General features: G+C 43.6%; 2 protein-coding genes and 1 long non-coding RNA gene across 4 annotated transcripts in view; 2 read left to right on the forward strand and 1 right to left on the reverse strand.

Annotated features, from left to right (window-relative positions):
• The first annotated feature begins 4,895 nt into the window (after positions 1 to 4,895).
• Positions 4,896 to 15,909, forward strand: Cd5l (Cd5 molecule-like). The gene is made up of 6 exons (NM_001025685.1): positions 4,896 to 4,985; positions 7,387 to 7,422; positions 10,621 to 10,944; positions 12,379 to 12,702; positions 13,290 to 13,610; positions 15,040 to 15,909. Exons 1-6 carry the CDS (start codon positions 4,958 to 4,960, stop codon positions 15,045 to 15,047), a joined length of 1,041 nt encoding a protein of 346 aa, NP_001020856.1. The 5' UTR covers positions 4,896 to 4,957; the 3' UTR covers positions 15,048 to 15,909.
• A 7,098-nt stretch (positions 15,910 to 23,007) lies between these two features.
• On the forward strand, positions 23,008 to 43,647 carry Fcrl1 (Fc receptor-like 1). Of its 2 annotated transcripts, NM_001402064.1 has the most exons (10): positions 23,333 to 23,412; positions 32,276 to 32,296; positions 35,056 to 35,343; positions 35,513 to 35,791; positions 36,098 to 36,226; positions 37,151 to 37,175; positions 41,247 to 41,329; positions 41,503 to 41,574; positions 42,114 to 42,145; positions 43,104 to 43,647. In NM_001402064.1, exons 1-10 carry the CDS (start codon positions 23,382 to 23,384, stop codon positions 43,170 to 43,172), a joined length of 1,029 nt encoding a protein of 342 aa, NP_001388993.1. In that variant the 5' UTR covers positions 23,333 to 23,381; the 3' UTR covers positions 43,173 to 43,647. The 2 variants fall into 2 exon arrangements, with proteins under 2 accessions (XP_006232736.1, NP_001388993.1); XM_006232674.5 differs by lacking the exon at positions 32,276 to 32,296 and having other exon boundaries at positions 23,008 to 23,412.
• Positions 43,648 to 66,266: 22,619 nt separating this feature from the next.
• The window catches only part of LOC108350053 (uncharacterized), a 12,499-nt gene continuing 7,400 nt past the window's right edge, over positions 66,267 to 71,365 (reverse strand). Inside the window, exons 2-4 of the long non-coding RNA XR_005501067.2 lie at positions 70,629 to 70,732; positions 70,188 to 70,440; positions 66,267 to 70,025 (exon numbers count right to left, since the gene is read on the reverse strand). This is a non-coding gene — a long non-coding RNA (uncharacterized LOC108350053). The remainder of the gene's footprint in view (positions 70,026 to 70,187; positions 70,441 to 70,628; positions 70,733 to 71,365) is intronic.

Raw genomic sequence — 71,365 nt, forward strand, 5'->3', positions numbered from 1 at the left:
CATATACAGCAAACCAGTTGCTAACATTAAACTAAATGGAGAGAAACTTGAAGCAATCCCACTAAAATCAGGGACTAGACAAGGCTGCCCACTCTCTTCCTACTTATTCAATATAGTTCTTGAAGTTCAAGCCAGAGCAATCAGACAACAAAAGGAGGTCAAGGGGATACAGATCGGAAAAGAAGAAGTCAAAATATCACTATTTGCAGATGATATGATAGTATATTTAAGTGATCCCAAAAGTTCTACCAGAGAACTACTAAAGCTGATAAACAACTTCAGCAAAGTGGCTGGGTATAAAATTAACTCAAATAAATCAGTAGCCTTCCTCTACACAAAAGAGAAACAAGCCGAGAAAGAAATTAGGGAAACGACACCCTTCATAATAGACCCAAATAATATAAAGTACCTCGGTGTGACTTTAACCAAGCAAGTAAAAGATCTGTACAATAAGAACTTCAAGACACTGAAGAAAGAAATTGAAGAAGACCTCAAAAGATGGAAAGATCTCCCATGCTCATGGATTGGCAGGATTAATATAGTAAAAATGGCCATTTTACCAAAAGCAATCTACAGATTCAATGCAATCCCCATCAAAATACCAATCCAATTCTTCAAAGAGTTAGACAGAACAATTTGCAAATTCATCTGGAATAACAAAAAACCCAGGATAGCTAAAACTATCCTCAACAATAAAAGGACTTCAGGGGGAATCACTATCCCTGAACTCAAGCAGTATTACAGAGCAATAGTGATAAAAACTGCATGGTATTGGTACAGAGACAGACAGATAGACCAATGGAATAGAATTGAAGACTCAGAAATGAACCCACACCCCTATGGTCACTTGATTTTTGACAAAGGAGCCAAAACCATCCAATGGAAAAAAGATAGCATTTTCAGCAAATGGTGCTGGTTCAACTGGAGGTCAACATGTAGAAGAATGCAGATCGATCCATGCTTATCACACTGTACAAAGCTTAAGTCCAAGTGGATCAAGGACCTCCACATCAAACCAGACACACTCAAACTAATAGAAGAAAAACTAGGGAAGCATCTGGAACACATGGGCACTGGAAAAAATTTCCTGAACAAAACACCAATGGCTTATGCTCTAAGATCAAGAATCGACAAATGGGATCTCATAAAACTGCAAAGCTTCTGTAAGGCAAAGGACACTGTGGTTAGGACAAAACGGCAACCAACAGATTGGGAAAAGATCTTTACCAATCCTACAACAGATAGAGGCCTTATATCCAAAATATACAAAGAACTCAAGAAGTTAGACCGGAGGGAGACAAATAACCCTATTAAAAATGGGGTTCAGAGCTAAACAAAGAATTCACAGCTGAGGAATGCCGAATGGCTGAGAATCACCTAAAGAAATGTTCAACATCTTTAGTCATAAGGGAAATGCAAATCAAAACAACCCTGAGATTTCACCTCACACCAGTGAGAATGGCTAAGATCAAAAACTCAGGGGACAGCAAATGCTGGCGAGGATGAGGAGAAAGAGGAACACTCCTCCATTGTTGGTGGGGTTGCAGACTGGTACAACCATTCTGGAAATCAGTCTGGAGGTTCCTCAGAAAATTGGACATTGAACTGCCTGAGGATCCAGCTATACCTCTCTTGGGCATATACCCAAAAGATGCCCCAACATATAAAAAAGACACGTGCTCCACTATGTTCATCGCAGCCTTATTTATAATAGCCAGAAGCTGGAAAGAACCCAGATGCCCTTCAACAGAGGAATGGATACAGAAAATGTGGTACATCTACACAATGGAATATTACTCAGCTATCAAAAACAATGCCTTTATGAAATTCATAGGCAAATGGTTGGAACTGGAAAATATCATCCTGAGTGAGGTAACCCAATCACAGAAAGACATACATGGTATGCACTCATTGATAAGTGGCTATTAGCCCAAATGCTTGAATTACCCTAGATGCCTAGAACAAAAGAAACTCAAGACGGATGATCAAAATGTGAATGCTTCACTCCTTCTTTAAAAGGGGAACAAGAATACCCTTGGCAGGGAATAGAGAGGCAAAGATTAAAACAGAGACTGAAGGAACACCCATTCAGAGCCTGCCCACATGTGGCCCATACATATACAGCCACCCAATTAGACAAGATGGATGAAGCAAAGAAGTGCAGACCGACAGGAGCCGGATGTAGATCGCTCCTGAGAGACACAGCCAGAATACAGCAAATACAGAGGCGAATGCCAGCAGCAAACCACTGAACTGAGAATAGGACCCCCGTTGAAGGAATCAGAGAAAGAACTGGAAGAGCTTGAAGGGGCTCGAGACCCCATATGTACAACAATACCAAGCAACCAGAGCTTCCAGGGACTAAGCCACTACCTAAAGACTATACATGGACTGACCCTGGACTCTGACCTCATAGGTAGCAATGAATATCCTAGTAAGAGCACCAGTGGAAGGGGAAGCCCTGGGTCCTGCTAAGACTGATCCCCCAGTGAACTAGACTGTTGGGGGGAGGGCGGCATTGGGGAGAGGGTTGGGAGGGGAACACCCATAAGGAAGGGGAGGGAGGAGGGGGATGTTTGCCCGGAAACTGGGAAAGGGAATAACACTCGAAATGTATATAAGAAATACTCAAGTTAATAATAAAAAAAAAAAAACTACAACCTGCTGAGACATTTCCAGCTGGGGAAGAATTGTATTCACTGGGTGGGGACACAGGAGTAAATCCTGGCTGTGGTCTCAGGTGAGGCTCTAACGATCTGCTCACTCTCATCCCCTCTTAGGACAGGCAGAGCTTGTCCAGGGCTTCTTGTGGGTAATTCTGGCTACACTAATTAGGATGCTGATGCGCCTTTCTGCTTGAGGACAGAGTCCACAACAGATACACCATACCATCAGTAGCTGCTTCTGTCCTATGAAATAATGTCCCTGGTGACTGACAAGCTTGTTTTCCTTTCTTTATCTTCTTGATTTTCTTGACTGAGTTAATGAGATATTTTATTGGGAAAATATTTTGTCTTTTTTCCCCCCACTCAATTTCATATGTGAAATATATTCCTGAATCAGAAGTCTGTGTTCTCCAGGATGCTTTTTGCCCATAGGTTGCAATAAAGACTTTTATTTTTCAGGGATAAATTCTGTTTTTTGTGTCAGGGTCAGGAGGGTGGGAGAGAACGCAGAGCATTTTAGTTACACTCTAACCCGTGGCCCTAGAGCACCGACTCCTGCCATCTTGCCCTCTTAGTCACCTATCTGCTGTTCCATAGACAGCCAATTGTGCTTTGGTTTGCTTGTCCCCTGCCAAGCTCCACTACACTCAGTTCTTAGCCCTTGATCAAGTGTTGTCATTTCCTATATTATGTCCCCCAAATTCTTCCACTCCCCTTTTTTACAACAGATTTTATGATTTATTCTTTTGCTGTTCCAAGCTGGCCCTCGTTCCCTGGGTCATTCTCCACTCAGCCCATTGTCCGGCACTTGCAGCTGCTGAAAACTGTTTTTGAAGAAAATGATTGTTAGAACATGGGCCTCCACCTTGAGAGTAGATCCCAAAGCCTGTGTCATGTAACTTGCAGCTCTTTCTGAGACAGGGTTAAGAAACAGTGTATTCTGTGACTTGATAGCTTTCTGTGCTCCTTGTCACATATCCTGTGATGAACCAACCAGTGTGACGTAGGGCTTCCTGCTGCTCCTAAGAGGGTATAAAATGTTAGACCTTTCCTTTGTTCTTGGAATGAGCCCAAGACTCCTCACAGGGATTTTTCTCAGAGAGGTATGCTGAAGTCTACTTTGGCTTCCTCCAACCATGCTCTGTCAGTGTCTCACCCCCCCCCCCCCCAATAACTCATAATGGAATGTCTCTCCAAGTTTTAAAGGGAAATCTTCCCTGTAAGGTCCCATCATGTTTAGTCCTCCATATGATAGTTTCAAATGTTCTCCCTTCCACCTCAAGTCCCCTTCGTGGCCTCAAACTCTTCTCTTCTTAATAATCTTCCCATCCAAAGGAAACCCTGAATTATGTGTCAGCTTCCCATTCTGAACTGACAGACAATATCATCTTCTTTCATTATATTTAAAATTAGTAAACAAAGAAATACAGGACTAAAAATAAACCCCAAGGTGAACCAAGTCTCATGTTAAGTGATCTAAGCTATGCCACCACTGGGGAAACTTTACTTTGCTAGAGAGAGTGAGGGTTGTGTTGGTGCTTGAAGCTTGGTGTCCCACTAAATTAGCTCTTGAGGGGCAGGTGTGCTTAATAATGAAGGACAACAGAGGGACGGGGATCCTGACGAATATGTGGCTCCATTTGTTTTCATCATAATTTAGACTGGAAGGACATCTGAGTTCAGCAAAGAATGTCTGTCTATCACCACAGGGACTTGTGGTCATACAAGTTCCTAAGATGTGTACAACCAGCAAACCCCAGAAGAGCAGCCTATGTGTTAGGCCTTCTGCTCAGCACCCAGGAAGCTGGTTGAAGGTAGGAAAGCCATTCCTAACAACAGAGAGAGATGCCACAATCGTGGCTTACATTCGGAAGTCAAGTCATTGACTTACTTGCCTCACATGCTATCATTGGAGGCTAAATATGGTCTAGGCTTCTACTACTGGGGTAGCTACCTTCCCTTAGGAAGGCTGTTTCCTCACACAGAGAAGAGGATAAAGCAGAGACAGGTTGAGCTAGGCTTTCAGTATAACGAAGTCATGACAATAACAGTCTCCCTTCACCCACTTTTTTCAGGATCTTGGCCACTCAGTCACCTCCCTTCCTCTAGACATGCTGAACTCAGCATATCTGCTCTATCAGTCCCACCCCCTGGGCCATTGGCTTTCGGTCATTTGATAAAGCTTCTGCTGCACACAGGACATCTCTCTTCCTTATCCTAGCACTCAAACTGAATACTGCTGCCTGAGGCCTTCAGCCTGTCTCAACACACCATCTTCAGCTGCCAGGGCCATGGCTCTATTGTTCAACTTGATACTGGGTGAGTGTTTCTGCTTCCGTGACTAATCCTGTCACAAAGGAGGCAAGGGTCCAGAGCTTTCTGGAGACTATACCAGAAGGATATTCTCCAATTCTGATTCAGGTATCTTTCAAAAACAGCTTCCCATATATGGTAACTTGTTCCAAACCTTAGAAAGCCCCTAAATCCATATTTGAAGTTTGCTTTGACTGCCAGATTTTTGTCTATTTCTTTATATTTGCACAAATTTTACATGCATTTCCTTTGATACACATGTACAATGTATAATGTAAAAAGACAATGACTGGATGTTGGGTAGCAGTGAGGTAGAGCAAGGAGAGAAAGGGCGTCTGTCAGGGGAATCTCCTGGGGTAGCTCACACCCCTTGAGAGTATTGTCTTTCTTGTAATAAGACTCTGACATCCTCCTTTTCTCATCTTATTAAAAGACTTTATTAAAAAATAAGGGAATAAAGAAAAGAGTTGCGAAATAACAATCTCTCATTAGTCTATTATTAGTCTAGTGTCTTCTAAAAACATATTCACAGGGTTCTCTAATTTTCCTAAGTCAATCTAGATATTGGACAAGCTGCAGTTTTGGATTGCAAAGGAACGTGTACTTTAGTCATGGCTCTTAACTGAATTTGTAAGTTACCATACTTCACTGAAATTTTGCTCTCTGAAGTAAAGATGATGTTAAAACCCCAGAAGTTTTAAAAAGGATTTTGTACTCTGTCTGTGTTTGTGTGTACCACAGAGGAAAGACTTGGGTTGCTGGTTAACCTTATATTGAGACTGTCCAATAGGCCTGAGTTGGTCTAGGTTGGTTGGTCAGTGAGCACTGGAGAATTTCCCTACTCTGCCTATCTAATACTAGGATTACAAGTTCATGCCTGTCTGGAAGTCTTTTAATAATGAAATTAGTATGTGACACCTAATGGTGTCTACTGATCTGCTACCCTAATATGTCACATCCATTTTTAGTATCTTAACTACCTAGAGGATAACCAAAGCCCACACTTCTCTCAGCTTCAGACATGTATGACCCATGAAGGGCCTTGACGTATCTTAAACATCTCTGCATCCAGGTAGAAACCAACAACTAGCTTTGCCTCTTGTGGATTACAGCTGAGCCTTCAAGGTCTCACCTGAAGTCTTATCTCCTTCAGAAAGTCATTCAGATCTGTGCCAACTGCACTCATCCCTCCAGTAAACAATGTTGAGAGGCTCCAAGCCATTTACTGACAATCATTTCCGCTCCTGTGTGCCAGCCTGTCGCACTCCCTTTCCTTCTAATGCTTCTCAGTCCTGTGTGGGAGGTTATGCAATGCATATACAAAGTAAAACCGAGTTTTAGAAAGTTGTAATATACAAGCCTCAGTCTGAGTGGCCTCACTGTGAAGACTAAGAGGCTCCTGAAAGCTATTTATAAAAAGAAGTATTTCAGGATTAGTCACTGAGCTATTTGAAGCTGTTTGAAAAATTCTAGACTGGTCCAAAGATATTTGCTCTCATGGGGAAATCCTATAGCATATGTGGCAGGCAAATTACACAATTAAAAATCCTTGGCTTCTGGGGCAACTGGTGGCTTCACAGTGTGAAGAAGGTGACAGACTGTACAATTATACAGATTGTGTAGGGGGGAAATGTTCCCACATTCCAATATGCCAGATTGGAATATGCTAGAATTTTGAACTAAATTGTTGATCCTGGCCTGTTGATCTAAATTGTCAATGAACCACAGTTTACAAGCAGTGACTAACTTTTATACTGTTAAATGGTGGAGGGAAATCAAAATCAAACTATCACTTCACAAATGCCTAAAAATTAACTGCAATTTAAAATGATGTCGATAAGAAAGGTTTCTGGGAATCTGGCAATGCTCATTGGTCCACGTACACTTGGCTCCTCTCATATCTCAGGGGCAGGGCTGAGCAGTTGTAACTGTGCATGCAGCCTACAACATCAAAAATCCTTATGGTAGGCTCTATACAACAGGATTTTCCTACTCCCATCTAAATGCAGTGCTAATGACCATGACAGATCATGCCTCTCTGCCTTGTCCACAACTGACTGTTCTGTGGGCTCTGGTGCTCTTTTCTGTGTGCCACATCACCACTCTCCCTCTGTAGGCAGCTACAGTTGGTCGGCATAAATGAGAGTGGTAGATACAACCTAGACCCATGCCTGGAGTGGAGCGGCAGTAATGTGTAATGAACAACTAACTTAGTTTGCTAGACTTGGCCTCTGTGTTTCCCATGGTGTCCTTTGAGGACCAGGAGTGCTAGGAGAAGATGGCCATGACAGGAATGCCCTTGAGGCTATGTGTCTCTCACTTTCCCTTCAGAAGTTTGGCAAGGAAACATGGTAATTTGAAAAAGGACTTTATGACCTGTGACCTTTCTTCTTTTTTCTTTTCTCAGCCCTCTTGACCATTTTTGTTGGACTGTGTTTCTCAGGTAAGGAGTTTTTTGTCTGTATTTGTTTTGTTTGCCTATTTGTTGAGCTCTCAAGAGACTTAGGACTTAGGCTCTAGGCTTAGAACTGACGAAAGTCTGTAGCTTCCTTGGCTGTATAAAGGTTCAATCCAGGCAGTTCCTTTCTAGAGTCTACGCCAGCCCACCAGCCTCGTGTGGATGGATTTTCACCTTCAGTATCTAGATGTACTCAGGGTGTTTTTCCTACTAATGATTTTCTGTGGCCCTAGAAGTTCATCCAACATCCAAACAGGATAGGTCCCTGCATCAGGCCCCTTTGTGGACCTGCTCAGAGAAGAGATTCATTTTGTCTTTCCAGGTTCCCCCGGCCATGTTTTTTTTTCCTCAGCTCTTTAGGTAGCCTTGAAGTAGAAATGCTTCTGTGCATCATGTGGCTTGAATGCAAAGGGGTTCAGCCCCTGCCCCGTCCCCCACTGGCTGCCTCTTCACGGAGCCTGTACAGTGGTGAGAGCGAGAGCAGAGACCGGGAAGAGGGGCAGAGGGAAAGGTGGAGAGAAGGAACCACAGACTGGTTTCAGTTTCTTTGACACTATCTCTCCATGCTCTGTTTAGTTGGATGGTAGGGGCTTGACCAGAGATAGTGCCACACATTTTACGGTGAGATCTTCTGCCACTTACTGTATCGGGATGCTGATAGGGCGATTCTCTGCCACACAGGTGCAGCTTGACGGATCAGGTGCTCGGCCGGATGCTGAGCTCACTGCATTTTTTTTTCTTAGCCCTCCATGGTTGTTGCCAATACAGGCACTGCCTGCTCTCTTTGGTCTCCCCTCGCACACATGAACACACACACACACACACACACACACACACACACACACACACACACACACACACACACACCCTACTTTCAAGCTTTCCGCTAATAAAACCGAGTAAGGGCACTGCTAGGAAGGCAGGTGCCTCTGTGTTTCCTCCCGAGCTTGAACTTCCTAAAGTCAGATATTTCCAGACCAAGTCTTCACTTACCCTCGCTGCACTCTTTGGTTACATCAGCTTTTCTCGAAACTACTCTGCTATTCTACTTCATAAAAAAAAATAAAAATTCATTAAAACAAGAATTTTACAATCCTAGTGAGCCCAATAGCAGCTTTTTCCTGCTCTGCAAAATAATGCCAGCCTAGACTTGAATCTTAGATCCAGTGACCTAAAGATTATCGCTACATACGGCTCATGATTTATGTAGGATTTATAAACTTGACATTCACATGTTCAACAGCGGGGACTTTCTTAAGTCGTTTTATTTTTAAATAAAGCATCCTTCATTTATTTTTGACAATTCCATGTGCAAAACTATATATCTTAATAATATCCATTCTCAAAATCTCCCTGCCACTTCCCCAGGTACCTTCAATGTGTCCCACATCCTCTTTCATGTTTTCTTAAAACAAAAGCAAAACAAGCAGACGAACAAAATTCAAAACATTAACAACAGCAACTGAGTTCACTTAGTGCTGCCCTTTCGGCTGTCAGCCGATCCTGTGTAGATCTACTGACCATAGCTGCAATTAGTGAAACAGCTTCGTGGTGCTCAGAAGACAGCATTCCACAGCACAACTCTAGCTCTTAACCTTCCCTCTCCTTCCACCATGTTCCCTGAGGTACAGATATAGCTATCTTATCCAGTGATCTCCAGTTATGGCTGGTGCCTACTGCAGAGAGAAGATTCTCTGCCTGAACTTGAAGGAAACACCAATGAATGTGTGCAAACACAAATATTTAGAAGGCTGTTTGACAGCATGTCCCCTTAATAAGACAATAGTAATAAGGTGCTCTCCCTCCCTGTGGCCTATGGTCTCCCTAGTCATGGACTTTTGATAAGGCTTACAGGACCAGGAAAGAATTCCCTCTTGGAGCAGGCCTCAAATTCAAGTGGGAAGCAGTTTATTATCCCCAGAACCAATTGGCATATTTTGCCTGGCAAGTCAGCTTGCAGTATGCAAGGTTCACCACTAGTACCCACCCATGGCTTTTCTCCCTCCTGGAGCCTACATTGTGCCTTTGACACAATGAAAGCTAGCAGGGAAGAACCGGTCAGGTCAGTTCCAGCTTAGTTCCTCTGTATCCTGCAACTACAGTCTGAATGTGACTTCAGCAAGTATGATATGATCTCACTTATGGTGAGCAGCCAAGAGCAATGGCCATCGCCTGTGTTGTTCAGGAGCCCCTGGGAGCTTTCTAGCCAGTGAATCACAAGGAGGTAACTCAGACTGGACACTGGGATTTGCATGTCTTCCAAGGGGAATCATTACTTACCCATACAGCGTACCTGTGTTTAAATTTATCCTTCTTTCTAAAAAGTTGTATTTTTAATTAGCCTACAAAGTAGTAGGCTTCCATAATGGTTCTTCATTTATCTTTGGTTTTGGTTAACCTACCCCATGCCTTCCTCTCTTCTGTCTTTAAATCCAAATTCTGCTTAACCCTTTAACCATCAGGGTTTTAATCCTTTGAAGCTCTGACTGTTCTCCTACTAGATCTTTTTCGAGCTAGGTTTTTTGAGAGGGACAATGTTGTAGGAAACAAGAGGGAAAGAGAGGAGGAGGAGGAAGAGGAGGGAAAAGAGGAGAATGAGAACAAGGAGGACTAGGAGGAGGATGAAGAGGAGGCAGAGGAAGAAGAGGAGAATGAAGAGGAAGAAGCGGAAAAGGAATTAAAATGGAAAGGGAAAGATGAGAAGAGATTTAATACATTAGCCTCAAATCACATATCACTACTACCTCAGTATGGCTACCACAAGAGAAACTCATGGGCAAAAATTTGTAAGACTAGCATCCTTACACAGACCTGGACTGGGACTCAGCGAGCCATCACTTCTATGAGAGTTTTCCTTGTCTATGAAATTGTGGGCAGACATTTATTGGTCCTCTCATTCTGACCACTAGAGGGTCTAAAATCTCTGCCAAGTCTTCAGCCAGCTTATTCATCTCAACCATCAATCTGAAAAGAATATCAGTATCTAGGTGTCTTGAAATGGCACTCTTGGTAGTGTACAATTAAGAACATAAGCATATCCAGAAGTTTCTTTACATCTCCTATTCTGATTCCAGCTCCCCATGCTGTTTGTCAAAGGTATAAGGGCCCCAAACTGACTGCATATAGCCCCACACACCCTTCTGCTTCTCTGAGGCCTCCAGCTAATATCTCATCCCTTTTCAGAGTCTCCAACTAGAGTGCGGCTAGTGGGAGGCGCCCACCGCTGTGAAGGGCGAGTGGAGGTGAAACACAACGGCCAGTGGGGGACTGTGTGCGATGACGGCTGGGACTTGATTGATGTGTCTGTGGTGTGCCGGGAGCTGAATTGTGGAGCAGCGAAAAAAACCCCGAGTGGTGCATCATATCATCCACCAGCATCAGAAGGGCAAAGCGTTCTTATTCAAGGAGTTGAATGCAGTGGGGCGGAAGACATGCTGGCTCAATGTACGCTAAATTACGATGTTTTTGATTGCTCGCATGCAGAAGATGCTGGGGTACAGTGTGAGAGTAAGTATGGAAGGCTCAAGGACCATCTTCTAGTATCCTATGCCCCAGGCAGCCATTTTGTTAGTCTTTGATTCCTGCTGTGAATATTCACACGGTGCGAAGATGAATGACGGCAACACCATCCTCTACATGTTACACGTTCTTGATTACAAGACTTGGATATAATAATGGCTGTGATTATTATCCACATGGCTTCTTCCTTCCTTTCCAGGCAGATATGAGATCCAATTTCCCTTATTCATGGACATGCAAATAAATCTGTGCAGATCTGTCAGCCACTGGACACTTGTTCAATGTCTGTGTGGAGTTATGGGAGAGCCCATGAGGTTTAATAAGTGTTTTTTTGTGAACATTTTACTTCTTTTTTTTTCAGAGCTGGGAACTGAACCCAGGGCCTTGCGCTTGCTAGGCAAGCACTCTACCACTGAGCTAAGTCCCCAACTAACATTTTAGTTCTTTAGTTGCCTATCAGCTTAAGTGGGGAGGGGGAAGATACTTGTGGGAAGTCAAAGCAACCTCACAGGTAGATGGAACAGGCATATAAATATGGAATCGATGCAATCGCACAAAGAGACAGACACACGGACACAGTGTTTCTTCACTGTTCTGCATAATTAGCTCTCTATGAATTAACATTATGCGTGTGCTTTCTCTAAAGACTGTGATCTAATTGCAAGGCCGCCTCCATCCCCTTCTTTTTGTGTCCCTGCAGGATTTACCATTAGAGAAAAGATGAGCTCCCCAATGTTAAATTCTCCTATTTTTTAGAAAAGTCAAGGTTTGGGAACATTAGTAAGGGATACTTGATTTATGCCAGCATAGAGCCAAAAAATATTTTGACGTTTCAGTTAATATGTGTGTTTATTATGTTTGGTGCTTTTTCAACATTAATCTATATGTTACATAATATAATTACACATATATAATATACATAGATTAATATAATCTATATTATATAGATTACATATAATATGTATTTTGTATTAATTTGTAGTGCTTTCAACTGTCTCTTGTGAGGAGTAATTAGAAGTTGAATATGGAAATAATTTGAAAAACTAAAATGCCCTGGGCAGTGGTAGCACATGCTGTTAGTCCCAGCACTTGGGAGGTAAAGGCAGGCAGATCTCTGTGAGTTCAAGGCCAGGCTGGTCTACAGAATGAGTTCCAGGACAGCCAGGACACAGAAGAGCCCTGTCTCAAACAAACGAAAAACAAAACAAAAGAAAAACTAAAATGCTACAGAAGTGAGTATGATTCATGTAGGGACTGGGAAACCATCACGTCATTCTCTTAACCACCATGTACCATGTGGTGCTACAACTCTAACAGCCTCATAATGAAGGCCAAGAACTGAGCCATGTGTAATCAGACTCCCTTTTCCGAAAACACCGTGTTCTGACATGGAGCAGACATTGCCTCTCCCTTTCTTTCCAGACCCAGACAATCCAGAGAATGTGCGGCTAGTAGAGGGCCTCGGGCGCTGCCAGGGTCGACTGGAGGTGTTCTACCAGGGCCAGTGGAGCACTGTGTGCAAAGCAGGCTGGAACTTACAGGCTTCAAAGGTGGTGTGCAGGCAGCTGGGCTGTGGGCGAGCACTGCTGGCCCACAGATGCTGCAATAAGAATACCCAGGGCAAAGGACCCATCTGGATGAGCAAGATGTCATGTTCTGGACGAGAAGCAAACCTTCAGGACTGCCCTTTCAGTCCTTTGGAGAGCAATTGTACCCATGGCGAGGACACGTGGATGGAATGCGAAGGTAATGGACGATAATGACGTTGCATCTAGAAATTCGGTTTATTCATAAGTGCGGTTAAATGGAAACCCATGCAAACAATACCTACAAAGAACTACTCATGCGCTGGAAGGCCATTGCAATTTCATACGTTTGTATTGATTGCCAAATCTCTTAAGAATAACTCCTTTTGCAGAGGGTACACACTTAAAAATTGTATATTTTGCAATCATGCTGTGAACTATGATACAGAATGCTGTAAATAGGGTATAACTTCTGAGTTCTTCAGCCTTTAATAACCACTAGAAATTCATTATATATCTATAAATAACATATATTTACAAATAATGTGTGTGTGTGTGTGTGTGTGTGTGTGTGTGTGTGTGTGTGTGTGTGTATCATAATAAAATGAAAGTATTCTCGCTAGGAAAACAGACCTAGCCGCGGGGTTTGGAAATGGATCAAGTCTTAGGGAAGGAGCAGCTGTCACCAAAGCACATGGAGAATTTCAAATGTGCTGGCAGAGTTTTGGTGATCACATCCATAATCTTTTCTTTTTTCCTCTTTTCCTTTCACCTCTGACGTCACCGCCTTCCTCCTGCAACCTGCAGATCCCTTTGAGCTGAGGCTGGTAGGAGGAGACACCACCTGCTCTGGGAGGTTGGAGGTGCTGCACAAGGGTTCCTGGGGCTCTGTCTGTGATGACAGCTGGGGAGAAAAGGAGGACCAAGTGGTCTGCAAGCAACTGGGCTGTGGGAAGTCCCTCTTTCCATCCCCTAAAGCCCGCCAAAGCTTCGGGCCTGGGACAGGCCGCATCTGGCTGGATGACGTCAGTTGCTCAGGGAAGGAAGAGTCTCTTGAGCTCTGCCGGCACAGGCTGTGGGGATACCATGATTGCACGCACAAGGAAGATGTGGGCGTGATCTGCTCAGGTATGTCCTACTGACCTGCTAAGGCTGCACTTCCAAGGGATGAAGTAGAAGAAAGGCAGCGACACTCGACCGGTCATGGTACTTCTTTCTGGGTCGCAGAGTCGGCGTAGCCTGCACCTGCTCTGGACAAGCCTCGAGGGTTAGGAGCCAGGGTCCTAGCAGTAGTTTCGTGTTTCTTTGGGGGAGGGGAGAGGTCGGTATGGACACAGATATATATATATATTTTAATACAGTCATTGAATCTGAGAACAGGAGGATCGATGGATGTCCTTATAGTAAACGTGAGAAAAGTCAGTCAATATCGAGTTTTCCAAACAACGTAAACGACTTTTAAATCATACAGCAGAACTAAATTGATTGGTCTTTGGTTTCGGTACCAGATTAGTTCTAGGAGGTGACGCTGACCTTCAAACCCTAAATTTGAGCTAACTGTAGAAGGCAGCTTGACCGCACTGTGATGTTACTTCCTAAACCTTATTCCTAGAGTGGATGTGGGGGAGCCCTGCCTCTGGGCAGGGAACTCTTTGGAGAATGACTGAGAGCATCTTGCCAGAGAGTACAGGATGCCATCCCTGAGCTATTGGCCTCCTCCCAGGAGCCGAGGAAGAAGTTCCTTGCGAGAAGAATTTCGAGTGTTACCCCTGATTCTAGCTGTAGGACTGCAGCCCAGCTGTGGAATTAGGAGAGGGAGGTGGCCGTGCAGAGATCCTTGCTTTAAGCGACTTACTCTAAAGTGAGCTGAGAACTGATTTTAACAAAAAAGGTGGGAACAGTTAATGTCCAGAAAACAATAGATCTGGCCACTCTTCAAAATTTGCTTCACTTTGATATTCAGACAAAAAGACTCTTGTCCCATTTATCTCAAAGGTTTTTGCGAGCTTATAAGGATAAGACATGAATAGAGTCAACCATATCTTCCTCTGCATTCTGTGTCTATGGATTCAGAAGTATCTGGGAAGCACAGCTGCACCTGTACTGAACACACGGAATTGCTATTTCCTTAACAATGCAGTGTGACAGCCACTTATACCGTAATTGCATTGCATTCAGTGTTATAAGCAATCTAGCCATTACTCAGAGCATATAGAAGGATGTGCCTCAGTTGTATACAACTGTATGGGGGACTTTTGCTGCACCTGTGGATTTTGGCATCCTTGGAGATGCTGGCACCAGTTGTCTGTCAATGCAGAAGGTGATCTGTACTGTTTGTGACTCACAGGGGACATAGCTGCTGTACCTTTGGAGTATAAATCCAGCTTTTGACCTCTCTCATATCACTGTGGAAAGAGTTACACATGGGGCTTAGCTCTTTCCTATTCTGGCCCTTCATCTGCCCCCTTGGCCAGTTTAGCTTGAGTGGAACTAACCTTTCACAAGGTTCTAACTTTGCCCTCACTGCATTTTCCTCCTTTTTTTTTTTTTTTTACAGAGCTTTGATGTATGAGCTGGATCCCTGCTTGTTCATTGATTCTCCCAGTGGTTAAATCTGGCCTTGGGCTTTAGCCACCTCTCCCTCAACCTCTCAGGAGTCTGAACATTGTGCTCATATCTTGATCCAGCGTTACATGCTACCACAATCACCTCAAGATGTGAGCTGCTGTGCTCCTTGCCTGATGACATTTCCAATTTCCCTATGCTCACTGTTCACTCCTTGGTAACGTCCCCATCTTTACTTCTGCTCCCCAGCCTGCCTGCAACTCTTGGGCCTGCCAGAATTGTACAGGTCATGATTAAGGCACAGGCCATGATTAAGTCTGTGAGCCACACTGAGGATGTGACAACATGAGGAACACTTAAGAGGGAATGTGGGTAGACAGTATTTTGGAGGTTGAGGAGAAAATGCAACTGTTTAAATGCTTTTAAAACTTGTAACAAGTGAAGTGATCATGGCAATAACACTTTACTACTCTGTTTTCTCTCAGAGAAAGTAACAGGGTGGTTTCCTACAGCCCTCAAATGTTACCTGTTGAGTTCTAGATGTCTACCCAAAACCTCCATGTTTAAAGTTTGGTGTCTAATGCAACAGTATTCTGAGGTGGGGGCCTAGAGATCTAACTGCATCACATGATTTGATCCCTCAGCCTTTATGAGTGGATTAATCACTAGTGAATCCACTGGGAGATGGTAGATACTTCAGGAGTTGGGACCTAGTTAGAGAAGAAGTTAGTTGTTGGAGTGTGTCTTTGGAAGGGGATATTTTGTCCACAGCTTGACCACCTCCCCGTGTAGGTAGGTTGCTTGCATATCTTAGCTACTGCGTGTGAATTATACTACAATAAACATGATGAGTGTTCAGGTATTTCTTGGTATGTTGAGTCTATTTTCTTAGATTGATGCCTGAAAGTCAGTAGCATTTTTATACCCACATCTCATATCCATGAAAAGATCTTTCCAAACTCTGAGCAGTTCAGTTCTGCCCTTCCAGGTTCTGTGGGTAGATCCAGTTGTCCTTGAGGGCTAGTTAGCACTTTCTAGGGACTAGAGATTGTGACACAAAGTAGATTGTTTTATCCAGGTAAGTGGATTTCTACAAGTTATTCTGGATCTGAGAAAAGACATTTCTCACATGTGACAGAGACCGGAAGTTCAGAAGAAACCCTTACATGGAAACACTCGTGCACAGACGGTAACTGTATGAGGCACATGAAGGTCCAGAACTTGGGATCTAATGGCATTCCTGACTTCATGTAACAAACTGCTGTGTAATCACAGTAATTTTAAAAACTTAGTTGTCTGGTATTGGTTTTAGTGATTCTAACCAAAAGAACCCCAACTAGTTTACTCATTTCAAATTAATAAAGTGATAAGTCATCCACATTTCCTGATATTGATTAGATAAGTTAGTTGTTGGCAATGCAGAAATTGTCATTGCATTTATACAGCAAACTCACAAATAACATAGCATGGGGACCAGCTATAACAGGATAGCACTCTAAGAGTTGACCATGAGTGCCCTGGTTTGCCTATTGAATGTTTAAAAGCTAACAGTCACATACAATATTTGACTTGTGGGGAATGGGTTACCTCACCCAGGAAGATTTTTCTAGCTTCATCCATGTTTTGCTAATTCTGTAATTTCTTTCTTTTTTTAAAAAAAATATTTATTTACTTCATGTATATGAGTACACTGTCACTGTCTTCATGCACACTAGAAGAGGGCATCAGATCCCATTACAGATGGTTGTGAGCCACCATGTGGTTGCTGGGATTTGAACTCAGGACCTCTGGAAGAACAGTCAGTGCTCTTAACCACTGAGCCATCTCTCCAGCCCCCTGTAATTTCTTTCTTAACAGCTGAATAATATATGTCATTGTTTATTTGTACCAAAGTCTCCTTTTTCATCAGTTGATGGCCATTTACACTGTTAACAATTTCTGGCTATTTTGAATAAAGCAGTAACAAGTGTGGTGATTAAGTATCTCTCTAGCAGAATGTAGAGAATACTTTGGGTATATGCTGGATCTTAGTGTACTTAGTGTAGCCAGATCTTGAGATAGATCCCAACTTCCTGAGGAACCATCACACAGATTTCCCTCGTTGCTGTATAAGTTTGCACTCCCACCAGCAATGGATAAATGTTCCTTTTTTCCCATGACCTCATCAGCATGAGCTGTCATTTGTTTTATTGATCTTGGCCATTCTGACTGCTGTCAGGTGAAATCTCAAAGCAGTTCTGATTTGCATTTACCCGGTGATTAAGGGTGGTGACCATTTCTTTAAGTGCTTCTCAGCCATTTGTGTTTCATCCTTTGAGAGCTCTCTGCTTAGTTCTGGCCTCATTTTTAACTGGGTTGTTTGATTTCTTTATGTCCAGTATTTTTACTTCTGTATACATTTCAAATACCAAACCTCTTTTAGATGTCTAATTGGTGAAGATCTTTCCCCATCCTGTAGCCTGTAGCTTTGGCTGAATGACAGTGTCTTTTGTGAAAGTTCTTCAGTTTCGGAAGATCCCATTTATGAATTGTTGTCCCGAGTGCCTATGCTATAGGCGTCCTGTTCAGAAACTCCTTCCCTGTGCCCACGAGCTCAAGCCTGTTCTACACTTTTCTATCTATCAGGATCAGGTATCTGGTTTTATGTTGGGGTCCTTAGCCCCCTTGAAATTTGTGTGGTTTGCATTATTTTGCTGGCACCCATTCAGTTTGACCTGCACCATTTGTTGAAGATGCTGTCTTTTCTCCCCTATGTATTTTTGGCTTCTAGGTCAAAAATCAAATGCCCATAGGTGTGTGGACTTGAGTTTTTATCTCAGATTCTATTCCACTGATCATCATGTCCATTTTTATGCAACTGCCATGCTGCTTTTATTACTATCTGTAGTAATACTTTGAAATCTGGGATGATGATACCGCTAGCATTTGTTTTATTATTATCAGTATATGATCATCATCATCATCATCATCATCAAAGGCTGTTTTAACTATCCTAGTTTTTTTATGTCCATATGAAGCTGAGAATTGCTTTGTTTTGTTTTCAATTTTTGTGAAGAATCGTCTTTATGGCAATTGCATTGAATCTGTAAATTACTTTTGGTAAGGCAGCTATTTTCTCTATGTTAACCTTACTGATCCATGAGTATGGGAGAGCTTTCCACCTTCTGGTGTCTTCTTCAATTTCTTTCTTAAACTTTCTATTATACAAGTCTATCACTTGCTTGGTAAGAGTTATCTCAAAATATGTATTTCGAGATATTGTGGAAGGTACTGTTTCTCTGGTTTCTTTCCCAGTCAAGTGGTCATTTGTCTGTGGGAATATAACTTATTTTTCTGTGTTAATTTTGTATCTGTGTTTATTAGCTGTGTAAGTTTCCTGGTGTTTTCTTTTATATATAAAATCTTACCATCTTTAAGTAAAGATACTTGGACTTTTTCCTTTCCATTTGTGTCCCCTTTCATCTGCTTATGCTTTAGCTAAGGCTTCAAGTCTATACTGAATAGATATGGAGAGAGGAGAGAAGGCTGAGTGGGAAAGTAGGAGTCCACCCTGAGCAAGAGTACAGGAGAAAATAATCACAGATACCACACAGCAAAGGTTATTTTGAGAAACAATAAGTAAGATTTACTTGAGAAGAATCATTTTTCATGCTTCGTCTTCCATAATACACCAGGAACACAGACATAGTCACCTATGAAGGCTGCCTATGACTTGTTTTTTATCTGTAAGGTAAACTTCTGATTCGAGTGGGGATGGTCAGGAAGCCTTCAACAAGAAGACGCAGGCTGCTCATCTGTAATCCATAAGCCTTATTCTCACTAAGATTGTTTTGAAATGAACCATCCTAATTTTTCTCTCCACACTGGAAGTCTTAGCTAGTGCAACAAGGCAGGAAAAGGAAAAAAACAAGTATACAAACTGGAAGAAGACTAGAATGTTTTAGTTCACAGCTATGACCAAACGTAAAACTCACAATGGACTCTACCAAAATAAGGCTTTCAAGAACTATCAAGCGTTCCATATACAAAGTTAATTTTATTTATCTATAACGTAACAATTAAAACTTGAATATTTATAATGCAATCAAACATGAAAGACCTAAGGACATATTTAACACAAATGTAAACCACCTACACATTGAGGAATACACAAAATTAAGAACGGTGTTAAAGAACACCAAAGGTCACAAAACTACATTGTTAATTATCTACCAACTTTTCTTGCCTGAGGAGAGGATTTCGGAGACACAGCAAAAATGACATAAATAATAAAATAAAAATGTATAAACTTGACCTCACTAAAATCAGAAAATTCTCTTTGAAATGCATTAATAATTAAATTTATAAACTAGTGTAAACTGTCAACCTTCTGTAGTTCTCTGGCTATATCTCAAATTATTAATAGGATAAATAGCTCTGGCTATAAATAGGAAAATGATATGAAGAGATACTGTAAGGCAGAAGACACATGTAAACCTTACAAGCACAGGACACTCAGCTTTCTCCAACATCAGAGCACGAGAAAGAAGGTGTTTGTCTGAATGGCTGGAATGAATGGATCTCAGAAACAGTAAGCTAAGGGAATAAGTTTAGAAACAGATAAATGTATAGGTTTTAGTTTTTATGAAACCACAGGGACTAATCTAATCTCTAGTGGCAGAATGCATATATTTCTGCCCCCCCCCCAACCATAGCCGACCTATAGGATTTCAAAAGTGGAGGGAGAGAAAGGCTGAAGCCTGGAACCAGTCAAACAGGGAGCTTGTCTCCTGGAAAACAATCCACACAGTTCTAACCTGTGTCAGCCCACCTTACAGGATGTTACAGGAGGGACTGAGGCCCAGACAAGGATGGATCAGCGGTGGGTGGGACCATGCCTTGACCAGGAAGGACTTCATAGATGTGCACATCACCTGCCCTCTACTTAAACTTTGACCTCATTTTGAATCCTTAGAGATGGACTGGGGAGGTCACTGTGTCTCTTATCCCTCCTACTATGGCCACAATTGAATTAAAATCCATTTTCTGTTTTTTGCTTTCTATTGCTGTTTTAAGTGACCGAGTGAGGATGAGTGGCTACAGCTGACTAGCATTTTCTAGGCAGGAATGTACAAAGCTAGCCCCTGTCCCCAGATCCCTGAGAGACAATGAAACAGACACTCCCTGACTGAACCTGGCTTCATAGGCTTGTTGAGGAAGGAAAGACATCCTACCTCAAAGGAAGAAAGAAATCGCTTTCTGGAGTGAATATGAGCAATTTTGGCTCAGGAACACAGATTCAGATTTTTTCCCAAATACCATGTTCAACCAGGTATCAATTTCATTAACTTTTTATAGCAAAGAAAGTCATAAAGTAACACACTTTCAAATATATCAGGTAGGCAGGTTATAGCAGCTGGGAAGCCTGGTGGAATTGTTAGATACTCAGTTGGTGGAAACCGGGAGTCTATTTGTACATTCCCAAAGGGTTTACATAATGGTGACAAAAGAGACTGTTTCATGTACAAAGGCGACCAACAGATTGTTATTAAGGAGGGTAAAGATACCCAAGAGAATTTGCCCCTGCATTTGGAGCATCCCAACCTCTCCATGTCACTGAAGGTCTTGGCAGTCAGCATTTGTAGACATGACTTCTTTCTAGAGGTTCTCATTCCCAAGGTGCAGACTGTGATCCCAGAGTGCAAACTCTGACTTCAGGGTACAGACTCTGACCCCAAAGTGCAGACTGTGATCCCAGGGAATCTGTTGTGACCCCATGTTTAATAACACACACACACACACACACACACACACACACACACACACACACACACACACACACACACACATACACACTCAATGTCAAGATGATGTAAATAATCTAGAACAATTTCTATATATTTATATCAGTTTACCTTTGTCAAAAATCATTATGTTGTATACTTATTGAAGGGACTCTGGCAGTCCTGCCTGGCAAAAGGTGGGTTAGGCAGGCCTTGCCCTTTTGTTTACTCCCTCTACCTTGCTAAAAGCCATCAGATTGCACTCCTAAAGCTAGCCCCCAAGACTTCCCGATGTGGCCACTTCTCTTCCTGGGGTTGACTATCAAGGTCCAGCTATCAAAGTATTGAAGTCTACCAATCAAAAGGGCCCTCTGGCTCACCTAATTAACATGCCCAATTAAAATGAAGCATTAATCCTAACATAGGGGTCTCCCATGTACCCTTATAAACTGCCATTTTCCTATGGTCCCCGTCTGTCTCCTCTCTATCCAGGGGCAGCAGTCCTTTGTCCCTCCCGTACAAATACTCCTGCCCCATCTCCCCTGTTCCCTTCCCCTTCTCCCTCATCCTCTATCTCCTGTCTTTGTCTCTTATTCCCTGCTCTCTGTCTTTTGGAGCAAATAAATCTTCATCGTGTTGAGAAGAAGCTGGTCTTGGGGATCCTGAGCAGAGATTTCTCCTTTCTCTTAGGATGAATTCATTCTTGTTGATGCTAACTGCATTCCAATGGGCAGAATTTTAAAAAGAATCATTAAATCTATGGAGCGGCATGGGAAGATATTTTAATCTGAAGAAATAAAAAAGCTCTGGAGCAGGACACAAAGGAAAAAAGACGTGAAACTGTAGCAAAAGCGGCTCCTCCTGACTCCTGGACTTCTGGTCTCTGCATTTCAAGGGGCAGCAGCTTTTGTGTTGGTCCTGAAAGTTTAAATTTGGCAGACATCTTCACATGGCTTTCCCAAACCATAATCACAGCTGCCAGCTCAACCATCTGCTGTGCAGAAACTTCTCTGGATATTTGGCTGGTTTGTCAAAGCTGGTCTCTTTTTCCTAAAGTCGACTGTGTCCACCGCCACTCACTTCTTTAAACCAATTCTTCTTTTTGGACTTAATACCCAAACTTAGACGGACTTTTCAATCTGCTATGACAACTCAGCCTTCATAGATTGCCTGGCTATTTCTTTTTCATAATTTATTTTTTTAATTTACACTACATCCCAATCACAGCCCCCTCCCTCTTCTCCCAATCCTACCCTTACAAATCCCTCCCTTGATTATCCCTTACCCCTTCTCCTCAGAGAAGGGGAAGCCCCCTTGGGTACCATTCTACTCTGAGATATCTAGTCCCAACAAGACTAAGCATCTGTCCCACTGAGGTCCAACCAGGCAGTCCAACTAGTGAAAGGGGACCCAACGGCAGGCAACAGAGTCAGAGACGGCATCCGCTCCACTTGATAGGGGACCCACATGAAGATCAAGCTGCACATCTACTACAAATGTGTGGGAAGCCTAGGTTCAGCCCTGCACGCTCTCTGGTTGGTGGTTCAGTCTCTGTGAGCCCCCGTGGGCCCAGGTTAGTTGACTTTGTGTCTCTCCAGCCCTTTGTCCTGCCTGGTTATCTTAGGTGATAAAATATTCAAGAAACGTGAAAAATAAGATCGTTTATTCCCCCTTAATCTGTAATGAGGATCTGTTTTGGGTGACAGAGAAAGGAAGACACAGATGCTAAAGAAAGCAATGGCAGGAATTGCCTATCCCCTGACTGGGTAAGGGGAGGAAAGGGATCGCACAAATACCAGAGTTAGCGATGATGGTGAGCATTTTCCAGTTCACGGAGGCTAATCGGTGCATACTCAGGTCCTCCACTTTATTCCAAATCTCTCCCACTTTATGATTTCCTATGACTTTTTAAAAAAGTGGATCATGTTTATTTTTTGGGACACTGAAATTTTAAACATGGGAAAATACCTATATAAATATCTGAACCCTATATAAAATCAGAATACAAACAACAGCAAAAAAGAGCATAACCTGCGAATACTCCCTTCCATCCCTGAATCAGACAGAGACTGTAGTAGAAGCTTGGGAGAAAGAAGGTGTATTTGATCTGACGCTTAAATAGACATCCTTACCAAAGATGGCAATGTGTGGTGTGAAATTTGGCAAGACTCAAGCTCAGTGAGACTTGTCAAAGCCCGAATCATCAACTGGAAACCCCTGAGATACATGAATATTAATATTTTAATACATAAAGTATTAATCGAAGTTATAAAAAAGGAAGCCTGCATCTCCTGATGCACAGAAGCTCCAAGTTATGAAATTTAATCAAACCACAGGAAAGAGCACCTTTCTTTTGGGGGCCTTCATGGAGGAAGAAATGAACACTGGCCAATGTTCCTTTGAACTTCTATTTCTGTAACTCGTGCTGAAGGTTAGCTTCTGACCCCAACTTCCTCAAACCTCAGAGAAGTTCAGAGCAGTCATCTGTGACACCTCTGTGAGTAGTCTGGTTTTGCTTTTTTTTTCTTTTGGTGAGCGGCACCTTCAAGTTACCATCCCCAGCCTAGTCCTCATGCTACCTTGGTTCCTGCTGTTGATCTGTGGTGAGTTGGACAGCTTGGAGTGGGGTCTGGGATCGGGGATCTTGAAAAGGATAGAGAATTCTAGAGCTAAGTTTCTGCCTGGCAGTGCTCAAGAATTTGATAGGGATGCTTGTGTGGTCTCTGTCTCTGTCTCTGTCTCTGTCTCTGTCTCTGTCTCTGTCTCTGTCTCTGTCTCTGTCTCTCTGTGTGTGTGTGTGTGTCTGTGTCTGTGTCTGTGTCTTTGTCTCTCTCTGTCTCTCTCTCTGTGTCTTTGTCTCTTTGTCTCTGTCTCTCTCTGTCTCTCTGTCTCTGTCTCTGTCTCTCTCTCTCTCTCTCTCTCTCTCTCACACACACACACACACACACACACACACACACACACAATGTAGGCAGCAACTTGGTCCCTCAGTTCCTTTTTTCTTCTCTCAACATCACTTCCTTTTATTCACACAGTAGAGCCCTCCCCATTCCACCGAAGCTACAGTCTGGTTTCTCTGGTGTGATACATCAGAATGGCAGGATTATTCTTCCATCATTAATCCTCACATCTGGAAGGCTTACGTCAGGGGCTCGGACTCTGCAGCTCATCCCCACAGTGTGCCTGTGGATGCTCTTTCAGCTCTCTCCCCACTGCACTGTCAGATTGCACACTTTAACTGTATCTAAACAGTGGTATTTTAAACAAAGGTTCACCTGGCACCTCGTCACCATGTGATGTGGAAACGGAATCGCAGATCTTCTTCGTCTAGAGCCCTGTGTTCCCACTCGTGCATGGGAGCCATTGTTTCAGGTCTTCTCATTTCTCTTCAGACTTAATCCTTTTTGGCCCCATTTTAGAAATTTAATCAATACTTTATTTTAGATGTAAAAACAGCAAAAAGAAAATTCTCCATTTTTCTACTCCCATGTCTACCAGCTACCTGCCTGCCTTCTTCTTGCTCTACACCTCGTCTCAAAGGTAGGATCTCTGCTCCCTCAAGACGCTCCTCCACTCAAGTGTCTCTCCATTCCAGCTTGTTTTCATCCACGTGCTGGCACGCTTGGAGATTTTTCCCCTCCTTCTCGCACTGTTTCTCTGTCTCCCTTCACTCAACGCTTGCCAACTTCATGTTGTCTCACTTCCCTGGTTCTTTCTTTTTTAAAAAAAAAACAAACAAAAAAAACCCCTTAATTTTTAGCTTCTCTGAGACTTGCCTTTCTTAAGCTCTTGAGACTTTCCCCCACAGATGTCAAAGCAGGGAACATTTCTATCACATCATAGCTTCCTTCAAGCTCCCAATCTTGTCCTGTGAGCTCCTCTCTCGTTCTTAACCCAGGCAAGTGTTCAATTGTCTCCTTTTTGGGGGGAGCTCGCTTTAATCAACCTTTTGTCCCCACGGCCCCTTTGCAGTCATTCTCCCCAGCGTCGCCCACCACATCACCTCACCCAGAGGCCATTCCCATACCTACTTCCTCAGTCGCTGGGGCAGATACAGCGAATGGTCACTCCTTCTTCAGGGAGCTTTGAACTTGGCTGCCAACCGCCATGTTACTGTTTTCTTTCTGCTTCATATCTGGTGCTCTTCTGCTTCCTTGAATCTGTCCACAGCATGTTGGCAACGTGGAGTGGATACCTAGACTTCAGGTATCTTCTCCAAACTCAAACACCTTTGTCATTCAATGTGACTTGGTAACTATAAACTTAACTCTAAGCTCATCTCACCAGCTCTGATTCTTTAAATACTTCTTAATAGCCTGTGGCTACCCGGTGGCTACCAGGAATCCTAAACAGCTTTGTTGATCTCTGTCTGTCCTTTCACCACTACTCCAAACTGTCTACCTCAAGAAATGTTATTACCATTTTTTTTTCTGGTTGTTCTGGCCAAAAACTTAGAAATAGTGATTAATAGCTCGCTCTCTCTCTCTCTCTGTCTCTCTCTCTGTCTCTCTGTCTCTATGTCTCTCTCTCTCTCTCCCTCCCTCCCTCCCTCCCTCCCCAGCTCTCTCTCCCTCTCTTCTGCTTCTCTCTCCTCTCTGTCCTTCCCCTCCCTTCCTCCCTCCCTCCCCTCCCTCCTTCTCTCCCTCCCTCCCTCTCATGCCCATGTTCCTGATGGTTACTGCTCTGTGTGTCCAGACGGTCTGAAGCTTCAATGCAACTTATTTCTCTGCTTTATTTTCCACCCAAGCTCTATTCTCTCAAACAATGTTCTATTTTTATTAAAAAAAATTATATTGCCTCCCCTTACTTGTCCTCTCTCTAGCTCCTTTCATGTCCTTACTCTCTCACATTAGTAACCTTTTCTGATTACTATTATTCTATATACATACATAAATACATAACCACAACCTGTTGAGTCCATTTTTGTGTATACAATTTCACAACCGATGAAGGGAACTATAAGGAAACTAATCCCTAGGAAAGAGCATCCGTCTCCACACACACCAGTCACTATTTGCCGGTAATTCTTTGTCTAGGGAGGACCATGTGAGACTTCCCCTTGTGCACTAGCGTGTATATTGATGTTACCACGGTCTGGGTCTTCTCTAGTTGGTCATACCGTTGAGGTGCCATGGGTCCCTGTTACTTCTTGGATACACAATCTCATAACAAAACCCCTGGTCCTCTGCCCTTACAGTCTTCTTGCCTCCTCTCCTGCAATGTGCTGTAAGCCTTAGTTGCAGGAGTTTTCTCCCACTAGTCAGTGAAGTATTGCAAAGTATTTATTTATGTGCAAATGCATAAATACGATGTTTCTGCTAGCTCCCTCTGATCCCTTGCTATTACCTGAGGAAGTAATCATTCAAATAAGCATTTAACGAAGTAGGCATTTAGAGCTAAGCATAATAAAAAGAATTAATAATTAGGAGAAAATCTTGATCAGATCTTAAAGAAATCTGAGTCATCAGTCTCAGCACTCTGTGGACACGCACTTGTCTCTACGAATACAGTAAGGCAAGTTCTGTCATTATCTCAATCCCATAGAAAAAGACACTGGAACAGAGGAAGGACATACTTTCCAGGGTCCTGTGGCTTGCAAGTTGACAGATGAATATCAGTATCTCTCCTATCTAGTGACGAAGCATGATTTTCCCCAGAATCTTTCCTATTTGACCATTAAGATGGCCAAATCCTTGTGTTGGGAGAGAGTATTTGAAGAAGTCTTTTTTTTCCATGTAAATAATATATTTATTTAAATGAAGTTATTTAAAAACACCCATGAGGAATCAATAATATATGTAATGAAATACATGAATGACATAACATTTTTTAAACAGTTTCTACATCTTCCATACTAAGTTGTTTATAAGGTCATAATCACTATATATCACTTTCTTTTATAAAGATTAAATGTTTACAATCATGTTTCTACATTATTAATTCTAAGCTAGCAATATATTTATTATTATATAGTTAGTAGCTACCTGCTCAAATGTACCTAGACATACCTGTAATCTGTTATTTGCTTAGACATGAGAAGTGGAAATTTCTGGTTGTGTCATGTGATGCAAACTCATGTGAAGTTTTGCTCAAGCTGACTCATGTGATGTTCCCTGAGACTAGACCTGTGAGAGGACACATGATGGTGGCAGAGAGTATAAGTAGGACTCAAAGGACAGGGACTGGGTGTTTGCGTATCTCTCTGTGCAATGCATTGTTGATCTCATGGCTTCCTGATCTTCATGCCATTGAAAGATGCACCACAGGGAACTCCTGGCATTCTGGCTGGTCCTTGTCGCTCCTGCTGACTCGTGCCCATTCAGCTCAGCAGAGGATTGGCTGTTTCTGCTGAATCATGCTGTCATTTGTCATTCATGATTGGTGACATTTTTGAACTGTACTGTTGGTCTCCTAACACTACTTACTGCATTGCTGGTATCCTGACAATGAAGATTGAAATTACCCCTGAAGAACTACTTCGAAATTGGTTGAAATCCCCTTGTCTTATTTACCACCTTTTCTCCACTACCATTGGATGGTGGCCTAGAAATGGGGTCAAAGCATTTGAGAACCCTTATTGAAATAGGTTTTGAAAAATCTAAACATAGACATGCTCTGTAATTCTTATCTTTTTTTTTCACTTTGAAATTTCTTTTTTATTCTCCATCTTTATTAAATTGGGTATTTCTTTTTTTGGGGGGGGTACAACTGATTTAATAGAAAATTGCTCTTTCGTTTTTCTTTTTTTTTTTGTTAAGACCTTACATATTTAATACAGTGTGTTACCCCTGTACAAATGGAAAAAACTTAAGTTCAACATTTCTAGACCAATATGGCTGTTAATTTCTGTACAGTGCCAACTCAACACAGTAAACAGGGATACTTTTTTCCAAAGTTGACAGCACAGCTAAAGTTTCAAAAAATTCAAATTATATATCTGTATATATATATTTATATTTATATAAAAAGACCAATAATAGCAGTGTGTTATGCATCAACAGCAGCAACAGCTTTTCCAGGTTCTGCAGTCATCTGAACAAAACTGTAGAGACATCCAGCACACTCCATTAAAAAAAAAAGTAAAAAAACAAAACCCGAGAAAACAGCACAGTTCTGTTACTCTTGTGGTACCTGGCACCATTTTTTTTTAAATTAGCTTCTCAATCATCATCTGGAAAGAAAACATTCTGAGCAACATCATTAAAAACAGCTCTGATAAAGCACAGTCACTACTACATATCATAAAGCAGGTACAAGCTATTTTACATCCACAGAGGTATGATACAGTACTGTCCTACATCTATAATACTAGAGGATACAATTTAAAAGGCATTATTTGAGACTTGATTCTACTTTTCCAGCAGAGGGCCCAAAGGATGGTGTGACACAGCTTTGTAAAGAAACATACTCTAGACAGGATTTCCTTTCACTAGTGGCACAGTTCTAAGGATTCATTCTCTCCATGAATGTCAACTAAAACCGTTATTAAAAAAATGAAATATCCCTAGAACAAAACCGTATAACCACCGGATTCACATGAAGATGACCTAGTGGAGACAAGCTGGACCTCACCTTACCAACAAGCTATCAAATCTGTTATGTTTAAACAGTGAGACCTCCAAGGAAGGAGATGCCAAGTAGTGCTTCAAAGCTTCGGACCACAATCAAACACAGCATTCTTTTCAACAGAAGCAGAAGCTCATCTGAATATGCTCAAGGATGCTGACATCAACATTTAATCATCTCCTCACTCATCCAGGAAGAAGGGGAGATCAGTTACTACTGTACTTTATTGTGTTCAACCAAATCACCATGTTACAAAAATAGCAAGCTGCCATAATAAAAAATAAGGCTCCTCTATCCAGCACCAGATAGCATCATTTTACTTTCAAGCCTAGAAATTGCACACTTGTATATAAACCAACCGAAGATGAGTATTGAGAGTTCATCTTGGTGGATTTTTCCTTTGATGAATATGAAGTGTCCTTCCTTATCTTTTTTGATGACTTTTAATTGAAAATTGATTTTATTTGATATTAGAATGGCTACTCCAGCTTGCTTCTTCTGACCATTTGCTTGAAAAGTTGTTTTCCAGCCTTTCACTCTGAGGTAGTGTCTGTCTTTGTCTCTGAGGTGTGTTTCCTGTAGGCAGCAGAATGCAGGGTCCTCATTGCGTATCCAGTTTCTTAATCTATGTCTTTTTATTGGGGAGTTGAGGCCATTGATGTTGAGAGATATTAAGGAATAGTGATTATTGCTTCCTGTTATATTCATATTTGGATGTGAGGTTATGTTTGTGTGCTTTTCTTCTCTTTGTTTTGTTGCCAAGATGATTAGTTTCTTGCTTCTTCTAGGGTATAGCTTGCCTCCTTATGTTGGGCTTTACCCTTTATTATCCTTTGTAGTGCTGGATTTGTAGAAAGATATTGTGTAAATTTGGTTTTGTCATGGAATATCTTGGTTTCTCCATCTATGTTAATTGAGAGTTTTGCAGGATACAGTAACCTGGGCTGGCATTTGTGTTCTCTTAGGGTCTGTATGACATCTGTCCAGGATCTTCTGGCCTTCATAGTTTCTGGCGAAAAGTCTGGTGTGATTCTGATAGGTCTGCCTTTATATGTTACTTGACCTTTTTCCCTTACTGCTTTTAATATTCTTTCTTTATTTTGTGCGTTTGGTGCTTTGACAATTATGTGACGGGAGGTGTTTCTTTTCTGGTCCAATCTATTTGGAGTTCTGTAGGCTTCTTGTATGCCTATGGGTATCTCTTTTTTTAGGTTAGGGAAGTTTTCTTCTATGATTTTGTTGAAGATATTTACTGGTCCTTTGAGCTGGGAGTCTTCACTCTCTTCTATACCTATTATCCTTAGGTTTGATCTTCTCATTGAGTCCTGGATTTCCTGTATGTTTTGGACCAGTAGCTTTTTCTGCTTTACATTATCTTTGACAGTTGAGTCAATGATTTCTATGGAATCTTCTGCTCCTGAGATTCTCTCTTCCATCTCTTGTATTCTGTTGGTGAAGCTTGTATCTACAGCTCCTTGTCTTTTCTTTTGATTTTCTATGTCCAGGGTTGTTTCCATGTGTTCTTTCTTGATTGCTTCTATTTCCATTTTTAATTCCTTCAACTGTTTGATTGTGTTTTCCTGGAATTCTTTCAGGGATTTTTGTGATTCCTCTCTGTAGGCTTCTACTTGTTCTCTAAGGGAGTTCTTTATGTCTTTCTTGAAGTCCTCCAGCATCATGATCAAATATGATTTTGAAACTAGATCTTGCTTTTCTGGTGTGTTTGGATATTCCGTGTTTGCTTTGGTGGGAGAATTGGGCTCCGATGATGCCATGTAGTCTTGGTTTCTGTTGCTTGGGTTCCTGCGCTTGCCTCTCGCCATCAGATTATCTCTAGTGTTACTTTGTTCTGCTATTTCTGACAGTGGCTAGACTGTCCTATAAGCCTGTGTGTCAGGAGTGCTGTAGACCTGTTTTCCTGTTTTCTTTCAGCCAGTTATGGGGACAGAGTGTTCTGCTTTCGGGCGTGTAGTTTTTCCTCTCTACAGGTCTTCAGCTGTTCCTGTGGGCCTGTGTCCTGAGTTCACCAGGCAGGTTTCTTGCAGGGGAAAAGTTGGTCCTACCTGCGGTTCCAAGGCTCAAGTTTGCTCGTGGGGTACTGCCTAAGTCCTCTCCGCTGTGGCAGCAACCGGGAAGATCTGCGCCGCTCTTTCAGGGAGCCTCCGTGCACCAGGGTTCCAGATGGCATTTGGTGTTTTCCTCTGGCGTCTGGATGTGCACAGAGTGCAGTCTCTTCTGGTTTCCCAGGCGTGTCCGCCTCTCTGAAGGTTTAGCTCTCCCTCCCACGGGATTTGGGTGCAGAGAACTGTTTATCCGGTCTGTTTCCTTCAGGTTCCGGCGGTGTCTCAGGCGCAGGGGTCCTGCCGCTCCCGGGCCCTCCCCTACGGGAACCCAGAGGCCTTATACAGTTGCCTCTTGGGCCAGGGATGTGGGCAGGGGTGGGCAGTGTTGGTGGTCTCCTCCGCTCTGCAGCCTCAGGAGTGCCCACCTGATCAGGCGGTGAGGTCTCTCTCCCACGGGGTTTGGGAGCAGAGCTGAAGAAGTCTTAATTCTTCTCTGGACCCAAACCTCCTCTGATAGGAAGTTGGCAGCCAGTGGGGCCCCATGCCTTGAGAACAAAACCTTCATTTCTCTTATTTGACTGTTGTTACACCTGTAATAAGTCCAGAGATGACACTCAAGGTTTCTGAGAGGTGGAAGGACTAGGGGGTGTGAGTAGAGGAACAAACTGACAGGCAGTTAAGAACAGGTTCTTCCCAAATCCAGGTTTGAGCATTTGCCAATATAATGGTGCTGGTCTATTATTTCAGTTTGGAAGTTTTATGGGTATTGATTAACTCATCACCTTCTAACATATTTAGGGGCTTTCAGAGTTTCCGTTTATCTATTGGAGCCTTTATGTTATATATTGCCTATTATAATCTCTGTCTATTTTGCTATTGAGATTGCTGTTTTCCTTGTTACTTAAGAAGTATTCTTCAGGTACCTTGAATAGCCACTTTGGTTGTTTTGTTTCTTGGATTTTTTGTTTTGTTTTGTTTTGTTTTTTCAAGAAGGTTTTCTCTGGAGTAAGTTCTAGAACTCACTCTGTAGACCAGGCTGGCCTCAAGGTCAGAGATCCAGCTGCCTCTATATTCCAAGTGCTAGGATAAAAGCCATGTGCCACCACTGCCCAGCTGAATAGTAACCTTTTTAGACTTTAATAGCAAGAACATAGAGGTTCTCCCATTCTGATAGCTCTTAAGACTGTCTACTGCAGGGGCTGGGGATTTAGCTCAGTGGTAGAGCGCTTGCCTAGCGAGCGCAAGGCCCTGGGTTCAGTCCTCAACTCTGAAAAAATAAAAAGACTGTTTACTACAATATTCTTCATTAATCAAAACTACTACTATCAAGTTAAGGTAACTAGATTCATCCATATTCACCTCCACATTGTTCATTTGAAATCGTATTTGCTAATCCTTCCCTATCCCTAGGTGCTGCACAGTTTTCTGTCAACAAGATAGTTTTCTCTATACAACTAGATGAAATGCTGTGCAAGGTAGCAACTCAACTTATTGTTCTGCGGTTGAAACACAAAGTTTCCCAGCATCTTCTGAATAGACCCCCTTCCCCCTTGTGGTTAGGGGTGGGAGAAGAACATGGAGACGAAAGTTACTAAAATTACCTTAAAATAATAAAAAATGACTATATGTCTTTTTTTATGATATAGAATGTGAGATAATATAAAATTTGGGGAAAGAAATAAAGGAATTCGGGGAGGGGAAGATGCAGCAGAAGGGGAAGAAGAGGGGGGTGTTAGGGGAAGGAGAGGGCACTGCTGGGAAAGCCCTCCGGAGAAGTTGAACTGTGTGTCTGTGGCACTCGCTGCTCTGGTCTAACCTGCACTGGTTTCTTTTCCAGCTCTACCCTGTGAGCCTGCTGGTGAGTTGTGCTCCCCCTCCTCCTCACAATCTAGGGGTAGCTTGTCCCCCAAATCAGCGCATGAGGCACATGGATGTCTGAGCAGCCGTGCCTGTCCTGTCCCAGAAACAAACTTGAGAGACTCTTCTGGGCCCAGGCTGTGGCCTGTGTCTGCCTAGCCTGGGTGAGCTGTTCTGGAGCCATCTTATCCCTGGGAGGGGGATATGGTCACACATAGATGGAAGCAATGGAGGCGAGCATCAGAGATCTGCCTTAGAAGGGATCTGTCCTCCTTCAGAGGCCCCAGGGCTACTCTTCAGCTGCGGACACTGCCAATGGCTGAGAAGAGGAAAGCAGAGCCACAGAGCACAGCGCTGTAGTCCTTCCCCAGCCACATGCAAACCCAACATGTCTGCCCTCACTGTCTCTGTCTCTGTCTCTGTCTCTCTCTGTCTCTTTCTCTCTCTCTCCCTCCCTCTGTCTCTCTCTCTCTCTGTCTCTCTCTCTCTGCTATATGCAAATTCGATTTTCTTGCCACAAGGAATTTTTCACTGTGAAGCATATGCAAATCTACCATGCATGAACTGATCTCTTGCTCACAAACTACTAACCACAAGGTTAAAAAAGATTGGGGGCTGGAGAGATGGCTCAGTGGTTAAGAGTACTACATGCTCTTCCAGAGGTCCTGAGTTCAATTCTCAACAACCACGTGGTGGCTCACAACCACCTGTAATGGGATCAGATTCTCTCCTTTGGTGTGTCTGAAGACAGCGACAGTGTACTCACAGACATAAAATAAATAAATTCTTTTAAAAACCTCATTTAAAAAAAAGATTGTCTAGTGCACCCAGCAACACAGGATCAGAGATCCCCATGATTGGACAGAAGAGAAGGATCTGATCTTCTGGGTCCATCACTGATATCCAAACTTAAGTCATGTCTGTGTGATGCCGTATGTGTCTTTCGTTTGGTCTCTCCTTTATCTCTAAGGCCAAGCATTCAGTCACAGCCTAAACAGAAATACAAACCCACATCCAGGACAAGGAAATAGTTGCTTTGCATGTTTTTATGGAAATCTTTGATGCCTGAGAATTCTCTGAAACAAGCTGTGTGCTACAAGGCAGAACTGCAGACTCCACAGTGAGGCGTGTTGGCCTTCTTGCTCCTTGTTACCCTGGCCCACTCAGAAGAAAGGGTTGTGGGTACCTTCTGCCTTCCTTTGTCCGCTCAGTTTCAAATGCTGGGAAGTTCTCAGTGCTCTGGGGATCACAGATGCCTACTGAGAGATGCAGGGTATTCCACACATGGGGCAGATGCTAACTGTAGGTATAACTGGTGTCTGAAAGGATTCTTCAAAAGGTGTTCTTGTAGGAAGGGTCTGAGGTTATACACACTGAGCTAGGACTCACTGGGGACCCAGAGGACTCTGTATTTTCATCTGGTGAAGAGAATGATTTCCCTAAAAGGGAAACTATTGAAGTCTCCCAAATTGAGAGGTTCTCAGGGTTAAGTAAATGCCCAAAGCGACTGTGGCATTCATGAGCTGATGGGACTGTGAAAAGGCTGAGGAAAGCACCTTAATAGAAAGAGCCCTGAAAGCCCAGAGCACACATCCCTACGATCTAAGACCTGTGTTAGACTTTCATTGCATCCCATGCATTCTTCAAAGGACCTGAACTGTGTGGGTGATGGGTTTGGTGCATTTCCAGGCAAGTGCCCCTGTTTCTCCATCAAGAACTGCTACAGGAGGCTCAGGGAAGAGGCAGCAGAGGACTGAGCTCCTCTATATTGCTTCTATACTTCCTGACTCCCCAGGTCCCCTGTTGTGCCTTTGAAAGTGATGCCGTGCATCTGAGATGTCAGGCAAAGGGGAACCTTTGTCCTGATCAATATGGTTTATAAAAAAATAAAATAAGAGAAGTGGGCTGAGTTTTAGCTCAGCATCCAGCATATATAAGGCTCTACTGCTTGCTGGTATTACCAAAATATAGAAGTGGGAGGAGGGGAGGGGCATGAGGGAAGGGGCAGGCAGGAAGGGAGGGGGAGGGAAAGGAGAACAGGAAGGGAGGGAGGAGAAAGGAGAGTTTATGAAAGACAGTTTACAAAAGCATCAAGCTCTGCCATACCTTGTGACAGTCTTCAATATACCCACAGTGGTATAGCTTAAAAAATTATTCCAGAAATTAAAAAAATAAGATGATGAGATCTAAGCCACAGGTGAAGATTGCCTTCTGGAAAGGGTTAGGAAGTACCAGAAGGAACAGAGCAGGTTCACAGCAAAGGGAAACTCATGCCTATGACAGAGGTTGTGGGAGACGTTGTAGATCCTACAGACTGAGAACACAAAAGATGTCTAATCATGAATACTGCTCTGGAGTTTGTGTTTATGTCCTATCTCTTTTTTTATAATTTATTTAATGTATATGAGTACACTGTAGCTGTCTTCAGACATACCAGAAGGACCTCTGGAAGAATAGTCAGTGCTCTTAAGCACTTAACCACCTCTCCAGCCCATGTCCTATCTTTTAACTCTGTGCTGAGTAGAAGCTATGTCATCATGGGGTGGGAGATGACATCACATACTCTACGGTAGTGGTATAATGTTTTTCTTACCCCAACCAAACCTAAGATGATTTCAATTCAACGGAATCCCAGCCCCTACTTAAGTTCTAAGAATCACTGACTTTGTCAGCAGCCTTGGCTCTTGGGACCGCCACACCTATTAATTCTCTCTGAAATGCGCCCTACAGAGTCCTCCTCATTGTCTCGTGTTCCCACAGGAAACCCTGTCTCTGATGTGAGCTTGAAGACCAAGCCCCCGGGGGAATGGGTTATGGAGGGAAACAAGCTGGTCCTCATCTGCTCCGTTGCTAACACCACTGAAAATATAACTTACCTCTGGTACAGAGGGGCCCTGGGTTTAAATCTGGAAAAGAAGACACTGCCTTCAATAACAGCAGAGTTTGAGATCAGTGAAGTGAAGCAAAGCGATGTTGATCAATATTACTGTGCAGCTGACAACGGCCATGGCCCTGTTCTCAGTGAGCTGGTGAACATCAATGTCAGAGGTAAGAAACACAAAATACCACATTTCAGCCAGCAAGTCTCATCTAAGCTCCACACTCCCCAGAGCTGTCCTTTAGGGCACTCAGTGAGGTTGAGTCTCTAGAGGACGCAGAAAACATGGGTCTGCCACAGTATCAAGGTACCTTCCTCTAATTGTCCACTGTTGATTAGTTCCAGTGTCTCGCCCTGTCCTTACATTTGTGGACACTGGAACCCAGGCTGTGCTGGGGGACCTGGTGGAGCTTCACTGTAAGGCCTTGAGAGGCTCACCCCCAATCTTCTACCAGTTTTATCATGAGAACATCATTCTGGGGAACAGTTCAGACCACTCTGGAGGAGGAGCATCCTTCAACTTCTCCCTGACCGCAGAACATTCTGGAAACTTCTCCTGTGAAGCCAGCAATGGCCAGGGTGTCCAACGAAGTGAAGTGGTGGCTCTCAACTTAACAGGTATCTCTTAGGCTTGGGACTGTCAAGGTCAGTGTCTCTTCCCCAGCATCCTGGAAGAGCTTCAGGGTTTCCAGGGGATGTTGTCAGGGGCGGGGCTTCTGTAATGATGCTGTCACAGGTGGTGTGCATGAGAGGTGTGGAGAATGGAGTTTGAATGTCTATCCTCTTTCATAAGTGTAAGAAGCAGAAGTTCTCTAGATAAATAAGGACACCCCCCTCTCATGAGGAGCATCCCTTGAACATAATCTACACCTAAAGTGTCTGTTCTCCAAACCCAATCCCTTTCTTACAGTAGCTTGTGTGCAGGTCTCTCCTTAGTGCCCACTGTGAATGGAATCGGCAACCTCTCCTCAGGACTCACTGGCTGGCTGATTGGCTGTCTTGGCCCCATCGCCACGGTCCTAATATTTTGCTACTGGCTCAAGAGAAAAATAGGTTAGTAACTGAACATACTCATATGTCACTACTATAACCTTTTCCCCCTGAAATAGACTGCATTTGTGGCACACAGCGAGGAGTGAAGTGTATGCCCTAGCTACCTTGTCTATGGGTCTCCTTATAAACTTTCACCGCTTGCTGAAGCACCATTTCTAGGAAAGTTATTTATGTCTTCATATTTCACCAGCTGGTATTTTTTCTTCTGTGATTTAACTTTTACATAAAATGTAACTATTTTTTAAATCCAGTCAACAAGTAGGGAAGAGGAACACTGGGCTGCTCACCCTGGCCTAGCTCTGGTCCTGACCTCAGTGCAGCAGTCTTACCCAAGGGCGTCACATGCTTTTCCTTCTCCCTGAAATAGATTTCATGTTCCTACAAGTTCTGACCATTCCTGGATCTTTCCCACTTTTTGGATGAAATATATTAATTTCCCCCTTCTGGAGTTCTCACTTGGTAATATAGCCAATGACTGTTCTCCATTTTGAATTTTAAGTTATTTACCTTCCCCGTTTATCCCAACCCATAATTTAATATGTGGTTGTTTAACTATTCTCCACTGAGCAAGCTAAAGATGTGTCAGTAGGGGACTGTGTGCGGCTATCATTTGAACATCTGTGGACACCTTGCTTTACCCCATCTGTAACTTGACCATGCCAGCATCTGGCTCAGCCCCTGGGCAGGATAAGATTCATCAGGGTGGATGCAAAATTAAAAGCAAAGCATGTAACCAAAATTTCTAGTACTCATCGGCTTTGAGAAGTTGACTTAACTCTTCTGGACCTGAATCACCTTGATTGTGATAGGAAGACCCCATAAATGCCCCCTGGAGACATAGCGCCATCCAAACTGAGCACCACCAAGACAGGAGGGCAGTGAAAGGCCCACACTGACACATGCTCTCATTTTTCTGCCTTGCAGGAAGACAATCGGATGATCCACTCAGGTAAGGACTCTGCTTTCTCCTATGTGCTGATGATGCCCCAAATCTACGTTTTAAAAATTATTTTTGTGACAGTATAATATAGTTATATCAATTACTTTCCTCCCTCCAAATACTCCCATATACCCTTCCCTGCTCTTTTTCAAATTCATGACCTCTTTTACACACACACACACACACACACACACACACACTCTCTCTCTCTCTCTCTCTCTCTCTCACACACACACACACACACACACACACACACACACACACACACACACCTAAACCTAAACACCACCTGCTCAGTCTGTCTATTGACTGTATGCTTGTCCCCAGGGCTGACCATTTGGTACTGGGTAACCTACTGGTGTCTCTCCCCTGGGGACTGTGTCTCTCCCACTCTCAGCATTCCTTAGTTGCCTGGAGCTCTTTGCACACAGACCTTCCCCCTGCCCTCTGTAGTTTGTCTACTTTTGTCATCTTTGTCTAGAAAGTCATGTTGGTGGGACTTTAAGGTGGTAGCTTCCTGCATTACTAGGAGACACAGTCTCAGCAAACTTTGGATCCTCTGACTCTTTTTTTTTTTTTAATTAACTTGAGTATTTCTTATTTATATTTCGAGTGTTATTCCCTTTCCCGGTTTCCAGGCCACATCCCCCAACCCCTCCCCCCTTCTTTATGAGTGTTCCCCTCCCCATCCTCACCCCATTGCCGCCCTCCCCCCAACAATCACGTTCACTGGAGGTTCAGTCTTGGCAGGACCCAGGGCTTCCCCTTCCACTGGTACTCTTACTAGGATATTTATTGCCACCTATGAGATCAAAGTACAGGGTCAGTCCATGTATAGTCTTTAGGTAGTGGCTTAGTCCTTGGAAGCTCTGGTTGCTTGGCATTGTTGTTCATATGGGGTCTCGAGCCCCTTCAAGCTCTTCCAGTCCTTTCTCTGATTCCTTCAACGGGGGTCCCGTTCTCAGTTCAGTGGTTTGCTGCTGGCATTCGCCTCTGTATTTGCCGAATTCTGGCTGTGTCTCTCAGGAGAGATCTACATCTGGTTCCTGTCAGCCAGCACTTCTTTGCTTCATCCATCTTATCTAGTTTGGTGGCTGTATATGTGTGGGCCACATGTGGGGCAGGCTCTGAATGGGTGTTCCTTCAGTCTCTGTTTTAATCTTTGCCTCTCTATTACCTGCCAAGGGTATTCTTGTTCCACTTTTAAAGAAGGAGTGAAGCATTCACATTTTGATCATCTGTCTTGAGTTTCTTTTTTCTAGGCATCTAGGGTAATTCAAGCATTTGGGCTAATAGCCACTTATCAATGAGTGCATACCATGTGTGTTTTTCTGTGATTGGGTTATTTCACTCAGGATGATATTTTCCAGTTCCAACCATTTGCCTATGAATTTCATAAAGGCATTGTTTTTGATAGCTGAGTAATATTCCATTGTGTAGATGTACCACATTTTCTGTATCTATTCCTCTGTTGAAGGGCATCTGGGTTCTTTCCAGCTTCTGGCTATTATAAATAAGGCTGCAATGAACATAGTGGAGCACGTGTCCTTTTTATATGTTGGGGCATCTTTTGGGTATATGCCCAAGAGAGGTATAGCTGGATCCTCAGGCAGTTCAATGTCCAATTTTCTGAGGATCCTCCAGACTGATTTCCAGAATGGTTGTACCAGTCTGCAATCCCACCATGTTGGTGGGACTTTAAGGTGGTAGCTTCCTGCATTACTAGGAGACATAGACATTGTCTCAGCAAACTTCTGATCCTCTGACTCTTACAGTCTTTCCAACCCCTCTTCCATGATGTTCCCAGAGCCTCTGGTGTGGAAGTGTTTCATAGATGTATACGCTGGGAATAGACTTCACAACTGTGCATTTCAATGGGTTGTGTCTTTCTGTAGTGGTCTCTGCCTGTTGCAGAGAAGTTTTCCTGACGAGGGATGAGGACTACATTTATCTGTGGGTATAAGGGCAAATATTTAAAATGTAGTTAGAATTCAGGCTGGTTTAGTAACTGGTGGTTGTACGGTCCCAAGATTGATGACATCATTAGCCTGGAGTATGAGTGGCCACTACTGCATCCTTAGGGGGTCATGCCACACTGGTGGTTGGTGTAGTTCCTAGGTGTCATAGTTGAAAAGGTCTGTCCCTTCTTATGAACTTCCATGGTGCCTTCGAGTACCATGAAAACTTACCTTTAAAGCCCTGATGTCCTCTTTCGTGAGCTGCTTCCATGTTTTTTTTTTTTTTTTTTTGATTCTTTTTTTCGGAGCTGGGGACCGAACCCAGGGCCTTGCGCTTCCTAGGCAAGCGCTCTACCACTGAGCTAAATCCCCAGCCTGCTTCCATGTTTTACAACTAAAGCTCATTCCTGAGTTTCCCCTGTTGGCAACTTTGGACATTAATTTGCCATTTTTCTTTTACTAATCACTTTAAACCTTTTTGCCATGCTCTCTATGGCTTCCTTCCAACGCCTCTGCGGTTTTCTTCCTTTGATTTCTTTTGGTCTCGTCCCTGGTTTATTCAAGCAGTCGGCCTGCTTATAGCAGAGAACTTCAAGTAAATGGAAAGAACCTGAGCTTCTAGAAGGATATTAGGGCAGGTAAGCTGTATGTGCTGTGTGTCTCTGACATGTAGGACAGACAGTAATAAAAACACTGAAAACGTTGTCGATGACGTTTGTTAGAAGCTTAGAGGAGGACAAAGTTCTAAAATACTTGCAAGTTCCAAATTTAGTTTGAGCATCTTCCACATCAACAATAGACACTTGATCCATATCCCGGTGGTGCAGCATGTGCATGGCCATTTTCTTTTGCTCCTTCCTCAAGTTGCTTACTCTGGTCAACTATCCATTTTTAACGGAGATGAATCACTGATTCTTTATTTAGTATCCTGTACTGTCCTAAGGTACTAGGAGTTAGACTCCCTGATAAGGGGACAGATAAGGAGAGTGATCATGACTAGGAATGAAGAAAGTCAACTTCAAAGATGCTGGTTTCTTTGCTACCTCCTGACCCAAGACAAAAGCCTTAAAACAAAGGCCTTGTGGGATTATCCTGATATGTCTTGATGATAGACTGGCTCAGCAAGATCAAGATCTTTCTTTTAAAAAATATATTTATTTGTAAGTGTATAGATGGTTTGCCTGCTTCAACTGTGTATTATGTCTGTGCATTGCCCATGGAGGAGGGTGTGGGGCCCCCTAGAACTGGAGTTATGTATGGTTGTGAGCTAAGCTGCCATGCAGGTGCTAGGAATTGAACCCAGGTCCTTTTGACGGAGAGTTCAGTGCTCTTAACTGCTGAGCCATCTCTCCAGTTTCCAAGTTCAAGATCTTATCAGGACACATTTACACCACAGTTGTGGGCTAATTGGCCATTCAGTCTTTTTTCAACTGATCAGCCTCAGATCATTGTTTCGGTGACTTAGAAACAACAACAAAAACAGTTCTCAGGGGTTGGGGATTTAGCTCAGTGGTAGAGCGCTTGCCTAGCAAGCTCAAGGCCCTGGGTTCAGTCCCCAGCTCCAGAAAAAGAGAGAGAGAGAGAGAGAGAGAGAGAGAGAGAGAGAGAGAGAGAACCAGTCCTCAAAGAGAAGGTTTGACTTCAGCTTTTCAAGTCCCTTCATCCTCTTACTTTGCTGAGGGTCTTCCTTTGTGTACTTGCTGTATGTGTGTGTTTCCTCATCCCTAGTAAAAAGCCTTTCTTGCCCTGCTGGTTCTGTCTTCTGCTGTCTGCCATGGTCACAAGTTCTCCACAGTTACCTTTTGCATGCAGGATTCTTCCTGCCTTTGAATTCTTTCACTGGCAGAGAAAATAAATACCACCCAGCTCCCTACCCGGTAACAGCTACATGCGTGGGTAGTGTCAGAGAAGGAGTGAGCAAACACCCCGTTCCTGTGGAACATGTATGGCACCACAGAGTCCACCCATGAGTGAGGTTTCTGTTTATACCACAGAGCTGTCCCTTCCAGTGGTTGAGTTTCCTGTGGATTAGTATTCAGTACAAGACCCTTTCCTTCACACTTTAAAATCTCAGACAATCACGTCTGGGGCATCTGGGATGGCATATGTTTTGTGTTTACAGGAGCCCTCCTCAGACTGTGCTCCAAGAATCCAACTACCACAACTCCCCGGACCCAGGGCATCCAGAACCCGTGTATGAGAATGGTGAGGCTTCCCAACGATCAGAGTCAACACAGCACAACAAGCTGAAGGGAAGGCTCTACAGGGTGTCAACTTGCCAAAGTCGATTCTGCTGTGACCTCATAGGAGGTGGGTGTGGGGTCAGTGGAAGAACAGGAGGAAATGACTGTGCCAACATGTCTCCTTTCTTGTTTCAGTGAATGCTGTAAGTGGCGATGAAGTTTACTCTCTGGTGTACCACACCCAGCAGGAGCTAGGACCGACAGCCGGTGAGATGTGGAAGGGCATGAATTTTTCTCTGACCCTTGTCCTAGAACCAAGAGGACAATCAGTAGCTCTGCTCTGAAGCATGGCAGCCTTTGTCCTTAGGACTGACTGTAGTTACTTGAAAACTGACCTTTGTTCTGGAAGCTGTGTCAATAGAGCCCTGTGCTGTTGTTGTTAGCCCAGAGCATGGTTCACATGGTCTGTCTTTAATGGCAACCCAAAGATGCCACCTGCCTTCTTAGTGGCCACACACTCTCCCTGCAGCGCTTCACGGTAGCTGTGACTCTTGCCCCACTGCCCTGACAAGGAGAGAGGTATCGAAGTGTCTCCAGTGGCAAAAGGGCACACTTGCCCACTGACCCCGGGCTGACAGTTCTTCTGTGGACACTAAGGCAATTGTTCATGTGATAGAAAGGGGGATAGGGATACGCTGGAGATCAATCTGTAGAAGACAGACAGGAGAAGACCCAACCTTAATTAATGGGAGGCTGTAAAAAGCTAAACATGAGTGGAATCTCACCATTTACTTGTCCTTCCACAGCTCAGCATGTGAGCACACACGGGGCAAGTGAGGTAAGCAGTCGGCACTGTCCTCCTGGCTTTCTCTATTTCCTGTGGAGACCATGCTAATGCCCCTCACGGTATTGCTGCTTAGGAAAGGAAACATACCAATATCCTTTATCTGACAGCACAGAAGAGACAGGAAGCATTTAGTATTAACAATAAAGGATCACCACGTGAGGGAATTTTGGAAGCTTATGGGTACATTTCCCAGAGCCATGGGCTGATGTGTAGGTCGACTGTGGTTCATACTTATTTTTAAAGTTCCTAAAATACTGTTGGACTGGACATCCATTCAGCTAGTGCTGTATGGTTAGCAATACAGAGTGAACTAAATTAATAACTGACTAAAACTGAGGTTATGATTTGTATTATGAAAAAGTCCTAAGTTATAACTCCTGGATAATTCAAGATATCCATGGAGAGATATCAACAGTTAAGAGCCTTACTGCTCTTATAGAAGACCAGAATGCAGTCCTTAGCACCTACATTGGGCAGCTCACAACCAGCACTATCTCCCGTTTCAGGGCATCCATGGCTTCTTCTGCTCCCTATGGGCACCTTATGTGCACATACTCACATATAAAACACACACACACACACACACACACACACACACACACACACACACACACACACACTTGCACAGCTTTTAAAACGAAGGTACTTTCTGAAAACTGTGGGTGTTCTGGCTTTGCTCCATCAAGCAAAACCCAAGTCCTCAGTGGACTCTGAGAGCAAACTCAGAGTTTAATTCATTCTGACGTCTTTGAACAATGGCGGCCCATAGAATTGCTTGGCAGGAGCACGACTGGAATCCTCTTTTGACAATGCTGGCAGAAGGTCACAGGCTTCCAAGAGGCTCCTTTTAAGGTGTTGTGTGTGCACAAGACAAAATACAGCCAGGCTGGCTGGGAAGCAGCCCAGTGGAAGACTTGTCCTTCTGTCTCCTCTTCTTTGATCCTTCCAGCTCTCCTCCGGAATCTATTCTAAGCCGAGGATAAACATCGTTTATGTGGACTATGAAGACACCATGTAGAATTATGTAAACAGCAATGAGGAGTGCTACAAACAAGCCCAAGGTCTGATGTGGCCTCCGAGGACACTGGAGACAGGAGTAGCTTGCAAAGACACCTTTCCCACGTGCTGCTGTTCATTAGACGGGTCCTTCACCTACCCAGTGTCAAGCCAGAACAAGTCCTACAGAAACCACCCAGGAAAACCAACTTAGATGGAGAAGCTGGAGCATTTGCTGGTGACATCTGGTTGTTGTCCATTCATGTTGGGGCATGATGAATTACACACAAACTTTTATTTATAAGAAGAAAACGGTGTGATGAAAGCAAGTGAAGTCTTGGAGCAGGGGACAACTGAAACTCAGAGAGCACAAAACCAATGGCTTTGCCGGTCTGCTGTGGAGAGAGCTATGCTTTCTCTGTGCACACATCCTAAAATACCCAACAGTGTACTTTTGAGTGTCATCAATTTGGAATTAAAACACAATTGCATAAAAATGTCCTGTGGCTACACTTAATTTTTAGCTATGTGTTTTTTGTGTACAGGCTAGTCTAAATCCTCTCAGGTTTATAATAGTCTTTGAAAGGTTCACCAAGTTCTAAGTTTTGAACTTGATATAACATTTAGACTAAGCTTTATGAATATATGAAGACAGTTTACTCTTGAACTGTCTTTTTGCTTGAAGTATATTTTCAATGTAAATCAATTACAATCTCACATTTATATATTAAAACAATTTAGAAATAAAGTTAAAAGTCTTTGCTACCAGATACCACCAACAGTGACCACTGTAAAAACTTATTTCTCTATGTGGTTTCCATTTGTGTACCAGCATTTACATGTGCATATATAAACAAAAGCATAGCTATTCAAGTAGCTGAAATATTTCCAGGTCTACGTGTATATCTAAAATACTATTTCAAAAGACTGTGGAATATTATGTTGTGCATTCACATAATATATGCATTTTCCTTTTATATCGTAGTAAATATACAACCTAAAATTGGTTATTTTAACATTTTCCTTTTATGGGAATACTATGCAGACCAAATTTTCCTAGAACTTGAGATTATCTTGCTTGTCACCCAAGTACTGGGTTTACAGTTGTGTGCCACCAAATGCTATTCATTTTAACAGTTTTAAATGTATCGACCAGAGACATCATCTACTCTCACAACACTTTAACACTTTTGACAACTGATGGACATTAAAGTTGTTTCAGATTCTCATAGGATGAACGCAGTGTCCATTGAACATCTTCACACTTGCACTCTCCTGTGAGATCACCTGAGGAGCACATTTGGAAATCGGGGATGACACACTGTTACTAAAAGCTCTTAAATTTCTCTCCAGTAAATCCATACAAAGCTACATGCCTCCCATCAATATAAGAGGGGATCCATGTGCGGGGAAAAGATATGGTCAACTTGTTTTTAAGTTGGTTCAGTTGATCATCTGTGCATCAAATCAGTTACTAATGTTTAGCATACTAGTTTCTGCACTTAATCTTTGCCTTTGCTGGGGGCGTACTGGGTTTTCTCAGGAGGCAGCAGGAACTCTTCCCAAAGAGCAGGGAGTGTCACATGCTGTTTATTACCCAGAGCTGTCCATTTATACTTGGAGGCAGCGGCTTGATTTCCCCTAGCCACAGGATTTTCCAACGTTTGGTGTCCATTACAGAAGCTTGAACGAGAAGAAGGACAGCATCTAAGAGTTTAAGAGTTTTCTGTGAATGTTTAATGATGGCTTCAGTGGTATTTAAAAGGCCACTTTCCCTCCAGAGATTTGCATGGGGTCTGGGGTCATGCCCCACCTTTTATGTCTGAGAGAGCTGCTGCAAAGAAATGTGGATTTTCTCAAAATACCTGTGGCTGCATGTAGAATTAGGAAGGCATATGTAGAATCCTTACAGACATCGACTTCCTCTTACTCAGATAATTCAAGGGTTTTAGTGAAAGCAAAGAGCAGGATAAAGTGGGCACTAGAATTTTGGAGGAGAGGCCCCAAGGCAGGATGCCAAAACGCATAAACAAAACAGTGTAAGCACGTATCTAATCCTGTCCTTGAAAGAGCTCCTGCAGTTTACAATATTAAATCTGGAGTCTTTGAAGGCTGAATATTTCAGTCATGATGGGCTGCTCAACTAGCCACTAAGAAGGCCTCTTCACATGAGCGGAGGGGTCCCCCTCTTCTTGGACATATGTGGAGGATTTAAATTTTGATAGGCATTACGAATTCCTCCAGGACCTTCCAACATGAGGGCTTGGTGTTTAAGCAATGGTGATTTGATATCCACAGATTCTCCACAGAGTTGAAAATACTTCCTATATCATGTAGGGTATGAACCATTAGAGAATATTCAAAGGGAAGCCTTTGAGTTTACAGAATCAAAAGTCCCATGGCTGCCACTGCCCAGAGTGACTCCTTTGCTACCTGGTCTAAGTCTTACTTAAGTAGCCCATTGGGTGAGCAGTTAAGCCTACTAATTATGTAATCATACTCAAAGCTACCCCCTTTCTTTCTGCCACATACACAGCAAACTTGGACTGAGTGCACAGTCCCAAAGCAAGAGCCTGACTCCCTTTCTGTTCTGAAAAGCATGGGGAGAGTCAAGGGTCCACATCCCTATTTGAATGTCCCTGAGTTTAAGTTTATTCGCCCTTCTAAAGAGGCCTAACAAGTTCAGCATATCCAAGAATCCAAATTCTACAATATCCAGTAACTCCCAGGAAGACTCTTAGCTCTTTCAAAGTGTAATGGAGAAGGGAATTTAAAATACATTATGGTATTTGTGGTCATTATGGTCACAAGGCTCAGGTGCCCTTTGTTAAAGTTAGACCCAAGAAGGTGACTTGAGTTTGCAGAGATTGGTCTTGAGATATTTTTCTTCTTCTCCCCCAAGAGATCCCAAAGAAACTCTGTAGCCTGGAATATTACTCTCTCGGAGTGCCCACAGAAGAGAAGTTTATACATATCAGAGCAGCATGACTTGGGTTGTGTCCAGTCTATTAAGCCCTGAGAGAGAGAGAGAGAGAGCTTCTGCAAACAAGTATGGGATCTTGTTGTTTTAAAAATAGAAAAAAAACCACTCTTTTTATCCCCCACTAAGTCCGTCACAGCAGTGCCCAAGATATCTGGTAAATATCTTCTCAGTCTGCAGAGAGTCTCACCCGCTTTGCTCCATCCCATATCACACTGCTGAAGGCTGCTCTCTGAGCCTGGCAGCAATCTCTCTACCTATCTAGTCCTCAAGGCAGGTTTCCATGCCAGAAACACACATCCCAACTCCGTGGAGGCCCAGACCAGCCACTGCACACTTTCTTACACTTAAATTGCTACATGAAAAAACACACAAAACAATAACTTTGATCCAATTGATAAGATATAATTGCCCACCTAAACATACAAAGCCCAATACACATGCATCCCTTAACAACATTTATAACAACCTGTAAAGGTGCAGCATGGAATCTTAACGTCAGCTGCCATGTGGCCTCCACCACGGCTTCTCTCCCTCCTCTCCTCTTCCGTTCCCGTCTTCTCCTCTCCCTTCAAACTTTTCTCCTGCCTATCCTTCCTTCTCATCCAATGACAGGCCTCATTCTATCTTGTACCTGCCTCACCTTTGACATCATCCCATAGGATCTCCTAAAATCACCGTGGTAGAATGCTCCAGGGGACTGTATAGTGGCTGAATAAGAACGGCCCCATAATTCATGTATTCGAATGCTTAGTCTCCAGAGAGTGAAACTCTTCAATAGGAATGGAAGGATTACAAGATGTGGCCAGGCCTGGTTCTCTTTCTCTCAGTCTGTGAATCAGGATGTAGCTCTCAGCTTCTGCTTCAATGCCACCCATGCTACCATGTACCCACCATGATGATAATGGACTGAACTTCTAAAACTGTAGGCAAGCCCCAGTTCAGTGTTTTCTTTTATAAGAGTTGCCTTGGCCATGGTGTCTTTCACAGCAATAGAACAGTGACAGAGACACTGTAGGGTTCATTTTTGGTTTCACCAAGGGTGAATAACAATACAATATCTCTTGAGAAGGAGAGAAAGGGGTCTCTTGTGGGCTTAGATGGATGCTGGAGAGAGAGGGGCTCTTTATAGAGAATTGAAGGTTCTTCAGGGGCAGTGTTCCCAATGGAGGCCTGCTCAGGAGGGCAGATAATTTCTTATAAAAGTACGGCCCCTGCCAAAGTTTCCTCCGTACACCAGCTTTATCTGATATTAACACGTAATAAGTGAGACTCATCATACACAACTGAATCAATTTGGTCCTTCCTGCCCATAGAATAAATCTGAGGAATGGTGTTATAGTCAAGGCTGCTCTCTCGTGAGCAGGTTATATCTGAATTGAACAGGATGTGAAGCCTCTTTTCTTGAGTCTCTAGGTTCTAATGTATCTTAGGATAGTGGGTAGAAATCTTGAGTGAAATGTCCCCATCTGTAAACAAAAACAAAATGCGAGAGTGTGGTGGAAGGTAGCCCAATCCTGTTCCACACTCTCAGTCCTCTGCATAAAGGGTCACCTCCAATCTAGAAGGGGGAGAGTTGACAGGTTCTGGTATGTTCCCCTGGGATTAGTTTCCCTTGTCCTGTGCATACCCATTGCTCACTGTCCCAGATCTTGCTGCTTCCATTTGTATCCAAGATATCTCTGGTATCTTTGTTTCCCAAAGCAAAGTGATCCCTCTGTAGATTTCTGCACAGATGGCTGTATAAAAGCCATCAGGGCTAGCCTCTCACAATAGGGAGCTTTCTTTATATTCCCTGGCTCTGGCAGGACATGACTCAGTGTGACTCTTTGGCTTAGAAAGGCCAATGTGTGAGGCTAGAGGGGGTTGGGCCCCAATGGACCTCAAAGAGTAAATAAAGATTGCTGCTTAGCACAACGTTGCTCCCATTGATAAGCCTGGAAGCCTTCTTACTGTAAAGTAGTGTTAACGAGGGGACATTCTAGGCCAACCAGCTCTAAAGTTCCCCATTTTCCTGCCAGCATGTTAAGCCAAAAGTTAGTTGGTGAGGGAACAAAAGAAGAGAGAGGACTTAAGAGGGTATAAACAAATAAAACAAATATGGTTATTATTTATAACCATATATCTCTAAAGAAAACTGCCCAGACTGATGAGGGAACTTGGGCTTTCCCATTCATCTTCCCCAGAAAAGGGCCTAACAGGGAAATACCCAGCTACATATAAAGCAAGCTTATGAGAATGATAGAAGGAAAAAATGATAGCATATTTTCAATGGTATCTTTAAAGTGAGGCTTAAGCATACATTCAATAGTATCTTTAAAGTGAGACTTATTTGGAATGATATAATTCAAGTTCTGAAAGGAAACAGTTGCTAACCCACACTATTTTACTCAACAAAATTATCTATCATAATTGAGGAGAAACTAACTTTTTAACCATGAAAAGAGCAGGCTAAGATAATTGAAGATCACTAAACTAGCTTCACAGAGAATGAGAGGAATTCTTCAAACAAAAGAGAAAAAAATGCATCCAAGAGAGTAGAAAAAAATGGAATATGTCAGAGCAATAGTTAACTAAATGAGGATTGGGGAAGCAAACACCAAACACTACAAACTCAGTAAACAATAGAAATGAACAGGCTTCTCAGTAATAACTGTAAATATGAGTAATCTAGATTCTCTAATTAAAAGACACAGACTACTGCACACAATGAACAATAGGAATGAGCAGGCTTCTCAATAATAACTGTGATTGTGAATAATCTCGATTCTCAAGTTAAAAGACACAGACTACTACACACTACATCTAGAAACAGGATCCATTTAATTGTTATCATCAAAATGAGATACCACCTTAGGGTAAAATGATGAAAAAGTTTATTTCAGAGAAATGAAACAAGCAGGTTCTACAATTCTACAATTGGATAGATTCCAAACCAAAGCTAGTCAGACAAGATTAAAAACAACAGCAAAATCCTTTATACTGACTAAAGGAACAACCCGTCAATGAGACATTAAAATTCTTTTGTTTTTTTGTTTAGTTGTTTAATTTGGGGGATGTTACTGTTGCTGTTGTTATTGTTGCTGTTGTTGTTGTTGCTGTTGTTATTGTTGCTGTTGTTGCTTGGTTGGTTGGTTTGAGATAGTGTTTCTCTATGTAGCCCTGGCTGCCCTGGAACTCTCTTTGCAGACCAGGTTAGCCTCAAAGTCACAGAGTTCTTCCTGCCTCTGCCTCTGCCTCTGCCTCTGCCTTCTGGCCTCTGACCTCTGGCCTCTGCCTCTGCCTCTGCCTCTGCCTCTGCCTTCTGGCCTCTGACCTCTGGCCTCTGCCTCTGCCTCTGCCTCTGCCTCTGCCTTCTGGCCTCTGACCTCTGGCCTCTGCCTCTGCCTCTGCCTCTGCCTCTGCCTCTGCCTCTGCCTCTGCCTCTGGCCTCTGGCCTCTGGCCTCTGCCTCTGGCCTCTGGCCTCTGCCCTCTGGTCTCTGGCCTCTGCCTCTGCCTCTGCCCTCTGGCCTCTGGCCTCTGGCCTCTGCCTCTGCCTCTGCCTCTCTGCCTCTGCCTCTCTGCCTCTGCCTCTGCCTGAGTGCTATGATTTAAGGTGAGCAACACCACACCCAGCAGAGACATTAACATTTTAAACATACACACTGCCACGGCACATGGAAGTCTTACCATTCCTCTAAGCCTGACCTTGAGGAAAAGGTTTTGCCATTTTCCCACAAGGCTGGATCTTTGACATGGTCATCTCATATCAACAACACACATTTATTCAGGATTCCACACACTTGCAGATTCTTACGGTCCCCTCAATACACACCACCTTTAGGAGCATCGATTTTCATCAAATTACTATTAGTAGATGTCTAGATTAATGTTAACACAGTAATAACGGATGATTTCAATATACTCTCACCAATAGACCAATCATCCCAACAGGAAAAGAAAAAAGCAGCCTATTCCATGGCGTCCTGGGTTGAAAGGAACCCGGACATCTACATACAGAGCATTCCATCAAGACACTGAAGAATACACATTTTTCTCAGTATGCCATGAAGTTTTCTCTAAAACATATCATAGAATAGAATGCAAAGTACGTCTCAAAAACTTATAAAATTTGAATTAACTTCTCTTCTATCTTGCCACCATGGAATAAAACTAGAAATCAATAGTAAGAGAAACTACAGGAATCACAAAACTTTATGGAGATTAAACAACCAACTGTTAGAAAAAAAATAGGTCACTGAAGAAATCAAGAAGGAATTTTTAAAATTCCAAGAGTGAGATAAAGATTCACTGAACGATACACCAAAACTTATGGGATGCAATGAAAGCAGTTCAAAGGGAGACGTTAGGGACTTGGAACATTTAGAGTAAGCCAGACTCCCATAGTGTATGAAAAGAAGCACTTAAGATGAGAGAAGAAATGAATGAAATGGAATTACAGATGAAGCGGGAGAGATTATCACAGTTCCAATGAAATTCAAAAAATCATAACATAGCTTGGAAACTTATAATCTCATAACTTGAAAATGTGAAAATAAATGAACATATTTCTAAACACGTAAGGCCTATGAAAGTTAAGCTAAGACGACACAAATCATTTTACAGAAGCTACTACAACTGACGAGGCCGAGTGGTCACAACACCACACCACGCTAAAAACTCCAAGTCCAGACGGCATACTGAGGGCTGTACCAGAACTTTAAAGACTGAACATCCATCTTTATCAAATTATTCCATAAAACACAAAAGAAATATGTAAATTCCACTTACAAAGCCCACATTATTCTGATAACAAAACCAGATAAGCATACACACACACACACACACACACACACACACTACACACCAATCTCACTATGAACAAAAGCATTTTTAAAAATCACAATAAAATGTTATTTTTAATTCAAGAACAGATAAGTGGTGAAATTCACCATGATTAAATTGGTTTCACTCCAGAAACTCAGGTGATTTAACATTCACAAATCAATACATGTAATAAATCACACAGATTAGCTAAAGGACAGAAATCTCTTTCCATTGTTCCTTTATGATAGAAACTCTGACTAGATTAGGTATGTGAGGAACTTACCTCAATATAATAAGTGCTATATATGACAAGCCTGTTCCCAACACCATGAAAGACGGAGAAACTCTCAGTTGTCACTAAGATCAGGAACAAGGTAAGGATGACCGTTCTTCACTCTATTCAACACAACAGTTGATGTCTTAGCTACAGCAGTGAGACGAATGAGGAAAATAAGATGTAAACAGGAAAGAAGTTTAAAATATACTTATTTGAAGGTGATAGGATTCTATATATAAAGAATAGAGCCTAAAGCATCAGAAAACTCGTGTGTGTGTGTGTGTGTTCAATAATGGTACATACAATAATGCAGTGATCACCTTAAATGGTTTCTAGTTGAATTCTATTACAGGGTCATCTTAACAGAACCAGTATGGTGCTGGCACAAAAACAGGCATGTGCATCAGTGAAATAAAGAGAAGCCAGTTATAAACCCACACAGCTATAGCCACCCATTTCTTAACAAAGATGTCAAAAATACACAGCAAAGAAAATATAATTTCTTTGAGAAATAGTGCTGGAAAAAAAGGGATATCTACACGTAGGAAAACAATCAGTCCCTGTATCTATCTCTATGACTCTAAATGGATCAAAGACCTTGATGTGAGAGCAGAAACACTGAAACTTTAGGGTGTGAAAGGAAGATAGAGACGTAGACAATGGCTTCCTCAGAATTCCAGTTGTGTGAGAAGCAAGACCAACATTTGACAAGTTGGGGTGTGTGTGTGTGTGTGTGTGTGTGTGTGTGTGTGTGTGTGTGTGTGTGCGCACGCGTGTGTGTGTGTGTGTATGTGATGGGGATTGGGGGGCTCATGAAACTTGAAAGCTTCTCTGCAGTACAGGGAATACTCAGATGACTAATAATACATGTCCCAAGAAAAAAGCCTCTGAAATATAAATCCTATTTGTATTCGACAACTGCTCCTTGATCTTAGTGTCCCTCCATTGAAGAGAGCGGACTCTTCCCTCTCCCAGCAGCCACTATGAGAGTAACTGCTTGACTATTCATGCTCATGGGCCTCCTCCCTGCTGGGATTTTGTCTGGCTTGGGGGTCTGGGTGTGCAGGTCTTGTGCAAGCTGTTACAGCCTCTGCAAGTCCATAGGCAACTGCTCTGTGGTGTCTGGAAAATGCAGTTTCCTTAAAAATGTCAACCACCTCTGGCTTTTCCTTTTTCTCTTCTTCGTAGATCCAAGCCTTGGAGCAGGGAGGGGGAGACGGAGATAAGATCCATTTAGGGCTGAGTGCTCCGAAGGTTCTTACTCCCTGCCTGCTGCTTAGTCATAGGTATCTGGGTTAATTATCATCTCCTGCAAGAAGCTTCTCGGATAAGGATTCAGCAATGCACTAACCTAGCAATGTTCCATTTGGGGTCATTTCATAGCGCCATTCACTTAGCAGAATGAGACTATCAGGTTCTTGGCCTCATTAACAGTATCAGGTCTGGCTTCCATCTCAAGGAGTAGACCTTAAACCCACTCAAAAAGTGGTTGGGTACTCCCCTAACATTTGGGTCTAATGAATATAATAACTATTATTTTATAGTATTAAAAATATACTATTATTATCCCCAAGACTGGATATCCTTTTTTAAAAATCTGAACATAAGCTAAGACCTAAACCTCTGGTTCCTTATTCTTGATAGATTTCAGAGTAGAAGTGTTCAGGGTACGGGTGGAGCTAAAGCTCTATGAGCCATCGGGGACTCCACACACCACCAAAGAAACGGACTCACCCACAAAGAAAATGTAGCTACATTCTCTGTCTAGTGGCAGCAGGGCCCAGTTGGTACCAGTTGACTCGAACCCTTTTCAAGTCAATTGTGGAACACTTTACAGCACAAGGTTAGTGTTGGCAATGGGCGTCCACTGACTTGGAGACCGGTGAGAGCCACTGACTCTGACTTTCTTCTTCACTGAATTTTTTCAAAGCTTCTTGATTTCACTTCTTCTTTAAGGGAAGTGCTTTCCACATCTGGCGAGAGAGCCCTTCCTTGGTGCTGAACAGACAGAGCAGCAGCGTCGCAGTGTAGGTGGGCTCGCTCTGGCCCTTACTGGCTTGTCTCTTGGAGAGCATTTTCACTGTGACCACACATTAGTTCCAGTTAGGAAATCTATTCCATCACTGAAATGAAAATGGGGTGTATGTTTCTGAAATCTGTGCCAAAAAGGCTGGTGAGAGTCAGTTCTTCCCAAGGTGCTCTTCCACAATTACCTGACGCTTGTGCCTTTTGGACAGCCATAGATTCATTAGGCCCAGTTCCTATAGGACATAGACGGGACCTGCTGGACCATCTGAAGTGACTCTAGTCTTCAATGTCTCTCAGTAATCGCTTAGTTACTTTTCAGGTGTCATCCCTGTGGTTTGTTCCCTGGATATGAATGCAGGGTGGCATTTGGGATGGCTGGAGCAAGGGGACATCTGAAGCATCAACGGTTTGGGACTCAATCCTATTTGATGCTTTGTGGAACACAACAAATTTTATTGCTCCCCAATTTTATCCTGATCACCAGTTCTACAAAGTGAAGAGACTTTGTGTGGGGAACACTAAGTGCTTCAACCGTTTCAACCATGACTGCCAGGTTCCCCCGGGCCTTTGTTGAGCAGCTCCACGCCCTCGGAGGTGATGGCAGCCATCCCAGAGCAATGGTTCAGAGGCAGGCTCCACTTCATCTCTCCATGTTTATCATGACCTCTGCGGACATTTAGCACAATGTCTTACACATTTCTATCAACGAGTGTGCTCCTGCTTTTGTACAGACAGCTACCAACCTTTGAATGAAAACATCACAACTTTGTATCATCCTCTAAAATCAAAAGCCACATCCCTTAAGGCTGCAAGCCCTTGGTTCCAACTCAGAAGTTAAGTTTAAAAAGTTTTAAAAGCCCAATGTTATCTGTTCCATCTAGAGAATGTCACATGGTGTGACTAAAACCCGAGGTTAAGAGCCAGAGGGTCTGGTCATCCCAATAGCCCTTCCTTGTAAACATCCACTTGTTCATTTGCTAATTTGTTTGTATTTACTGTGCATGTAAACCTTTGTGACGATGTTTGCTTCTCTGAGAGTTTGCTAATTCTAGACTCAGCCAAGTTTCAGGAAGTATAGCCTGAAGACCCAAGCTTGTATCAAGAGGTAAGGCGAGCCTGCTTCATTTCTTTTCTCTCCAATTTTAAAACTCGGAAAGGTCACTTTGCTCATCTCAGTATGAAATGAGTTCAAGCAGAAGTGAAAGGGGGCAGGAAGGACAGACAAGGGAACTGTATGTTTTGCACTGTAAAGACAGGTCTGCACTCCTCACTGTGGAAAGGAGTCAGCTCAGTATACACTGTTAACAGTTTCTTTCACGTGTGTTAGCCCTGCCCCCCAGACCCCACCCCAGAGCCCAGATGGGGCTTGAAGAATGTAAGCTTCAACATCCTTGATAGGCATCGGAACTCAGCTACCCAGAGAGAATATAGCAGGGAGACATGTGAGAGAAGGGCACCGACACCATGGCTCTCAGGTGCAGGGCACGTGACAGGGTGAGACTGAGCTCAGAAAAGGTTCACTGCCCTTGCTTCCCTTCTGCTGGCCACAGATGAAATGCATTTTCCATGTATTTCACAGATGAAGTATTTTTAGGGTGTTAGTCCTCACCTTCTTACAGCACCAGTTCTCTGAACAAAACATAATCTAAAGATTTGATTCCTTCTCTGCCTGTGGAAGAACATGGTGACAGTACAAGGTCTGGCATTTCGGTTGCAAAAGAAAATCCAGTCTGAAGCACTAGTGACCATTTAACACATGTCTTTCACTAATTTACTTATGCAGATTAAAAGTGATGGTTCGATAAGGAAAATTTATCACTTTTGTATACATTTGAATTTCAGTAACATGACTTTTTAAATATTTGAATATAGACAACGGATATTCAGAGCATAATGAATGAAAGTATACACCATAATCCATATCTTTTATTTGATTTTACTGATTTTTACACTCTAGATTTTATTCCCCTCCTGGTCCACCCTCTGACCATCCCACATCCCATACCACCTACCCTCCCCAACACCCCACTCCCGGCTTCTATGAGATGTCCCCACCCCGCCCACCCCACCAGACCTCTAAATTTCCTGGGGCCTCCAGTCTCTTGAGGGTTAGGTACATCTTCTCTGACTGAACCCAGACTGGCAGTCCTCTGCTGTGTATGTGTTGGGGGCCTCATCTCAGTTGGTGTATATTGCCTTGTTGGTGATCCAGTGTCTGAGAGATCTCGGGGAGCCAGGTTAATTGAGACTGCTGGTCCTCCTACTGGGTTGCCTTCCTCCTCAGCTTCCTCCAGCTTTTCCATATTTCAACCAGAGGGGTCAGCAGCTTCTGTTCACTGGTTGGGTGCACATATCTGCATCTGACTCTTTCAGCTGCTTATTGGGTCTTTTGGAGAACAGTCATGATAGGTCCCTCTTTGTGAGTGTCCCATAGTCTCAGTAATGGTGTCAGGTCTTGGAGCCTCTCCCATTGAGCTGGATCCCACTTTGGGCCTGTCACTGGACCTTCTTTTCTTCAAGTTCTTTTCCATTTCCATCCCGCACGTGTCCTTTTGGGTCTGAGTTACCTCACTCAGGATGGTATTTTCTAGTTCCATCCATTTGCCTGCAAAACTCAGGATGTCCTCATTCTTAATAGCTGAGTAGTATTCCATTGTGTAAATGAACCACAGTTTTTGTATCCATTCTTCTGTCATGGGACATCTGGGTTGTTTCCAGCTGCTGGCTATTACAAATAAGGCTGCTATGAACATAGTGGAACATGTGCCCCTGTGGCATGATGGGGCATCGTTTGGGTATATTTCCGAGTGGTATTTCTGGGTCTTTAGGTAGGTCTATCTTGTTCTGAAGGCTTTTGCGGGGGATGATGTCGATCTCCTCGTACACACACTTGTTGGTGTGGAAGTCATTACCCAGGCGCGTGTAGTACTTCTCAATGATGACCTGGGCCACCTTCTTCATGGTCTTGGTGCGAATGCGGCCCATGTTGACGGGTCTCGGTAAAAGAGCCGAACATTTCCTTAGGTGCTTCTCAGCTATCCGAGATTCCTCTGTTGTGAATTCTCGGTTTAATTCTATACCCCATTTTTTGACGGGGCTGTTTGGTTTTTTTGGTGGTTAGCTTCTTGAGTTCTTTATATATTTTGGATATTAACCCTCTATCAGATATAGGATCAGTGAAGACTTTTTTCCCAATCTGTAGATTGCCAATTTGTCTTACTATGTCCTTTCCCTTACAGAAGCTTTCCAGTTTCATGACGTCCCATTTATCAATTCTTGATCTTAGAGCGTGAGCCACTGTAGTTCTGTTTAGGAAATTCCCCCTGTGACAATGAGTCGAGGCTCTTTCCATTTTCTCTTCTATTAGATTCAATGTATCTAGTTTTATGTTGATGTCCTTGATCCACTTGGACTTGAACTTTGTGCATGGTGACAAATATGGACTTATTTTCATTTTTCTACATATAGCCAGCTAGTTAGACCAGCACCATTATTCAAAATGCTTTCTTTTTTCCCATTGTATATTTTTGGCTTCTTTGTCAAAGATCAAGTGTATGTCAGTGTGTGGTTTTATTTCTGGGTCTTCAATTCATTTCCATTGATCAACCTGTCTGTCTCTGTGCCAATACATGCAGTTTTAAACCACTATTGCTCTGTAATAGAGCTTGAGGTCAGGGATGGTGAGTCTCCCAGCCATTCTTTTATTGTTAAGAATTGTTTTTGCTATTATGGTTTTTTGTTTTTGTTGTTTTTTTTTAATTTTTTTGTTTTTTGCCTTTCCAGATGAATTTGAGAATTGCTCTTTCCATGTCTTTGAAGAAGTGTGTTGGAATTTTGATGAGGATTGCATTGATGTTAATTCTGCCAATCCAAGAGCATGGGAAATCTCTCCATTTTCTGAGAACTTCTTTGATTTCTTTCTTGAGAGACTTGAAGTTCTTATCATACAGATTTTTCACTTATTTAGTTAGAGTTACCCCAAGATATTTTATATTACCTGTGGCTATTGTGAAGGGAGTTATTTCCCTAATTTCTTTTTCAGTCTGTTTATCATTTGTACAAAGGAAGGCTACTGAGTTTATTTGAGTTAATTTTATTTTATTTTATTTTTTTCGTTCTTTTTTTCGGAGCTGGGGACCGAACCCAGGGCCTTGCGCTTCCTAGGCAAGCGCTCTACCACTGAGCTAAATCCCCAACCCTTGAGTTAATTTTATATCCAGCCACTTTGTTGAAGTTGATTATCAGCCAGAGAAGTTCTCTGGTAGCATTTTTGGGGTCGCTTATGCAGACTATCATATCACCTGCAAATAGTGATGCCTTTAATTCTTCTTTGCCAATTTGTATCCCCTTGATCTCTTTTTGTTGTCTTATTGTTCTAGCTAGCACTTTGAGTACTATATTGAATATTAGATATGGGGAGAGAGGGCCTCCTTGTCTTGTCCCCGATTTTAGTGGGATTGCTTCAAGTATCTTTTTATTTAATTTGATATTGGCTGTTGGTTTGTAGTAAATTGCTTTTATTATGTTTAGGTATGGGCCTTGAATTCCTGATCTCTCCAATACTTTTAACATGAAGGGGTGTTGTATTTTGTCAAATGCATTTTGTGCATCTAAGGAGATGATTATGTGATTTTATTCTTGAGTTTGTTTATATGGTGGATTACATTAGTGGATTTTTGTATATTTAATCAACCTTGCATCCCTGGGATGAAGCCTACTTGATCATGGTAAATGATGGTTTTGATATGTTCTTGGATTCGGTTTGCAAGAATTTTATTGAACATTTTTGCATTGATTTTCATAAGTGAGATCGGTCTGAAGCTCTTTTTTGGTAGGGTCCTTGTGTGGTTTAGGTATCAGTGTAATTGTGGCTTCATAGGATGAATTAGGCAGTGTTCCTTCTGTTTCTATTTTATGGAATAGTTTGACTAATATTGATATCAGGTCTTCTTTGAAGGTCTGGTATAATTCTGAACTAAATCCATCTGGCCCTGGACTTTTTTGGTTGGGAGGTTTTTAATGACTTCTATTTCCTTATGGGATATGGGGCTGTTTAGAAAGTTTACCTGATCTTGATTTAACTTTGGTATGTGGTATCTGTCTAGAAAACCATTCATTTCATCTAGATTTTCCAGTTTTGCTGAGTATAGGCGTTTGTAGTAGGATCTAATGATTTTTTTTTTTAATTTACTCCATTTCTTTAGTTATGTCTCCCTTTTCATTTCTGATTTTGTAAATTTGGATACTGCCTCTGGGCCCTTTAGTTAGTTTGGCTAGGGGTTTATCTATCTTGTTGATTCTCTCAAAGAACCAGCTTTGGTTTTGCTGATTCTTTGTATTGTTCTCTTTGTTTCTATTTGGTTGATTTCAGCCCTGAGTTTGACTATGTCCTGCTGTCTACTTCTCTTGGGTGAGTTTGCTTCTTTTTGTCCTAGAGCTCTCAGGTGTGCTGTTAAGTTGCCAGTGTAAGATCTCTCCAGTTTCTTTACAAGTGCACTTAGTGCTATGAATTTTCCTCTTAGCGTTGCTTTCATTGGGTCCCATAAGTTTGGGTATGATGTGTCAACCATTTCATTAAATTCCAGGAAGCCTTTAATTTCTTTCTTTATTTCATCCCTGACCAAATCATCATTGAGTAGAGAGTTGTTCAGTTTCCATACGTATGTGGGTTTTCTGTCTCTTTTGCTGTTATTGAAGAGCAGCTTTAGGCCACGGTGGTCTGATATGATCATGGGATTACTTCAGTCTTCTTGTATTGATTGAGGGTTGTTTTGTGACCAATTATATGGTCAATTCTGGTGCTGAGAAAGAAGGTGTATTCTTTCTTTTTAGGGTGGAATGTTCTGTAGATAACTGTTAAATCCATTTGGTTCATAACCTCTATTAGTTTCACTGTGTCTCTGTTTAGTTTCTGTTTCAGTGCCCTGTCCACTGTTGAGAGTGGAATGATGGAGTGTCCCACTATTACTGTGTGGGGTTCAGTGTATGTTTTGAGCTTTAGTAAAGTTTCTTTTATGGATATGGGTGCTCTTGCACTTGGGGCATAGATGTTCAGAATTGAGACTTTCTCTTGATGGATTTTTCCCTCTGATGAATATGAAGTGTCCTTCCTCACTATGCTTGATACCTTTTGGTTGAAAGTCAATTTTATTGGATATTAGGATGACAACTCCAGCTTGTTTCTTGGAACCATTTGCTTGGAAGAAAGACCCTTTTCCATCCTTTCACTCTGAGATAGTGTCTGTCTTTTTTATTAATCTTGTTTGTGTATCCAATCTGTTAGCTTATGTCTTTTTATTGGTGAGTTGAGTCCATTAGTATTGAGAAATAGTAAAGACAGATGAGTGTTGGTTCCTGTTATATTTGTCTTGTAGGAGGCTTTATGTGCTTGTGGTTCTCTCCTTTTGGCTTTGTTGTGAGATGATTAATATCTTGTCTTTTCTTTGGTGTAGGCATCTTCATTGTATTGGAGTTTTCCTTCTAGGATCCTCTGTAAAGCTGAATTGGTACATAGATACTGTTTCAATTTGGTTTTGTCCTGGAATACTTTGGTTTCTCCACCTATGTTGACTGAGAGTTTTGCTGGATATAGTAGCTTGGGCTGGCATTTGTGTTCCCTTAAAGTCTGCAGGACCTCTGACAAGGCTCTTCTGGTGTTCATAGTCTGTGCTCTGGTGTAATTCTCATAGGTCTGCTTTTGTATGTTACTTGGCCCTTTTCTTCGCAGCTTTTTTTTTAATTCTTTCATTTTTTTCCTTCATCTTTATTAACTTGGGTATTTCTTATTTACATTTTGATTGTTATTCCCTTTCCCGGTTTCTGGGCCAACATCCCCCTAACCCCCTTCCCTTCTCTATTGGTGTTCCCCTCCCCATCCTCCCCCATTACCGCCCTCCCCCCAACAATCACGTTCACTGGGGGTTCAGTCTTGGCAGGACCAAGGGCTTCCCCTTCTACTGGTGCTCTTACTAGGCTATTCATTGCTACCTATGAAGTTGGAGCCCAGGGTCAGTCCATGTATAGTCTTTAGGTAGTGGCTTAGTCCCTGGAAGCTCTGGTTGGTTGGCATTGTTGTTCATATGAGGGTCTCAAGCCCCTTCAAGCTCTTTCAGTCCTTTCTCTGAATTCTTCAACTGGGGTCCTATTCTCAGTTCAGTGGTTTGCTGCTGGCATTCGCCTCTGTATTGCTGTATTCTGGCTGTATCTCTCAGGAAAGATCTACACCCGGTTCCTGTCAGCCTGCACTTCTTTGCTTCATCCGTCTTATCTAGTTTGGTGGCTGTATATGTATGGGCCACATGTGGGGCAGGCTCTGAATCGATGTTCCTTCAGCCTCTGTTCTAAACTTTGCCTCCCTATTCCCTCCCAAGGGTATTCTTGTTCCCCTTTTAAAGAAGGAGTGAAGCATTCGCATTTTGGTCATCCTTCTTGAGTTTCATGTGTTCTGTGCACCTAGGGTAATTCGAGCATTTGGGCTAATATCCACTTATCAGTGAGTGCATACCATGTTTGTTTTTCTGTGATTGGGTTACCTCACTCAGGATGATATCCTCAGCTTTTAATATTCTTTCTTTGTTCTGTGGGTTTAGTGTTTTGGTTATTATATGATGAGAGGATTTTCTTTTCTGGTCCCATTTGTTTGGTGTTCTGTAGGCTTCTTGTACCTTTATGGCCATCTCTTTCTCTAGGTTGGGGAAGTTTTCTTCTATAATTTTGTTGAAGACATTTTCAGGTCCTTTGAGCTGGGAATCTTCATTTTTCTGTATTTCAATTATTCTTAGATTTGGTCTTTTCATTGTGTCCTGAATTCTTGGATGTTTTGGGTTAGGATATTTTATGTTTTGAATTTTCTTTGACTGTTGTGTCAATCTCTTCTACAGTATCTTCTACACCTGAGATTCTCTCTTCTGTCTCTTGTATTCTGTTGGTGATGCTTGCATCTGTAGCTCCTGACCTCTTTCCTAGGTTTTCCATTTCCAGGGTTGCCTCCATTTGTGTTTTCCTTACTGTTTCTACTTCTACTTTTATGTCTTGGACTGCTTTATTCAACTCCTTCACCTATTTTAATGTGTTTCTCTGTGTTTCTTTAAGGGATTTGTTTTCTCTTTAAGGGTTTCTACCTGTTTACCTGTGTTTTCCTGTATTTCTTTCAGTGAGTTATTCATATCCTCCTTAAAGGACTCTATTATCTTCATGAGATAGGCTTTTAGGTCAGCTTCCTGATTTTCAGGTGTGTTGGTGTATTCAGGGCTTGCTGTGGTGGGAGAACTAGGTTCTGATGATGTCCACATATATTGCCTTCTGTTGCTTATGGTCTAGCGCTTGCCTCTCACCATATATCCCTAGTGTTTGGGTGACTCTGTCTGGAGTCTGCCTCTTTTGTTCCTGGGTTGCAACAGGTCTCCTGGTAGGCCTGCAGCTCTGGCTATAGCAGACCTCCTGTGGGGCTTCCAACTCAGGCGGGGGGGGGGGTCTTCACAGGGGCAGAAAAGCTGCTGATTTGTTGTCCTGGCTGCAGTAGATCTCCTGAGAGGCCTTCAGACTGTTGGGTCTTCAGGGGAGCAGTCAAACCGTTTTCCTGTGTGAAGCTGTTCTCCAGGAGGTGGTCAATGGACTGTGGCTTCTGTTTCCTTGTATGCAGTCACACTCCAGGGAGGCTTTTGGGCCAGTTGCCCTGCATGCCACAGAGCTCCTGGGAGGTCTTCAGACTGTGGTGCCCAGTTGCCCTGTGAACAGAGAAACTCCTGGGATGCCCTCAAGCTGTGGTGTCCTGGGTGCAGTGTGTCTCCTGGGATGTCTCCAGTTGTGGTGTCAGATGCCCTGGGTGCAGCAGATCTCCTGCGATGCCTTAGGGTGTGGCATCAAACATTCTGAGTGCAGTGGTTCTTCTGGTACGCCTCAGGATATAGCGTCTCCTAAGATGCAGACTAGCTAGTGGTTTGTCCCAGCAGAGAGGACCAGGCAGAAGAGGATTCAGTGGATGGGGGGGGGGGGGGTTGGGGGGTGGCGGGTCCCTGAGTCCACTGGCCCTCAGCGGCAGCTGTGGGACTTGGGGTGGGGGTGGGGGGTGCTTACCAAATGCTGAGTGCAGTGGATCCTCTGGTATTCCTCAGGATATAGCTTCTTCCAGAGAGCAGACTAGCTAGCAGTCTGTCCCAGAAGAAAGGACCAGGCAGAAGGGGCAACTGATGACTTTTTTAGCATGAGTATATTTCTGATATTACATGGCATGTCATTGAGGTAAGAATTATCTGTTATATAAAATCAAAACCTAACTAAACACTCATCATTCTATTTAGAAGCCTGATTTTCAATGCCAGGCCCTCTGCTAGGTGCTAGGTCTTCAATGTAAACAAAACACAGGCCGTGTTTAACCAGAGCAGGAATAGAAGATGTGATAATTTGGCCACAGGTGGACAATAAGGTTCAGAAAGTTGTCTTCTAAGCATCTTTTCCCAACCATGCAAACCAACTGCCAGCGATTATCGGCATGTTCACCTTTGGCCATGAAGTGAGCATGTGTTAATTTACGTGTGTTAATTAGTCTGACTTTGGCACACTGCTTGTCAAAGTTATATTCATCTGCATCTTCCTTGCGTCGACAGCCATGTTACAGAGAAGTCAACCGTGAACCATTCCCTTCACTACTTTCTGTTCAGCGTTCAGATAGCTGAGGAGTATTTCATGTGTCGAACTTTACCATCAAGGGTGATGCCACTCTCAAAGGGGCAGAGCTGATTCTTGGGAAGGTAAAATCTCCTTACTCTTTTTTTTTTAATGGCTAAAAGATGCTTTGAGATGCGTGCAAATATATGGTATTAAATTTTCGTAGAGGAAGGTGTCAGGTTCTTTTTAAATGATGTCTGAGAAGGATGACCATGAGAGGCAATAGTTAATGCCATCAGACAGAAGAACTAGTGAGGTAATTAGCAAAGTACCGGACCCTGATAAATCTCATAACTGAGAATGGGCAGGAGTTCGAATTAGCTCTTGACCAGATTCCTGTCCCAGAGCATGTGGCCACAACATCCTACTGAGAGGACTGTGACAGCTGGTCCCATAGCATAGAACTCCATGCTAACGAGGTATCTATATAGGCCTGAGTGTTCAGCTAATGGGCTTCCCTCCCTGGGTATCCCTTCCTGATAAAGTGATTTAATCTCTGGTTCACTCTGAATAAGTTGTATGCATCTTCATCTGCCATGAATAAAACAGGTTTGGACAAGCAAGGACTGTCTCCTTCTTCAAGGACCACCATGGGGTAGGGGGAGGTCTTTGTCATACAGAGCCAAGCCTAAGTCTCCCGAGAAGCCGCTTCGCACTCCTGGCACTCACACTGAGTTAAGTTAGATTCCCTACCCCCATCCAGGCCCGCAGGCCCTCAGGCCCTGTTCTAGACTCCTGGACTCCTCGAAGTCCCCAGCAAGGGTACACAGAAGGACAGGATCACCATTCTCAACACCTCGTGGTCTCTTCTGATCTCTTCACTATGTTCTGAGGATCTGCTCAACCCCAGGACATAGTGATCCTGGATTACCAGCTTAAATAAAAAAGAAAAGAAAAGGTTTTTTTTTAATAGGAAAAAGTTGTAAATTTCCTACAATCAGCCAAATCTGAATATATATTCCTATGTGAGGCTCATGAGTGGTTAAAATTCTCACTGCCATCCTGGGGACTCAATTGAAAAGCTGCATCTCAGTCCCATGATGGACCCCAAGGAATCTTATTCTTGTGTGAGTGTATTACCTGACATGGGCATAAACACAGTGCAGCACACTTACAGCAGGAAAGAACAGTTCTGTGGAGTCGGTTTTCTCCTTCTACCTTCATGTGAAACAGGAACTGAACTCCAGACACCAAGCTTATACAACAAGCATTAGTCGTCTTCATTTCACCTGCCCCAGCTACTCACACCCCATTGCCCCAGCTGTGCCATCTCACCTGCACCAGCTGTGCCATCTCACCTGCACCAGCTGTCCCATCTCACCTGCCCCAGCTGTGCCATCTCACCTGCACCAGCTGTGCCATCTCACCTGCACCAGCTGTGCCATCTCACCTGCACCAGCTGTGCCATCTCACCTGCCCCAGCTGTGCCATCTCACCTGCACCAGCTGTGCCATCTCACCTGCACCAGCTGTCCCATCTCACCTGCCCCAGCTGTGCCATCTCACCTGCACCAGCTGTCCCATCTCACCTGCACCAGCTGTGCCATCTCACCTGCCCCAGCTGTGCCATCTCACCTGCACCAGCTGTGCCATCTCACCTGCCCCAGCTGTGCCATCTCACCTGCACCAGCTGTCCCATCTCACCTGCCCCAGCTGTGCCATCTCACCTGCACCAGCTGTGCCATCTCACCTGCCCCAGCTGTCCCATCTCACCTGCCCCAGCTGTGCCATCTCACCTGCACCAGCTGTGCCATCTCACCTGCCCCAGCTGTGCCATCTCACCTGCACCAGCTGTGCCATCTCACCTGCCCCAGCTGTGCCATCTCACCTGCACCAGCTGTGCCATCTCACCTGCCCCAGCTGTGCCATCTCACCTGCCCCAGCTGTGCCATCTCACCTGCCCCAGCTGTGCCATCTCACCTGCACCAGCTGTCCCATCTCACCTGCCCCAGCCACACCATCTCACCTGCCCCAGTTTCATGATCTTGAAACTTGAAGACAACAGGCCACTTACATTGCAAAATGTTCCCATTTTGGATTTATCTGGTGTTTCCTTAAAAGTTGGATTCAGGTAGTACAACTTTTACAGCAATATCTCTACAGTGAGTTGCTCCTCCCAGATGGAACAGGATTTGAACTTGTTTCTCTATTGATCATTGTTCTTTGATTGCTGATGAGTATTACTTTAGTATTTTCAAATCCTATTTTTAATGATGATTCTTAAATGCTTTAACCTTCCTTTTAGTACACAAGAGGTAGTGGCAAAGAAAGGATATGGGGGAGATGCACCTGTTTGGGAATGGATCTTTAGAGCAATTCTCTTCTCTGTTGTCTGGAAATTGGCAGTTCAGCTCACAGGTTAGCAGCAGCAGTTCAATCCACTCACAAACACTTCACAGTCCAGTTCGGTAGCATTGGGACAGCAAACACAGATCAGCAGCAGTGACACTACTTAGCAAAGAAAGCCAGGCTTCAGTCACAGCCTAAGTCAGCAAGAGGGACCAGGGCCAACAGGAATACCAGGAAGAGTTCTTCTCTCGGTGCTTCTCTCAGCAAAGAGTGAAGATTAGCGAAGATACAAGACCAACAAGCATTTAGCTATGCAAGCAAGCCAAGCTCAGCCTCCATCACTGTCAGTTGAGCCCTATTTATACCCTGCAAACATAATGTGTTCTCCACAGGGCTTGCCTCAGCAAGTGTCTTGCCTCACCACATGAGTCTGTCCCAGCTGACATCACTCATCAATCAGCCTGAGTCTGTGGAAGCAGCAACAAACCGCACACACCACCAGAAGTTTTTTTGGTGTATTTCTCTCTATGGAGTCCCAACTATATGTACGAATGCATGTACATATAGTATATATAGTACACACACACACTCCTTTAAGATCTACCAACTCTGTCACTTGATGCTCCCCCTCGTCTGATGCTCTCCCTTTGGCATCAAGCCATCCTCTGTGATGGTTAATCGTCATTGTCAACTTGACTGGATCACCTGGAAGACACCTGGGGTCCCTCATCCTGCTCCACCACAGGGCTTGGGCTGCTCTGGAGGCAGGACGAGGGAAGTCGGCTGCACTTACCCCATGCTGCCCCTGGCTGGTGTTGGGCTGTGGGAAGCCACAGGACACCACTCCTGGGGGTGGAAATGCAGTCTGAGTGTGAGAGCTGGCTGGGTGGGGGTTCCTGGGCCTGCAAGGAGGCTGGGCTGTCTGATTCTCAGGCTGGGCATCCAGGTGCTGCTGGGTGGAGGTGGCTGGGAGCACCGGGAGGTCTTCTGCAGGAGATTAGATGGTGGCTCTGTAGGCGAAGGGCTTCTCCATGGCTTCCCATGGTGGATCCCAATGAAGAGACAATCAGTGGTTTTAAGGCATTTATTGTCATGGCAGAAAGTGGAGGAGTAAAACCAGACCCCACTTCTCAGAGTGGGCCTGAGATTAAATACCTTTTGCAGGGAGGATTGTCTGAGAAGGGAAATTCATTGGCTAAGCCTCCAGGCCTAAACTTAGAGACCTCATTATAATGGAGATCTGTCTTGAGCTTACATCCTCTACCTGTGGAGGGGCCTGTGGTGTTGCCCTTTATGTGACTGCTGCTAGTGACCAGCCTGGTTTCCTGGGAGTCAGGTGAAACACCTACCATCCCTTTCAGGGTATCTGGGGTTCAAGCCTCCTCAACCAGGAACCAGGGTACCTTTCATTGTCCCACAACACATCTCTGGGCTTATCTGATATGGTGCTTTCAGAGACCATTCATTGGTAGAAAACGCTTCCAACCCCCACCACGGTGTTTAGTTCCACCGAGGACTGTAAGCTTTCAAACCACGAGCCAACATGAGCCCTTCCTTCCTTAAGTTGTATTTATTAGGTGTTTTGTGACATCTACCTCAAAATAACCCCAAAGCTGTGATCCTCCTGATGCTTATGTTATAGACACTTTAGGTCCTTTGCTAGGTATAGACCCACGTTTGTTCATCCTTGCATCTGTTGTCCATAAACTGTACTGCCATGTTCAACAGTTCCCTGTCTCAGATGCACGTGTGTGTCCCTGAGGAAACATTTTGAGTTTCCTGTTCCAACTTTGTTTTTCAATAAACTCTTGATTGTCTTGTGTGACTTTCTAAGGCATAATAGCATTTACTGGGGCATATGTCACAACAGAACTGACACTATTCAAAACTTAAGGTCATGGACCTATCTCAAGTCCATCACTGAAGAACTAATTGCTGTCTTTTCTGTAGTGGAGCCCATTTCTCTACTGATCTAATTGATGGTTCAAGCTGTTTTACACAGCGCGTCTCTCATCACCAACATTGCCCCAGTTTGTGAAGATAGATCCTTACCATGCACATTCAGGCTTGCCCTATGTGAATGTCACTTCACCCTTTAGCAGGCTTTGGCTCCCACAGCACCAGGCTGATGTCTACCTATATCCTGCCCTGCCCAACTTGTTGGCTATGTAAATGACTGTCTTATTAAAAGTTTTCTATGTAAATGTTGTGAAATGGAAAGGGGCAAGAAGGCAAAACAATTACATTTTGGGGCAAAAGATTAAAAGATACCGACATTACCTGGGAGTACTTTCTTTTGGATTTACATTATAAAATACATTATTGCATACTTGTTCCTTTCAAGGTGGATGTGAAATTTTCCATCTTGAATAAAGAGTAGCTGTAGGTAGCCCTCAGGAAACTGGGTCTAGGAGCATCCCCTACTGGAGAGAGGGGGTATTTCATGAGGCTCACCAGCCTTCAGGAGCTCCTCCCAAAGCCCCTGTCCTCCCTAAAGTTACCTAAGAGGTAAATAATCAGCTCAGGTAAAACTCCACAACTGTACAGCTCACAGAAGCTGAATGACCCAGGCAGATTGCAAACATGTTAGCATACCTGACACCTGAGGGATCCAGCTTCAGGACAGTACATAGATGGAGCCTTTCTAAAAGAATCACTCAAAATATTCTTAGGCTTTATAGATACATATATATAATAGAAATGACAAATATATGTGAAAAGTATTAGGGAAAACTATATAAGTGATTTACTTAAAACAAAATTAAAAATTATCAATCTGGGGTTGGAGAGATGGCTATGTGGTTAAGAGCACTGACTGCTCTTCCAGAGGTCCTGAGTTCAAATCACACATGGTGGCTCACAACCATCTGTAATGAGATCTGATGCCCTCTTCTGGTGTGCCTGAAGAGAGCTATAGTGTACTTATATATAATAAATAAATCTTTTTTAAAAATTATCAATCTGGAAAGAAATTGTTAATTTGTGTCAATGTGACACAAACCTAGACATATCTTGAAAGGGGGTATCTTAATTGAGATGAAATTAATTAAACATGTCCAAACTGGATTAAACCAGTGTAAACTGGATTAAACAGGCAGGCTCTTAAACAGGATCAAGCTAGTCCAAACTAGTCCAAGCAGGTCCAAACCGGATTGCTCCCAAAGGCAGGGCAAAGATTAGGATGTGACAAGGACCTGGACAATGGACAAACTGGGGAAAGGATGAAGTTGAGTTAGGGCTAAAAGTGAAATTGTAGATTCAGGTGAAGAGTGCAGGAGATGGGAGCTGAGGGTGATTCCTCCATTTCTGATACAGCAACCGCACAGAAAACACTTTCCTTGGGAATCCTACAGCTTCTCTGGATGACTAAACATGGCACAGTAAAGTGGCAAGGTCTTCTCTAGTCTTAATGTCTGAGTCAGTCTGGGCTATGGAGTCTGGGCTATGGAAGCCCTGGGAATCTTTCTAGAACCCTGAAGCCCACTGCTGAAGTCACCAATGTCCCTTTCAGCTTCACAGCCCAGCTTCAGCCTCCAGCAAGCACAGCAGGTGCTCTTTGAATCTTAGTTTCTTGGTCTCTGAGACTGAATAGCCTCAAAAACAGGACCCACAGCCAACCCCCTTCCTCCCACCCCAGCCATGTCCAAGGTGCATAGCCTGGGGAGGGCTGCATACAGACAGTCACTAGCATCCCAAAGACCCAGCAGGTGGGAAGGGAGAGCTGAGTTTAAGGAACCATTTTTAAAAACTTGGTTTTACATTTACTTATGTACTGAGGAAAGGAGGCATATCAGTGCACTTGTGGAGGTCAGAGGTGAACTTGCAAGATCAGTTGGCTTTTCTCCTTCCACCATGTGTGTTTTTTCTTCTGGGAACTGAACAGGCGCCTTTATCTGCCATCTCCTCTGTCCCAGGGGAACACTCTCCTGTTTTTAAAAACTGAGAGTTATACACATGAGCATAGTACTCATATAGATGTGTGTGCGCACGAGCTCCCAGGTATACTCGCCTATCCTGCGCAGAAGCCTTAAGAGACGTGAGACATGGTCTCTCCCTGAACCAAAGGCTGAGTTTTCCAGGCCAGGCTATCAGTCAGCAAGCCTCATCCATCCTCGGGTCTCTCTCCACAGAGCAGTTTATTAGTAGAGGACAGGGGTCTGAATTCTAGTCCCATGATTGCATAACCATCATCTTGCCTTCTGAGCTGTCTTGTCAGCCCAGGGCACTTGAAGAAGGGTGCAGCACCAGAGCTTCCCAACTTTCGCTTTCCACTGCTTGAATTATTTTTACCTTTTTTTTTTTTTTTTTTTTTTTTTTTGGTCCGTCGACAGTGCTGACTCAGCTCAGCTCCTGGGGCCAAAGAAAGGTGGCTGGGTGTCTTGCTTTGCCACTCTCTGTCTTATTCCTTCAGACTGAGTCTGTCACTACTAAACCTGGAGCTGGGCTACTAAAGTCCCAGCGAACCTGGTCACCCCACTCCACGGCCAGAGTTTCAGGAACTGGGACCTTGTCTGGCTCTTTATATGGTGCTAGGGGGTTGTAATCAGATCCTAATGTTTGCACAAAAAGTTCTCTTACCTCCGAACCTTTTTACTCCATCTATCTATCTATCTATCTATCTATCTATCTATTTATTTATTCGTTTATTTTATGAGTGCATGTGTATTATGTGTGTGGGCACCTGTAGGTGGCGATCAATGGAGATAGCGTTCCAACTTGAGGGAGCAAGGTTGGTTGGACAGGGCGTTGATTACAAGGGCGGTGGGGTTGGGGGTTTTCAGAGGAGAGGCCACTATACTGGCTGGTTCCTCCTCACACAGGCTCCAGCCCTGCAGGAAAGATGGAGGAGGGGAGGCAGGTAGTGGGAGAGAGAGAGACCCACAATGTAGAAAAGAAAGCTTGCTGTTCATGGGGTACTAAGTTTCATAGCTCCGCCTACAGCCCAGGCTAGGCGAGTTCCCCTCGCGGCCACCAGGAGGCGCCCAACTCACCTGGGAGGGCAGGGACTAGGCTGAGGGCTGCAGGAGGTGCAAAGAGGCGGCTCCCGGGCTGCAATCCGCGGACCGAAGCTAACTGAACAGGGCTCTTGTCATAATTCTGCCCTGCGGATGCGGATGTGGATGCATCTGGGTCGGGGCAAGGGACCCAGAGAAGCAGACAAGTCCGATGGGGCGGGTGCACTGCGGAGCCTCTGCTGCTAGAAGCTAAGTTACCCAGGACGGGTACCTGAGTGCGCAGGTTCCTCTGCGGGGGCAGCAAGGAGGGAAAAGTGGAGTCAGGGTGTGACTACCTACATCCTCTTTCTTCCTTCTCTCCCTTCTCTTTCCCCTCTTCTTCCTTCTTCCCACCCTCTCCTTCCATCTGCTCTTCCTCCTCCGTCCTCCCTCCCTCCCCTCTCGTAAAGGTGCCCAGGTTCCCCCTCAGACCGTTACCAGGACACCAAGCAGTTCTAGCCTCCACCCATCAGTTGGCAGGTACAGGGGTGGGAGAGTCTTGCCAACTTGGTGGCTCGGGGAGAAGATGGGGAGTTCCAGGCCTGGGAGAGGAAGCCAAAGAGAGAGAGGCGGCTGAGTCAACCAGCGAGACCGAGACCGGAGCTGAAGATCCTTGCGCCCTGCTTTCTCGCCGCTGCTGCCCTCCTCCCCACCCCCCACTGAGCCTGCTAGTCACCCAGGCCTTAGCCTGTAGCCAAGGAGCAGGTGGGACCTGGTATGACAGCTCTGAGTGGGACATCACTGGGGCCACCCTGCAGACAGAGAAGTAGGAAAATGAAGGAGAGGGTCACTCTCCTCTCAGGCCTATACCTAAGGCCGGGAGGTGCTGGGTGGGCTCCATCGCTGATCTGTAGCCTGGTTCAGGGCAGAGACCTCTCTTTATGGAGCATGGGGTGTCAGATCATCTGAGAAACGGTGGTGGGAAGACTTGTTTGTTGAACTCTTACATGTTCTTCAAAGCCCGGGTCATAAAACCTATTTCTTCTCAGGAACTGATTCCTCAGGCACCCAGCAAGATCAGCTGTCACAAAGGTGGCTCTCCCTCCTGGCTCTTTACCACTACTCTGACTTTCAGCCTCAAACTCTGTTTTGGAAGTGTGTTTGGGGCCAGAGGGATTTGAAGAGGGAACAGGGAGGAGGCAGGAGCAAAGCCAGGCCTCTGTCACCTCCTGGAG

This window comes from Rattus norvegicus, chromosome 2, assembly GCF_036323735.1.
Source record: "Rattus norvegicus strain BN/NHsdMcwi chromosome 2, GRCr8, whole genome shotgun sequence".
NCBI lineage: Eukaryota > Metazoa > Chordata > Mammalia > Rodentia > Muridae > Rattus > Rattus norvegicus.

Excerpts from the sequence above, each read along its gene's own strand:
- Fcrl1 (NM_001402064.1), top strand. The coding sequence starts at position 23,382 with ATGCTACCTTGGTTCCTGCTGTTGATCTGTG. Across the intron at positions 37,176-41,246 it reads CAATCGGATGATCCACTCAG|GAGCCCTCCTCAGACTGTGC; the intron begins GTAAGGACTCTG and ends TTGTGTTTACAG. Across the intron at positions 41,575-42,113 it reads GGAGCTAGGACCGACAGCCG|CTCAGCATGTGAGCACACAC; the intron begins GTGAGATGTGGA and ends GTCCTTCCACAG.
- Cd5l (NM_001025685.1), top strand. The coding sequence starts at position 4,958 with ATGGCTCTATTGTTCAACTTGATACTGG. Across the intron at positions 4,986-7,386 it reads ATTGTTCAACTTGATACTGG|CCCTCTTGACCATTTTTGTT; the intron begins GTGAGTGTTTCT and ends TTCTTTTCTCAG. Across the intron at positions 12,703-13,289 it reads CACGTGGATGGAATGCGAAG|ATCCCTTTGAGCTGAGGCTG; the intron begins GTAATGGACGAT and ends TGCAACCTGCAG.